Genomic DNA, 72089 nt, shown 5'->3' with positions numbered 1-72089 from the left:
TTATGTTGGGTGGCTGGTAATTATGGGTTTAAGAATTCAAAAGTCACTTTTAAAATAAAATTCATTGTTGTTATGTCTGTATTTTATGCTCTGTTCGTATTTTTTTAACATGTTCCAGCACTACTCAGCTGGTTTATACTGCTTACTCTGTCTACTGCAATGTATTACTCTGATAACAACTTTTAAAAGTTAATCTATCATTTTTTTTTTTTTGTAGCTTTGTCAGTGTTGTGATTTATGTTCTTTGGACAGTTGCATAAGATAAGAGTTGCATCTTTTAAACATGGTTGCGTTACTTCTAAGTAAGTATGGGTTCTTCTTGTTGTGAAGAGTTCTATTTTTTGTTTTGTAACTTTGAGTGCATGTTAAGAGTCTCACTAATGACATGTTGACAGGGGAGGGAATTTTCTTTTTGGAGCTTGCATGCACAAGTAGTGGACTTCTATTTTGTGATAAGCTCTCTGCTTTTGTCTCTCCCTTTTTTTGTTTTTTTCTACTGCAATCCTAACTTTCTACTACAATCCTAACCATTGGTGTATTTACGTTTCATTCGTTTTGATTTTGGTATTTGTGTTAGATTTTGTTTCCATTAGGGTATCGCGGTTGGAGTTAGTTCTATTTTGCGTATTTGTAGATTTGGGTTAATTGATTTAAGGGTTTTTTTTTTTTTTTGAAAATCCTTTTACAGCCCTTACCTATAAAAGAAAAAAAAAAAAAAATCCATTTATGGCCCTTATATTTTATTGGAATCCTTGAACCACATAGAAAAAAAAAAAAAAAAAAAAATCTACTTACCCAATTCAATAAGCTTGTGCTACTCCTGTGTATAGTCTCTTCTTTGTGGTTGTTTCTTTATCTTTAAGTTTAGTATGTTTAGTGTTTGTTTCGTGACTGCTTGCTGATTTAATTTCTGGGTTTGAATTTTTGAACAATTTCTCTTACGTGCCATTGTTTGATGTAAGTTGTAACTAATCAGCCAAAAAAATTTTCCCTTTCCCTTGTGTGTGTGTGTGTGTGTTTGTTTCTAAAAAATCTGCCAAAATTCAAATATAGGTCTACAGTGTGCCCATAATAAGGGCATTATAATGGCAAACAGGGAAAATATGGGTAATTGTTTTACAAATTAGATGGGTGATTGTCTATGATAGACATCTTGAAAACCACTGGGTTTGTATTGAAAATGAACTTGATGAATTGTAATAGGAGTTTATCCCAAAAATGTTTGTTAAAATGGGGGCCAGTAATGAACTGAATTGAGTGAGTTGATGTAATTAACTAATTATATATAAACTCATAATTTCTGTTTACATTGTTGGCTAAGGGTTTGTTTAGGATCTGCTTATTTTGCTGAAACTGAAAACTTTTTGCTAAAAGTGCTGTAGATAAAGGTAAAAGTTAGCTGAAATAGTACAATGAGACCCATGAATAGTATCAAAAAGTACAGTAAAACTTATGAATAGAAGCAAAAATAAGCTAAATTGTAAAATAAGTCGGCTTTTTAAGCGAGAGCCAAATGCACACTAAGTGATTTCTTTAAGAAAGTAACTTCCAAGCTTGGACTTAACAATATATTTAGGTGCTCTGAAAAGAGTGAAACGGAACATGGCGTATTTTCTCTTTGGTTTTTCAAGTTCTCTAAAACTTTCTCAATTCTAAAATAAACCTGATTTGTTAATATCAATGACCAAGCATTGGATCAGTGACATCGAAAAGTCGTTGTATGCTCAAGTGTATGATTACAAAGTTGTAGTTTCTGCAACTTGTTAAGGTATTCATTACACGTTTACAGCAAAAGCTGACTATTCATCAACCTTAAGCTAGCAGAGAAAATACCTGCAATCAGGGTTACAAATAGCAAGGTAGTGGACTGCTTTAATTGTTACAATGTCAGTCAGACTTTACAACCATTTGATATATTGATTTTATAAAATTTAGTGCATTAGAGGTCTAATGGAGCGTGAGTGTGTTTAAGTGAGGGAGAATAGGTTTACTTGATGTTAGAGAAAAATAAAAATAATAATAATAGTAGTGGCACTTGCTAGACTCTTGGCCTCCATGGGTGTTATGATCTATTTATGTTGATTGATATTTCTACTGGTATTTTTCCAATAGGTACACTCTAACTTAGAACCTCTTAATGAGTATTTGATTTATGAGAACCTGGGCTTTTAACTGTTACTAATTTATATATAAATATATATACATACATGAGCAAATTATAACTTACCAGTTTGTGGTTTGACTAAAATTTAAGTTGTCTACTTGTGGTTTAAAATTTGACACTTTATCCACTTGTGGTATGCTCTATTAGGGTTCTGTAATTCACCTCTTCCCTTCTCTATTATAAACATGAAACACATAAAAAACTAAGAAAACTAGATCAAAATGAGGCATTTGTAAAAATTTAAAACTTTGGCTCAAGAACTTCAATAGAACACAAAAGTCACTGAAACATGAACTTTACCATAAAATCTGCCACTTGGGCAACAGCAAAAAGGTAAAAGAAGTCACTAGTCTCTCTCCAATTCCCTCAAAGTCTCTCTCTCTCTCTCTCCCCCATCTTCCATCATCCAGAGTCCAACATCGATTATCAAGATATAATCACCAACTTGAGCCGCCATCGCACCACCAAACCCTTGGCTGAATTTTTTCCTCTATCTCACTTTCCGATCTGGCCTACCACGATTCAAACCCAGGGCTTTGATGTATTCACATATTCTTTTCTAATGGCTGACTTGGAGGTTGAATCATGGATTAAGGTATGGGTCTTGAACAAAATCCAAATTCAATTCGTTGAAAATTTCACTTTTTTTTCTTTCCAAAATGTAGATATGGATGTGTTGAATGTTTGATAGTGGGTTATTGATTGGTGATGGGTTTTCTAAATTAAGAATTTGGTTAGTGGAAGGTGTTGGATTAAGGTTGATCATGGTTTATTTTGTTGAGTGACGTGGTTGTCAGTTGTAGAGGTCAAGGTTGCCTCATGGTGACAGCAAGGTGGTTGTCTATAAGGCAGAGGGTTTGTTTGGGGTTAATGCTCACAGTACTGAGATTTTTTTGATGGATTTGTCGTTTTCCTTTGGAAAATGGAGTTTTTCAAAAACTGGGACTGTTTTGTTGTTTTGCTGCAAGCTTAAGGAATAGAGGTTGAGAGCTGTGGTAATTCTGGATTTAGTGTTTTTGGTTCAAGTAATGTTTGTGACTTTGTGGTGCTCATTGTAATGGTCACTTACGTCTATTGTTATTAAGAGATTAGGTTTGTATGAGGCCTTGCCCACTGCTGATTATCATACTCAAATTAAAACTTAGACAAGCATGACGACTTGATTTTTTGTCTTTTTTTTAATTTTTCATGATCTAGCTATTGGGTGGTTGTGTACACAAATGGTCTTTTTTTTTTAACCTCAAAATTGTATACATCTCATAATTATTCATCTGAGTTCTTTTGAAGTTCTTGAGCAAAATATTTAGAAATTTTTACAAATGCCACTTTTTGATCTCCTTTTCTTTGATTTTGTTATGTTTTTAATGTTTATAATTGAGAAGTGAGGAGGAGGGCTACGAAACCCGAACAGAGCATACCTTAGGTCGGTAAAGTGCCAAATTTTGAACCATAGGTAGGCAACTTAAATTTTAATCAAACCACAGGTGAGTAAGTTGTAATTTGTCATATATATATGTGTGTGTGGTGTGTGTCTCTATATATATATATATATTGCTGGTTTTATTGTGCTTGCTGTTTAGAGAGTAGCTGCTCAAATGAAGAGAATAATGCACCTCTTTTGAATCATTTTACTGCTGTTATTGAGAAGATCAAACCCCTTTACAAGGTATGGATATGTACATTGTATTTATTTTTCCCTCTTTTGGTTTTGTTTTCGCAAGAATGTGTAGCAGAACCATTGATTTTGTGATATATGAGATGTGTTATTGATTTTAAGATGAACGCAGTTTGTCGTCGATTGATAGGAGGCAGACCCCATTAAGAAAATTGAATCTTGGATTTTGTCTCAGATAGTTGAGTCAATATGTTGGGAGGTTTGACTCCGTATATGCAGTCACTAGGTGAGAATATGTCAACCAATGAAACAGTCTGAAGGTTGGTGGGACCAGCTTTGGGTGACCAGTAGCGAGGAAACTTTTCTATCAACATATTGAAATATCTTTTCAAGATGCTGTTTGATGACTGACCCGTTCGAGAAGGAAGACTTGAATGCAGCTAGTAAATGATTTGAAATGAGCGCTGCTATTTGAAGGTTTGGCAAGTTTTCAAATCTTCACATTGACAGAACAATCTGGTAAATGTACTGAACTCATATATTTTTCAAGGTAATGCCACTTATGCGATTCAAACAAAAGTTATAGAATGAAAATTAATATTGCCTGTGTAATATTTAGCCAAATTTTAATGCTTTATTATCTTGGCAATAGGGGAACTTACTTGCCAATGTAATTTTAAATTTAGATTAAATTGCTCTATCTCCAAACATGAATTCAAAGCTTTTAAATTGATAAATTTTACTGGGCATATCTCTTGGTTGAATTCAATGATTTGTCTGACATAATTAAAGAATTTGATCATCTGAAATTTTATTAAAAATTGTTGGAAATTTCAGTTGGTTTTGTTAGAGTTCATTTTACTTACGTGGTCCTTCAAGTATCCTACAAATAACTTGCATCCAAAATTTGATGTTTGTGGATGATGTACAACTTTTGTTTTTAACTAATTTACTAGGATGTATTGGAATTTCTAATGTTGCTAATTTTCATTTTTGGTTGATCTCGTAATATAGTGTCACATAAGCTTTTCACATCTCACATTTTTACACATCATTATTTTAGTATTTAAATCATGTTCTCTATTCAAACATTCCTTTGGAATACTCAATAGTTTCTCTAAATGGTAGAATATATAGTTCTGTAGACAAATACAATCATAATAAATGCCTAATACTTGAATATATAATTTCATATACATATAAAATTATAATAAATGTTCATTAGTTATCGTAATTATCAAATTTCTTATTTAGAAAGAAAAAAGGTCATACTTTCCCATACATTGCTTGGGTTGTTGGCTGGTTTTTATGAGTCTTTCAATAAGTTGTTCAATCTTACATGATATACTCCCTGCTCAATTCATGGGTTTAGTCTTTTGATATCAATTTTTTTATCAGTTTCTTTCAATATGTTGTTCCTTCAGAAATGATCCTTTACAATTCTTTGTTTGATTTATTTCATAGATTTTGGTTGAAGGCGTCTGCTGGATCTCTTCTATTGGAGCACAATCACTTTATGTTGGCTGGTCGTTAATCATGGGTTTAAGAATTCAAAATTCAGTTTTAAACAAAAATTAGTGCCTTCTATGTCTATATTTCAGGCTGTATTTGTATGGTTTTAACATGTTCCAGCACTAGTCCGCTTTTTTATCCTGCTTGTGTTCTCCATTGCCATCTATTGCACTTGTAACAACTTTTACGAGTTAATCTAACTTTTATTTGGGATCTTTGTCGGTGTTGTGATTTATCTTCTTTGGACAGCTGCATAAGATAAGAGTTGCATGTTTCAAACGTGGTTTCTTTAATTCCAGGGAAGTTTGGATTCCTCTTGTTGTGAAGAGTACTTCTATTTGTTGTTTTGTAACTTTGAGTGGATGTGAAGAGTCTCACTAATGGCATGTTGACAGGAGCTCAAATTTTCTTTTGGGAGCTTGTTTGCGGAAGTAGAGGACTTTTATTTGGTGATAAGCTCTCTCCCTTTGTCTCTTTACTCTAAACTCTCTCTCTCTCTCTCCTCCCTGTTTTTGTTATTTTCTACTACAATCCTAACTTTATAAGGAAAATTTCTCCTTATTTTATTTCTTTCCTTTTCTTGCGCTGTTTTTGGTCTTCAAAGGCTTCATTTCCTTGAGAATTATGAATTCCAGTTTTTCATAGTGAGTGTTTGGAACTTCCATTCCAATTCTTTTCCTTTTGTGCTATTGTTTTGTTAGATTGATATGGATTATGATCTAAACATGTGATTGAGGAAAAAATGGTGAAACGGAAAGGTGTTTTAGAAAGCTAAGTTGCTTAGAGAAAAGAATGAACTAGCTCTTCAAGTGACACCCTTAGAATAGTACCTCATAGGTAGAGATTTCTTGGATTCAAATTCAACTAGCTACAATGAGGGTTGCCTTGCTTATTTATAGTTACATAAGCAAGCTATTAAGTTAGTTACAAGAACCCACCATATGGTTGCCATGTAATTTGCCAAAGCCTAACAAACTTCTATAGCTAACTAATAGGCTATTGCACTTATCACTAACAACCTATCAACTAACTTTTTGTTACTAGTGATAAAGACTATTAAGTGTAAAAGGAATCTACTTATTATAAAACATAAGATAGTAACAGTTAAATTTGAAAATGTACTACGTCAGGACTGTCCCTCTTTGGAACACACTTGTCCTGAAGTATGGCTTGTAAGCTGATCTGGTGCATGATAGGGCAGCAAGTGATATACATTGAAACAGTTAGAAATGTGTAGGCGATCAGGTAGCATGACTTGGTAGGCACTGTCATTGATCTTACGTAGTGTAGGACAAGGACTAATCTTCTTTTGTTGCAACTTAGTATAAGGTCCAACAGGTTCCTCTCGTTGGTAAGGATCACTCATACTAGGTCACCTTCCTTGTAAATCACTTGCCTTTTCTTCTTGTTAGCTTGTGCCTTGTACTTAGCATTGCTGGCCTCTATTTATTTCTTAATGTCTGCATGTAGTTGTTGTATGAAGTCAGCTAATTTAGTGGCTTTCGGATGCTCCTTCTTGGGTAATGGTAAGCTTGACAAGTCGAGAACATTGGCTGGTTGCATTTCATAATTAATCTCAAAGGGAGAGTGTTGAGTTGTTTTATTGGTAGATGAGTTGTAAGCAAACTCTGCTATAGGTAAAGCATTCTCCCATTCCTTAGGTTTTTCCCTTACAAAACACCTTAGGAGGTTGCCCAAGTTCCTATTGACTACCTCACTCTATTGAAGCTAAATGGATGCACGTTAAACATATTGGATGCTATTGACGTATAGTAGTTCTACTTGTTTGTAACTCCTGCAATTTTCAGTTCAAGTTAAATATCTCAGCCTTGATTTGTCTAGGGGAATTGATATCTTATTTTTGGTGTGCTTAGCATATAACTGTTTTTTTTAGGCTATGGTATCCATGTGTATTATAAATTCTTGATTCACTTGGTGAGGTTTTGAAATTTCAATTGCAATTTTTTGTCCTTGTTGTAGAAAGTTGGTGGGCTAATAATGTCAATGTCCAATCAGGTCTATATTAGTATGAAGATTTTACTTTTATGGACTTGTATATTGAGCACCCAATAACATATGCTTTTATATAAGTTGGCGATGCTCGTTTTTTGGGTTTGTGATGCTCAAACTTAGGCAGCGTTGATTGCATCAATAAGAAATCTCTTTTCATATTGTCTTGATTCCATTACTTACTTGTCTTCTAATCGGCTGTTTCCTCATATGTGATACTATACCATTCCTTCGGTTTATTTTACAGGTTATCGTCCTTGGCGGCTATTATATGGCATCTGTTGTGGTGAAGAAGGCTTTTTTTACAATGGTTTGGTTCTCTCCTATAACAACACAATCTCCTATTTCTAGATGGGTGGTAATTATGAGTTTAAAATTTTAAAAGTTGCTTTGTAGACACTAATTGGTGCTTGGATTTTGTGTATTTCTGGCTCCATATGTTTGGTTTTTAATAATTCTAGCACTACCTGGATTGTCTTTCTGGGTTGGTTTTTCTATTGCCATTTACTTACTTTCACAACTTTTCAGAATAGAATATCGTCAGTTTTGTCATTTCGCTGCCATATAAGAGATGAATTTTATGCTTTAAGCATTTTGTTCTGAATGCTAGGGAAGTGTTTGATTTACCTTTTGTAGAAGATTTCTTCTGTTCAATTTTGCAACTCTGGGTGCTTTTATAGCAGCTGCTGAAATTTCCTTTTGGGTCCTTGGCTGGGCAAGTGTCGGAGTTTGATTTGGAGATAAGCTCTCTCTCTCTCTCTCTTCTGCTTTTGTTATTCTTGCTTTCAATCCAACCTTTATAAGGACAGTTTTTGCTTGTATTAATTCTTTTTAATACTAGCACTCTGTTTTCTTTTCTTATGTTTCGTTTCCAAGAGGATTAAATAGAATTGTTACTTTCCAAAAATGCTTGCTAAAAATCAACTTTCATTCCTGTTCTTTTTCCTTTGTTCTGTTGTCTTGTTTTAGTCATTCTGTTTTGGCAAGCTCATGTCTAATTTGAATGTGGTAATGCTTCCCATTTGTGTGGTCCAGTTAGATTAACAATGATTTTGATTTTAAGATGGAAGTCAAGAGAAGAATAAAACTGGTTTTTGCTTTATTCTGTAAAGATTGGCATGAGTTTGAATATGCTTGGTTTTTTGCAAGTCATCCTTATATGGAAGTGATTGGACAGAGGCATTCTTGTCCAAGCATGACTTCTTTATTTGCTTATGATGTTTGGTTTTTGATTTTGTGAGGACAATGTTTGATAATTTTGAACTGGATGTGTGTATATGAGGGGGAATTTGAATTTGGACATTCTTGTACTCAAGAAACAGAGTTTGTGGTGAACTCTTGAATTCACTCATCTCTTGTTTCTCTTTTACTTCACGTTTTCTTGTGAGTTTCGTTCAATATACTGTGCCTTTGAACACGATACCTTACAATTCCTTGTTTGATTTATTTTATAGATTTTGGTTGAAGGTGCTTTTTCGATTGATTTGATTCTCTTGTTAATTTCACTTTTTGCTAATGAGTCTTTCAAATTCAACACAGTGTTCAATCTAACATGATTCTATTCATTGTTGAGTTTATTTTTATATGTTTTTGTGTAGACTGTTAGTTAAAGCCTTTGTTGGAGCACAGTTGGATTCTCTATATCAGTTTCTTTCTATTCTGCAGTTGCACAAGTATGCAAACTTGCCTATCCCATTTTGTTGGATAGCTAATTATTTGTTTAAAATTTTAAATTCACATTCTGATTGAAAGTTGATGCTTTTGTTGCGTATTTTAGGCTGCATGTGTGTGATTTTAATTACTATTGCACTGTTAGCATTTAGCTGGCTACTTTTAGAGGGTTTGTTGCAGCGAACTTGGCTTGGCTTCTCAGGATTTGCTTTTTAATATTTTAATTTACTGTTCCCTTAACCATGATATTATCCCTTGTTCAATTCATTTTATGTATTTTTGCTACTATTTGTTGGTGCCAAATGATAAAAGGTCACAAAAAAGATGATCTTCTTGAAGAAATTCTATTTACCTTGAGACTGAGGAGATCAAGTTAAAAAATTTCTATATTCAACGTAATTCTACCTGATGAGTTTGCATATGCACAATTGTTTCTTCATGTATTGCAGTGGGATTTCATAATAAGCACTTATGTTGATTTGATTGATATTTTGGTTTTGAGTTTTTGATTTGGAAGTTGATCAGTTTGAATTCAAGAAAGTATAGGCGCTTTTATGTAATGTGCTTCTAGTGGGTTTTGGTTTAAATCTTTTATAAGGAAGTTGAATGCAATGTGGACTTGGTCACTAACTGTCTTAAGTTCATTCAACATGCAATAACAAGAAACTTTGTAGAAGTTCTAGAATGGAGTAAAGTATAACGTTTCATAGTTTATATATTTTTGGGGATTTATTACCCTAGGACGTTGACATGAGTGTCAGTTTGGTTCTTGGGCTTTCTATTTGACAAATAAAATATTCTATTACCATTTTATTTTAAAATCTATTGGGTTTAATAATATATTGTGTTCATGGAAATAAAAACATTTCCAAATAATTGATGATGGGGAAGAAACTATCCCCCACATCTCATCAACACCTTTACCTCTGGGAGGCAAATAGGCAATGGATGCCAAACGGTGGGGAAAAAGAGGCCTGAAATGGTTGTTTTTTTTGGGGTGGCTGTGGAGGGGAGAAAAACCAGGGGGGGATGTGGGGGGCTGTAAGTTCTCTGATTATGACAAAAAGATGGATTCATAATAACAAGAGGAAACACACCCTGTATAATAAATTTGGGAACTTGCTACACAATTAGTTTATCGATGAATCTATGTATTTCAGAATTGTAATATTCTAGTCTTATCTGTTTTTTTATTTGCTTAGTTTACGTCTGTGTATGTTTAATCTTATTTTGTGAAAACTTTCAGGCTCCACTTCTAGCAAAGTACCCTGCCAGCCTATCAGGGACAGCATATTCGTACTCTTTCAGAGCTCTCTTGATGCTGATAACTGCATTCTTTATGACCAATGAGCCAACAGACTGGAGTTTGACAGAGTCTGTGTTTTTGGGAGTCATTTATGGTTTATGTTTCTTACTAGTGTCTTGCATCTGACATTTCTCCATGCCAATTGATTACCAGTCTAAGCTATAATTCCACCTGACTTCAAATAAATTTTTGGAGGTTTTTTGATCCTCCCAGTCCATATGTGATGGTGATAATTCTTTTTTTTTTTTTTTTTTAGAAAGAGGTCAGCCTCACTTCATGGAGAATATAGTCAAGTTGTGTCGGTGCCCCTTCACCAATCATGTAAGGTGGACTACTGATTTCTCTAATCTTGTGCTATTTGGCTCTTCATTTCCTAATTTTTATTTCTTTAATTCTGATTTCTTTAATTCTTCCTTAACTACTTGTATGCTTTAAACATTGTTGTTCTAAATGCTAGGAATGTATTGGATTAATTAGTGAAGAGTTATTCTGTGCATTGTTTCTCCACTTTTGCAACTTTGGGTGCATGTTATTTTGACAGGTGCTGGATTTTGTTTTGAGTGCTTGGCTGTGTAAGCAGCGGAGTATGATTTGGCGATAAACTCTATTTGTCTCTTCCTTTTTCCTCCCTGTTTTTGTTATTTTCTCTTTTTCCAATTTCTTATAGTGAGGGTTTGACACTTTCGTTCCAATTCTTTTCCCTTGTCCCTCTATTTATTTTATTATTATTTTTAATTTCAAACTTTTAGTCAATTCTATTTTATCAAGGTTGTATCTAATTTGAATGTCGTAATCCTCTTATTGGTTTGGGGTAGTTAGATTAACAGGGATTGTGACAAACTTTTAGTCAATTCTTTTTTGCCTTTTTCTGTTTTAATTGACGTTTGGCCTGAGTTTTTGGGTTTTCTGGGCATTAAATTGCTTTAACTATCTTTTTTCAATTTGCATGATTATTCGTAATCTTGGAAAATGCTTGGTTATTCGCAATTTATTTTTTGCAAGTTAGTGAATTCTCCAAGAACGAGATCTTTATAAACTTGTTAGGACAATGTTTGATAATATTGATCTTGATATGTCTTCCAGAAGGAAATTTTAATTTGGACTTTCTTGTACTTGATAAACAGAGTTTGTGGAGAACTGCTGAATCTGAAACAATAATAAAACTCGTCTTATTTTTTTTTGATTTAATTTTTCTTTGAAGTTTCTTTCAATATGATGTTCCCCCAAACATGATCCTATACAATTCTTTGTTTGATTTATTTTATAGATTTTGGTTGAAGGCGTCTTCTGGATCAATTTGGTTGTTTCTATTAGAGTGCAATCACATTTTGTTGGCTTGCTGGTAATTATGGGTTTAAGAATTTAAGAGTCACTTTTAAACAAAAATTGGCGCTTGCTATGTCTATATTTCAGGCTCCATTTGTTTGGCAGAAATTGGTGCTTGCTATGTGTATATTTCAATGTTGTGATTTATCATCGTTGGACAGTTTGTAAGTTAAGAGTTGCATGCTTTAAACATGGTTGCTCAAATGCCACTAACGTATAGGATTTCTCGTGTAGAGAAGAGTTCTTTTATTTGTTATTTTGTTTGAGTGCATGTAATGAATCTCTATTCTGACTTCTCTTGTGGAGAAGAGTTCTTTTATTCATTGTTTTGTAACTTTCAAGTGCATGCTATGATTCTCTATCCTGACCTGTCTACAGGAAGCAGAACCTTTTTTGGTGCTTTCAGCTTAAGCGGTAGAGTTTGATTTCGGGGTATGCTTTCTTTTCTTTCCTCATGTTCTTGTTGTTCTATCTTACTATCAAAATAATTATAATTATAAATTTTGACATATTTTAATTCTTTCAAATTCTTGGACCGGGAGTGCCTTTCTTAGGCTTCAGTTTGGAAATTCCATTGCAGTTAATGTCCCGTTTCGCTGCTGTTCTGCTAAGTTTTTGGTCATTCAAGATTAGTCTGGACTGCCTGTAATTGGTGTGGGTTAGACAGATTATTAAAGGTTGCGTCCTGAACATGGTTTATTCTGCTTACTCTCTCTTCTGCCATATGTTGCATTTGTAACAACTTTTAAAAGCTATTCTATTATTATTTTTTGGAGCTTTATCAGTTTTGTGATTTATGTTCTCTGGACGGTTACATAAGATAAGAGTTGCATGTTTTAAACATGGTTGCTTTACTTCCAGGTAAGTATGGGTTCCTCTTGTAGTGAAGAGTTCTATTTTTTTGTTTTGTAACTTTGAGTGCGTGTTAAGAGTCTCACTAATGACATGTTGACAGGTGTGGGAATTTTCTTTTTGGAGCTTGGATGCGCAAGTAGTGAATTTTTAATTTGCGATAAGTTTGCTCCCTTTGTCTCTCTATCACTTCTTTCCCTCTCCCTTTTTTTTGTCATTTTCTAATACAATTCTAACCATTGGTATTTTTTCTTTTCATTCGTTTTGATTTAGGTGTTTGTGTTAGATTTTGTTTTCGTTATGGTATTGCGGTTGGAGTTGGTTCTATTTTGCATATTTGTAGATTTGGTTTTGCTTGGGTAGTTGGGTTAATTGATTTTGGGTTATTTTCTTGAAAATCCATTTGCACCTTATTTTTCATTGGAATTGCTGAACCACGTAGGAAAAAAAAAAAATTTGTTTTAAAAATCTACTTATTCATTTCAATAAGCTTGTGCAACTCCCATGTATAGTCAGCTCTTTGTTGTTGTTTCTTTATTTTAAGTTTAGTAGGTTTACCGTTTGATCCGTGCCTGCTCGCTGATTTAATTGCTTTGTTAGAATTTTTAAACAATTTCTCTTGCATGGCATTATCTTATGTAAGTTGTAACTAATCACTCAAAATTGAAATTTAGGTCTACAATGTCCCCATGATAAGGGCATTATATGCAGGAAAAATTTTGGTAATTTTTTTATAAATTGGATGGGTCATTTTCTACAATAGACATATTGAAAACTGCTGGGTTCATTTTGAAATTTACCCTAGATGAATTGTGATAGGTGTTTATACCAAAAATGTTTGTTAAAATGGGGGGCCAGTAATGAACTGAAAATTGAGTGAGTTGATGTAATTAACTAATTATATATAAATTCACAATTTCTGTTTACATTGGTCGCTAAGTGCTTTCTTTGAGAAAGTTATGGTTCCTTTGAACTTCCATGCTTGGACTTTAATAACCCTATAATCTTTCAAGCTTGGGCTTGACAATATATTTAGGCTTTTTTTTAAAGGAATGAAATGGAACAAGTTGTATCTTTTCTTTGGTTTTTCATGTTCTCTAAAGGTTTCTCAATCCTAAAATAAACCTGATTTATTATTATTAGTGACCAAGCATTGGATCAGTGACATCGATAAGTCTTTGTATGCTTAAGTGTATACAGAGTTGTAGTTTCTGCAACTTATTAAGGTAGCCATTACATGTTTACGGAAAAATATGATTATTTATCAACCTTAAGTATTAGAGAAAATACCTGAAATCAGGGGTAAATTTAGCAAGGTAATGGGCTGCTTTGACTGTTACAAGGTCAGCCAGGCTTTACTACCATTTGATATTTTAATTTTACAAAGCTTAGTGCATTAGACATCTAATGGAGCCTGTGTGTGTTTAAGTGTGGGAGAATAGGTTTAGTTGATGTTAGAGAAAAATAATAATAATAACAATAATAATAGTGGCATTTACGAGCCTCTATGGGTGTTATGAGCTATCTTTCTTGATTGATATTTCTGCTGTTATTTTTCTAGTAGGTAGAACCTAAATGAGTATTAGATTTATGAAAGCCCGAGGTTTTGATGGTTTCTAATTTCTATGCTATGATTTATGTAAAGAGTCTATATATTGGTGGTTTGGTTTTGCTGAACTATTTTGGTTCAATCTGTCATGGTTATTGGTAGATGTGCTTGCTGTTTAGGGACATGCTGCTGAAATTGTAGAGAATGATGCACCTCTTTTTAATCATTTTCTGCTGTTATTGAGAAGATCAAACCCCTTTACAAGATATGTATGTGTACATTGTATTTATTTTCCCCCTTTTGGTTCTGTTTTGGCAAGAATGTGTAGCAGAATCGTTAATTTTATGATATAAGGGTGAGTTATTGATTCTAAGATGAATGTAGTTTGTTTTGATAGATAGGAGACTGGTATCTTTAAAACCCTATTAAAGAAATTGATTCCTCGATTTTCTATCAAATAGTTGAGTCATTATGTTGGTTGGTTTAGCTCCATATATACAGTCACTAGGTGTGAATATGTCAAACAATAAAACAGTTGGAAGGATGGTGGGACCAGCTTTGGGTGACCAGTAGCAAGGAAACTTTTCTATCAACATATTGAAGATAGCTTTTCAAGATGCTCTTCAATGACTGTCCTGTTCAAGAAGGAAGATAGCTTTTCAACATATGGTTTCCTCTCTCTCTGTTGAGTCATTATGTTGTTAGATTGACATGGATTATGATCTAAACATGGGGCGAAAATGGCCAAATATCACTATTTGGCAAAAAATATAGGCATCTACCACTGTTTGGCAAAATATTTAGGGATCTACCATTGTTTGTAAACTTTATAAAGATATACCACTATTTTGGAGCTCAAGTTCCTCAAACTCGAGTTTGCTGTGTAACTCGAGTTCCATTAAAAATTGCCACCATGGCTGGCTGAGTTGGATTAGGAACTGGAGCTCAAGGAGCTCGAGTTCCTTGTTGATAAAATTCGAGCTCTTCAAGCTCGAGTACTATAAAAATAAATTAGAACACAGAGATGCATCAAAACATAGAAATGCAACTTTGGAACAAAATAACACATTGGAACTCAAAAACAATGACAAACAAAGTGGAAACCCCATATCCACCTAACCCTAGAATTATGACCAAAACGTTAAAAACAAGAAAAGTAACATGAAAAATGAAGACCCAGTACTACTTATTCAAAAAAAATCAAAGACCCAGTACTATGAGAACTAGAGTATCAAGAAAAAAAATTAAGCAGGGAAAGGAAAGCTGACGTTTTTGAGCAAGAAACTGGAGTTAGACATTTCTAGTGGGATCAAACATAGATGGCTAATTGGGAAATTAAAAATCGAATAAAAAATACATGAACCCAAATGGAGCAACTACAGATGCCGAGGGGTATTTGCGAAAGGAGGAGGAAAGACGTGAACCCAAAAATTAAATCCTATGGTTGTTTCTCAGATGTAGATGGTGACGGATAGGGAGAGTGGGTTTTCAAGTGAGAGATGGGATTTGTGGTTGAGTTAGCTTCGCTTGAGTTTGGCATGGTGGCCATGGTGGTGATGTAGCCGATTTGGGGTTTTGGGAGATTGATAAAGAAGAGAGTGAGTGAGATTGAGAACAAGATGAGTTGATCACTTAAGTAGAACTCGGATCTTGTTTTTCAAGGAAATTGAGTTTTCTAAACTCGAGTTCCATATGAAATTTTTTAATAAAAAAATCTAGCTCAACAGGTGCCACAATGGCTTATTTTAATGGAACTCGAATTACATAGCAAACTCAAGTTTGAGGAACTCAAGTTCCAAAATAGTGGTATATCCCTGTATAGTTCACAAACAGTGGTAGATCCCTGTATTGGTGGTTTTATTGTGCTCGTTGTTTAGAGACAAGCTGTTGAAATGAAGAGAATAATGCACCTCTTTTGAATAAGTTTATTGTTGTTATTGAGAAGATCAAACCCCTTTACAAGGTATGTATAGTTTTCGCATGAATGTGTAGCAGAACCATTGATTTTGTGATATATAAGATGAGTTATTGATTCTAAGATGAATGCTGTTTGTTGTCGATTGATAGGAGGCAGATATGTTTAACCCCATTAAGAAAATTGAATGCTAGATTTTGTCTCAGATAGTTTAGTCATTATGTTGGTAGGTTTGACTCCTTATATGCAGTTACCAGGTGAGAATATGTCAACCAATGAAACAGTTGGAAGGTTGGTGGGACCAGCTTTGGGTGACCAGTAGCCAGGAAACTTTTCTATCAACATATTGAAATAGCTTTTCAAGATGCTGTTCGATGACTGACCCGTTCAAGAAGGAGGACTTGAATGCAGCTAGTAAATGATGTGAAATGAGCTCCACTGTTTGATGGTTTGGCAAGTTTTTTAATCTTTACATTGATAGAAAAATCTGGTAAATGTACTGAACTCAAATATTTTTCAAGGTAATGCCACCTATGCAATTCAAACAAAAGTCATAGAATGAAAATTAATATTGCCTGTGTAATATTTAGCCCAATTTTAATGCTTTATTATTTGGGAAATAGTGGAACTTACTTGCCAATGTAGATTAAATTGCTCTATCTCCAAACATGAATTCAAAGCTATTAAATTGATAAATTTTACTGGGCATATCTCTTGGTTGAATTCAATGATTTTTCTGACATAATTAAAGAATTTTATCATCTGAAATTTTATTAAAAATTGTTTGAAATTTCAGTTGGTTTTGTTAGAGTTCATTTTACTTAGTGGTCCTTCAAGTATCCTACAAATAACTTGCATCCAAAATTTGATGTTTGTGGATGATGTACAACTTTTGTTCTTAACTAATTCACTAGAATGTATTTGAATTTCTAATGTTGCTAATTTTCATTTTTGGTTGATCTTGTAATATAGTGTCACATAAGCTTTTCACATCTCACATTTTTGCCCGTCATTATTTTAGTATTTAAATCGTGTTCTATATTCAAACGTTCCATTAGAGTACTCAATAGTTTCTCTAAATGGTAGAATATATAGTTCTATAGACAAATACAATCATAATAAATGCCTAATACTAGAATATATAATTTCATACACATATACAATTATAATAAATGTTCATTAGTTATCATAATTATCAAATTTCTTATTTAGAAAGAAAAAATGTCAAACTTTCCAATACATTGCTCGGGTTGCTGGCTGGTTTTGCTTAAGAGTCTTTCAATAAGCTGTTCAATCCTACGTGATACTCCTTGTTCAATTCAAGGGCTTAGTCTCTTGATTTTAATTTTTTAATCAATTTCTTTCTATATGCTGTTCCTTCAGAAATGATCCTTTACATTTATTTGTTTGATTTATTTCATAGATTTTGGTTGAAGGCGTTTGCTGGATCTCTTCTATTGGAGGACAATCACTTTATGTTGGCTGGTCGTTAATCATGGGTTTAAGAATTCAAAATTCAGTTTTAAACAAAAATTAATGCTTACTATGTCTATATTTCAGGCTGTATTTGTATGGTTTTAACATGTTCCAGCACTAGTCCGCTTTTATATCCTGCTTGCATTCTCTATTACCATCTATTGCACTTATAACAACTTTTACAAGTTAATCTAACCTTTTTTTTGGGAGCTTTGTCAGTGTTGTGATTTATCTTCTTTGGAAAACTACATAGGATAAGAGTTGCATGTTTCAAATGTGGTTGCTTTAATTCCAGGGAAGTTTGGATTCCTCTTGTAGTAAAGAGTACTTCTATTTGTTGTTTTGCAACTTTGAGTGGATGTGAAGAGTCTCACTAATGGCATGTTGACAGGAGCTGGAATTTTCTTTTGGGAGCTTGGCTGCAGAAGTAGAGGACTTTTATGCGGCGATAAGCTCTCTCCCTTTGTCTCTCTACTCTACTCTACTCTCTCTCTCTCTCTCTCTCTCTCTCTCTCTCTCGCTGTCTGTTTTTGTTATTTTCTACGACAATCCTAACTTATTAAGGACAATTTCTCCTTATTATATTTCTTTCCTTTTCTTGCACTTTGTTTGGTCTTCAAAGGCTTCATTTCCTTAAGAATTATGAATTCCAGTTTTTCATAGTGAGTGTTTGGAACTTCCATTCCAATTCTTTTCCTTTTGTCCTGTTGTTTTGTTAGATTGGCATGGATTATGATCTAAACATGTGATGGAGGAAGGAATGGTGAAAAGAAAAGATGTTTTAGAAAGCTAAGTTGCTTGGTGAAAAGAAAGAATGAACTAGCTCTTCAAGAGACATTCTTAGAATAATAACTCAAAGGTAGAGATTTCTTGGATTCAAATTCAGCTTGCTACAATGAGGACTGCCTTGCTTATTTATTGTTATATAAGCAAGCTATTGAGTTAGTTACAAGAACCCACCATGTGATTGGCCAAAGCCTAACAAACTTCTCTAGCTAACTAATAGATTATTGCACTTATCACTAACAACCTATCAGCTAACTAACTTTCTGTTACTAGTGATAAAGGCTATTAAGTGTAAAAGGAATCTACTTATTATAAAACATAAGATAGTAACAGCTCAATTTAAAAATGAATTGCATCTGGACTGTCCCTCTTTGGAACACACTTGTCCTCAAGTATGGCTTGTAAGGTGATCTTGTGCATGATAGGGCAGCAAGTGATGTACGTTGAAACCGTTAGAAATGCGTAGATGATTAGGTAGCATGACTTGGTAGGCGTTGTCATTGATCTTATGTAGTATAGGATAACGACCAATCTTCTTTTGTTGCAACTTAGTATAAGGTCCAGCAGGTTCCTCTCCTTAGTCAGGATCACCCATAATAGGTCACCTTCCTTGTAAATTACTTGCCTATTCTTCATGTTAGCTTGTTCCTTGTACGTAGCATTGCTGGCCTCTATTTATTTCTTAATATCTACGTGTAGCTGTTGCATGAAGTCAGCTAATTCAGTGGCTTTTTGATGCTCCTGCTTGGGCGATGGTAAGCTTGACAAGTTGTGAACATTGGCTGGTTTCATCCCATAAACAATCTCAAAGGGTAAGTGTTGAGTTGTTCTGTTGGTAGATGAGTTGTAGGCAAACTCTACTTAGGTAAAACATTCTCCCATCCCTTAGGTTTTTCCTTTACAAAACACCTTAGGTGGTCGCCCAAGCTTCTATTGACCGCCTTAGTCTATTGAAGCTAAATATAGTAGTTCTACTTGTTTGTAACTCCTGGAATTTTCAGTTCAAGTTAAATATCTCAACCGTGATTTGTCTAGGGGAACTTATCTCTTTTTTTTGGTGTGCTTAGCCTAGAATTAGAGGAATTATAAGGTCCTCATGGTGGACAAGTGATGTGGTTCACTATTCTACCAAAAGTTCCCACGTGTTCAAAATTGCCGAGTTAGAAATTTTTTTTAAACAAATACTGATTACTGACTCAGCAATTTTAAACAAGTGGGAGTCTTTTAGTGGAATTGTGGGCAGGTGATGTGATCCACCATGAGAACTGTATAATTTCTTCTAGAGCTGTATAATACTTGATTCACTTGGTGAGGTTTTGAAATTTCATTTGCAATTTTTTGTCCTGGTCATAGAAAGTTGGTGGGTTGATAATGCCAATGTCCAATTAGGTCTATATCAGTATGAACATTTTACTTTTATGGACTTGTATATTGACCACCCAATAATGTAAGCTTTTATATAAGTTGGCGATGTTCGTTTTTTGGGTTTGTGATGCTCAAACTTGGGCAGCGTTGATTGCATAAATAAGAAAACTCTTTTCATATTGTCTTGATTCCACTTTATCACTTACTAGTCTTTTAATCATCTGTTTCCTCATATGCGATACTATACTATTTCTTCAATTTATTTTACAGGTTATTGTCCTTGGCGGCTCTTATATGGCATCTGTTATGGCGAAGAAGGCTTTTTTACAATGGTTTGGTTCTCTCCTATAATAGCACAATCTCCTATTTCTAGATGGGTGGTAATTATGAGTATAAAATTTTAAAATTCACTTTGTAATCACTAATTGGTGCTTGGATTGTGTGTATTTCTAGCTCCATATGTTTGGTTTTTAATAATTCCAGCACTACCTGGATTGTTTTTCTAGGTTGGTTTGTCTACTGCCATTTACTCACATTCTAAACTTTTCAGAATATAAAATCGTCAATTTTGTCATTTGGCTACATATAAGTGATGAATTTTATGCTTTAAGCATTTTGTTCTAAATGCTAGGGAAGTGTTTGATTTACCTTTTATAGAAGATTTCTTCTATTCAATTTTGCAACTCTGGGTACTTGTTAAAATAATTGTTGGAATTTTCTTTTGAGTGCTTGGCAGGGCAAGTGTCGGGGTTTGATTTGGCGATAGGCTCTCTCTCTCTCTCTTCTACTTTTGCTATTCTTTCCTTCAATCCAACCTTTATAAGGATAGTTCTTGCTTGTATTAATTTTTTTTTTAATACTTGCACTGTGTTTTCTTTTCTTAGGTCTCATTTCCAAGAGGATGAAATTGAATTGTTACTTTCCAAAAATGCTTTCTGAAAATCAACTTTCATTCCTTTTCTTTTTCTTTTGTTTTGTTGTTTTGTTTTAGTCATTCTGTTTTGGCAAGCTCGTGTCTAATTTGAACGTGGTAATGCTTCCCATTGGTGTGGTGCAGTTAGATTAACAGGGATTGTGATTTTAAGTTAGTTGCCAAGAGAAGAATAAAACAGGTTTTTGCTTTATTCTGTAATGATTGCATGAGTTGGAACATGCTTGGTTTTTTGCAAGTCATCCTTATATGGAAGTGATTGGATAGATGCATTCTTGTCCAAGCATGACTTCTTTATCAGCTTGTGATGTTTGTTTTTTGATTTTGTGAGGACAATGTTTGATAATTTTGAACTGGATGTGTCTTCACGAGGGGGAATTTTATTTTGGACTTTCTTGTACTCGAGAAACAGAGTTTGTGGTGAACTCTTGAATTCACTCATCTCTTGTACTTTTTTACTTCACGTTTTCTTGCAAGTTTCTTTCAATATACTGTGCCTTCAAATGTGGTACCATACAATTCCTTGTTTGATTTATTTGATAGATTCTGTGCCTTTCAATTTCACTTTTAGCTAATGAGTCTTTCAAATTCAACACGGTGTTCAATTTGACATGATTCTATTCATTGTTGGGTTTATTTTTATATGTTTTTCTTTAGGCTGTTAGTTAAGGCCTTTGTTGCAGCACAGTTGGATTCCCTAAATCGGTCTCTCTATTCTGTAGTTGTACAAGTATGCAAACTTGCCTATCCCATTTTGTTGGATAGCTAATTATGAGTTTAAAATTTTAAATTCACTTTCTAAATGAAAGTTGATGCTTTTATTGTGTATTTTAGGCTGCATGTGTGTGATTTTAATTACTATTGCACTCTTAGCATTTAGCTGGCTACTTTTTAAGGGTTTGTTGCAGCAAACTTGGCTCGGCTACTATTGCACTCTTATCTCTTGTTCGATTCATTTTATGTATTTTTTCTACTATTTGTTGGTGCCAGATGATTAAAGGTCATAAAAAAGATGATCTTCTTGAAGAAATCGTATTTATATTGAGCCTGACGAGATCAAGTAAAAAATTTACTATATTGAACGTAATTCTAGCTAATGAGTCTGCAGACAGCCAAATGTTTTTTCATATATTGCAGTGGGATTTCATAATAAGCACTTATGCTGATTTGATTTAGATTGTGGTTTTGAGTTTCTGATTTGGAAGTTGATCAGTTTGAATTCAAGATAGTATGGGGACTTCTATGTAATGTGCTTCTAGTGGGTTTTGGTTTAAACCTTTTATAAAGAAGTTGAATGCAATGTGAACTTTATAGAAGTTCATTCAACTTGCAATAACAAGAAACTTTGTAGAAGTTCTGGGATGAATTAAAGTATAACGTTTGATAGTTTATATCTTTTTGGGGATTTATTACACTAAGACGTTGACATGAGTGTCAGTTTGGTTAGTGGGCTTTCCATTTGAACAATTATGCCCTTACTCATTAGGTGTTTGACAAGTAAAATATTCTATTACCCTTTTATTATAAAAGCTAATGGGTTTGATAACGTATTGTATACATCGAAATAAAAACATTTTAAAATAATTGATGATGTGGAAGAAACTATCACCTACATCTCATGAACACCTTCATCTGTGGGAGGCAAATAGGCAATGGATGCCAGATGGTGGGGAAAAAGAGGCCTGAAATGGCTTTTTTTTTGGGGTGGCCATGGAGGGGAGAAAAACCAGGGGAGGGGGGTTGGGGTTGGGGTGGGTTGGGGGGGGGGGGCTGTATGTTCTCTGATGAAACACACCCTGTATAATAAATTTGGGAACTTGCTATACAATTAGATACTTGATGAATCTATGTATTTCAATACTGTAATATTCTAGTCTTATTTGTTTTTTTTTTTTTTTTTTCTTAGTTTACGTCTATGTATGTTTAATCTAATGCTGTGAAATCTTTCAGGCTCCTCTTCTAGCAAAGTACCCTGCCAGCCTATCAGGGACTGCATATTCGTACTCTTTCAGTGCTCTCTTGATGGTGATAACTGCATTCTTTATGACCAATGAGCCAACAGTCTGGAGTTTGACAGAGTGAGTTTTTGGAAGTCATTTGTGCTGTAAGTTTCTTACTAGTGTCTTGTATTTGACGTTTCTCCATCCGAATTGAGTGCCAGTCTAAGCTATAATTCCATCTGACTTCGAAGAAAATTTTGGTGGTTTTTGCATCCTCCAAGTCCATGTGTGAGAGTGATAATTTTGTGTTTTTTTTTTTTTTTTTAAATAGGTCAACCTCACTTTGTGGAGAATATCATCAGGTTGTGTCGGTCCGCCTCCACCAATTATGTAAGGTGGACTGCTGATTTCTCTAATCTTGTGCTATTTGGCTCTTCATTTCCTTATTTTTATTTCTTTAATTATGATTTCTTTAATTCTTCCTTAACTACTTGTATGCTTTAAACATTGTTGTTCTAAATGCTAGGAATCTATTGGATTAATTTGTGAAGAGTTATTTTGTTCATTGTTTCTCAACTTTTGCAACTTTGGGTGCATGTTATTTTGACAGGTGCTGGATTTTGTTTTGGGTGCTTGGCTGCGTAAGCAGCGGAGTTTGATTTGGCAATAAGCTCTGTCTGTCTCTTCCTTTTTCCTCCCTGTTTTTGTTATTCTCTTTTTCCAGTTTCTCATAGTGAGGGTTTGACACTTTAATTCCAATTCTTTTCCTTTATCCCTTTATTTATTTTATTATTATTTTTAATTTCAAACTTTTAGTCAATTCTTTTTTATCAAGGTTATGTCTAATTTGAATGTGGTAATCCTTTTATTGGTGTGGGGCAGTTAGATTAACAGGGATTATGACAAACTTTTAGTCAAAGTCTTTTTTGCCTTTTCCTGTTTTAATTGGCATTTGGCTTGAGTTTTTGGGTTTTTTTGGCATTAAATTGCTTTAATTTGTTTTCTTGGATTTGCATGATTATTCGTAAACTTGGAACATGCTTGGTTATTCGCAATTCATTTTTTGCGATTGAATTGTCCCAGAATGAGGTCTTTATAAACTTGTTAGGACAATGTTTGATAATATTGATCGTGATATGTCTTCAGGAAGGAGATTTTAATTTGTACTTTCTTGTACTTGATAAACAGAGTTTGTGGAGAACTCTTGAATCTGAAACAATAAGAAAACTCCTGTTTTATTCTCTTGAATTAATTTTTCTTTGAAGTTTCTTTCAATATGATGTTCCTCCAAACATGATCCTATACAATTCCTTGTTTGATTTATTTTATAGATTTTGGTTGAAGGTGTCTTCTGGATCAATTTGGTTGTTTCTATTAGAGTGCAATCACTTTTTGTTGGCTGGCTGGTAATTATGGGTTTAAGAATTTAAGAGTCACTTTTAAACAAAAATTGGCGCTTGTTAGGTCTATATTTAGGGCTCCATTTGTTTGGCAGAAATTGGTGCTTGCTATGTGTATATTTCAGTGTGGTGATTTATTATCTTTGGACAGTTTGATATATTAAGAGTTGCATGCTTTAACCTGGTAGCTCGAATGCAAGTAATGTATAGGATTTCTCGTGTAGAGAAGAATTCTTTTATTTATTGATTTGTTTTGAGTGCATGTTATGAATCTCTATTTTGACTTCTCTTGTGGAGGAGTTCTTTTATTCATTGTTTTGTAACTTTCAAGTGCATGCTATGGATCTCTATCTTGACTTGTCTACAGGAAGCAGAACCTTTTTCGGTGGTTTTAGCTTAAGCAGCAGAGTTTGATTTTGGGTAAGCTTTCTTTTCTTTCCTCATGTTTTTGTTGTTCTATCTTACTATCAAAATAATTATAATTATAAATTTTGACATATTTTAAATCTTTCTAATTCTTGGACTTGGAGTGCCTTTCTTAGGCTTCGGTTTACATTAGGGTTATAAGTTGGTAGTATTTTGGAAATTCCATTGCAGTTAATTTCCCATTTCGCTGCTGTTCTGTTAAGTTTTTAGTCATTCAAGATGAGTCTGTATTGCCTGTAATTGGTGTGGAGTAGACAGATTATTAAAGGTCGTGTCCTAAACATGGTTTATACTGCTTACTCTCTCTTCTGCCATCTGTTGCACTTATAACAACTTTTAAAAGCTAATCTATTATTATTTTTTGGAGCTTTATCAGTTTTGTGGTTTATGTTCTATGGACAGTTTCATAAGGTAAGAGTTGCATGTTTTAAACATGGTTGCTTTAATTCCAAGTACAAGTAAGTATGGGTTCCTCTTGTAGTGAAGAGTTCTATTTTTTGTTCTGTAACTTTGAGTGCATGTTAAGAGTCACTAATGACCTGTTGACAGGTGCGGGAATTTTCTTTTTGGATCTTGGATGTGCAAGTAGTGAACTTTTAATTTTCGATAAGTTCTCTCCCTCTGTCTCTCTATCACTTCTCTCTCTCCCATTTTTTTTTTTTCATTTTCTACTGCAATCCTAACCATTGGTGTATTTTCTTTTCATTTGTTTTGATTTAGGTATTTGTGCTAGTTTTTGTTTTCATTAAGGTATTGCGGTTGGAGTTGGTTCTATTTTTCATATTTGTGGATTTTGTTTGGGGAGTTGGGTTAATTGATTTTGTGTTATTTTCTTGAAAATCCATTTACCGCCCTTATATTTCATTGGAATCGTTGAACCACATTGGAAAAAAAAAATGTTTAAAAAATCTACTTATTCATTTCAATAAACTTGGGCAACTCCCGTGTATAGTCAGCTATTTGTGGTTGTTTCTTTATTTTAAGTTTAGTAGATTTACTGTTTGTTTCGTGCCTGCTCGCTGATTTAATTGCTTTGTTGGAATTTTTAAACAGTTTCTCGTACATGGTATTATCTAATGTAAGTTGTAAATGTTAGACTTATGGTTAAGTGATTAAATTCACAATTTCTTAATAACTTAAGCTTTTAGGACAATCGGTAATTTAACATGGAATCAGAGCAGGAGATTTTGATTTCGATCTCTATCTTCACTCTACCTCTCATTTAAATGTTAAGTTCTCAATTGTTGGATTCCCACTTATTAAGGGGAAGTTTAAGCCCACAAGTGAGGGGTAGTGTTAGACTTATGGTTAAGTGATTAAATTCACAATTTCCTAATAACTTAAGCTTTTGGAATAATTGATAATTTAACAGTAACTAATCTCCCAAAATTAAATTTAGGTCTATAGTGTCCCCATGATATAAGCATTATATACAGGAAAAATATTGGTAATTTTTTTATAAATTAGATGGGTGATTGTCTACAATAGACATCTTGAAAACCAGTGTGTTCGTTTTGAAATTTTACCTAGATGAATTGTGATTGGAGTTTTTCCCCAAAATGTTTATTAAAATGGGGGGCCAGTAATGAACCGAAAATTGGGTGAGTTGATGTAATTAACTAATTATGTATAAACTGACAATTTCTATTTGCATTGTTCGGTAAGTGATTTCTTTGAGAAAGTTATGATTCCTTTGAACTTCCTTGCTTGGACTTCAATAAACCTATAATCTTTCAAGCTTAGACTTGACAATATATTTAGGCTTTTTTTTTAAAAGAACGAAATGGAACAAGGTGTATTTTTTCTTTTCTTTTTTTCATGTTTTCTAAAGTTTTCTCAATCCTAAAATAAACCTGATTTATTATTATCTGTGCCAAGCATTGGATTAGTGACATCAATAAGTCTTTGTATGCTTAAGTGTATGATTACGGAGTTGTAGTTTCTGCCACTTATTAAGGTAGCCATTACATGTTTGCAGAAAAATCTGACTATTTTTCAGCCTTAAGTATTAGAGAAAATTCCTGTAATCAGGGGTAAACTTAGCAAGGTAGTGGGCTGCTTTGACTGTTACCAGGTCTACCAGACTTTACTACCATTTGATATATTAATTTTATAAAGATTAGTGCATTAGAGGTCTAATGGAGCCTGTGTGTGTTTAAGTGTGGGAGAATTGGTTTAGTTGATGTTAGAGAAAAATAATAATAATAAAAATAATAATAATAATAGTGGCACTTACAAGCCTCTATGGGTGTTATGATCTATATATGTTGATTGATATTTCTGCTGGTATTTTTCTAGTAGGTAGACTATAACTTAGAACCTAATTGAGTATTAGATTTATGAGAGCCCAAGGCTTTGATGATTTCTAATTTCCGTGCTATGATTTGTGTAAAATGTATATATATTGGTGGTTTGATTCTGCTGAACTATTTTGGTTCAATCTGTCATGGTTATTAGTAGATGTGCTTGCTGTTTAGAGACATGCTCCTGAAATGGAAGGGAATGATGCACCGCTTTTGAATCATTTTACTGCTGTTATTGAGAAGATCAAACCCCTTTACTAGATATGTATATGTGCATTGTATTTATTTCCCCCCTCTTGGTTCTGTTTTGGCAAGAATGTGTTGCAGAATCACTAATTTGTGATATATGAGGTGAGTTATTGATTCTAAGATGAATGCAGTTTGTTGTAGATATATAGAAGACTGGTATCTTTAAAACTCTATTAAAGAAAGTTGATTCCTGGATTTTCTATTAGATAGTTGAGTCAATATGTTGGTTGGTTTAGCTCCATATATACAGTCACTAGGTGAGAATATGTCAACCAATAAAACAGTTGGAAGGATGGTGGGACCAGCTTTGGGTGACCAGTAGCAAGGAAACTTTTTTATCAACATATTGAAGATAGCTTTTCAAGATGCTCTTCAATGACTTACCCGTTCAAAAAGGAAGATAGCTTTTCGACATATGGCTCTCTCTGTTTGTCTCTCTATCTCCACACTCTCTCTCTCCTTCCTGTTTTTGTTATATTCTTCTACAATCCTAACTTAAACATTTTAAAGACAATTTCTCCTTATTTTATTTCTTTCCTGTACTTGCGTTGTCTTTGCTATTCGAAGGCTTCATTTCCTTGAGAATTATGAATTACAATTTTTCGTCGTGAGAGTTTGAAACTTTCATTCCAATTCTTTTGCCTTTGTCTTGTTGTTTTGTTAGATTGACATGGATTATGATCTAAACATGGGGCCAAAATGGCCAAATACCACTATTTGGCAAAAAATATAGGGATCTACCACTGTTTGTGAACTATATAGGGTTGTACCACTATTTTGGAACTCGAGTTTGCTATGTAACTCGAGTTCCATTAAAAATTGCCACCATGGCAGGCTGAGTTGGATTAGGAACTCGAGCTCAAGGAGCTCAAGTACCGTTAAAATAAATTAGAACACAGAGATGCATCAAAACACAGAAATGCATCTTGGGAACAAAATAACACATTGGAACTCAAAAACAAGGCCAAAATGGCCAAATACCAATTTTTGGCAAAAAATATAGGGATCTACCACTGTTTGTGAACTATATAGAGATACTATTTTGGAACATGAGTTCCTCAAACTCGAGTTTGCTATGTAGCTCGAGTTCCATTAAAATCTACTATTGTGGCACACACTGAGCTAGATTTTTTAATTGAAAAATTTCATGTGGAACTCGAGTTTGGAAAACTCGATTTACTTGAAAAATAAAATTTGAGTTCTATAACAGTGAGTTCTGCTTAAGTGATAAACTCATCTTGTTCTCAGTCTCACTCTCCCTCTTCTTTATCAATCTCCCAAGACCCCAAATCTACTACTTCACCACCATGGCCACCATGCCAAACTCAGGCAAAGTTGACTCAACCACAAATCCCACTCTCACCGAAAAGAGTCCAGGCAGCACCAAGTCTCCCATTTCTGACCGGAAAACCTACTCTCCCTATCTGTCACCATCTGCATTTGAGAAATACCCATAGGATTCAATTTTTGGGTTCAGGTCTTTCCTCCTCCTTTCGCTAGCGCCCATCTGCAGTTGCTCCTTTTGGGTTCATGTCTTTTTTATTCGATTTTTAATTTCCCAATTACCCATCTGCGTTTGATCCCACTAGAAATGTCTAACTCCAATTTCTTGCTCAACAACGTCATATTTCCTTTTCTTCCTTTATTTTTTTTCTTGTTACTCTGGTTCTCATAGTACTAGGTCTTTGGTTTTTTTGGATAAGTAGTACTGGGTCTTTGTTTTTCATATTACTTTTCTTGTTTTCAACGTTTTGGCCATAATTCTGTTGTTAGGTGGATATCATGTTCCCACTTCGTTTGACATTGTTTTTGGGTGAAAATGGCCAAATACCACTATTTACCGAAATATGTATCAATCTACCACTGTTTTGAAACTCGTGTTTGTGAAACTCGAGTTTTCCGTGTAACTTGAGTTCCATAAACTTAAGTTTTTTTAAAAAAATTACTTGCAAAATTGCTGGAAAATTTTTTATGGAACTCGAGTACCATAAAAAATTTTCAAAATTTTTCCATAGAACTCAAGCACCATGGAAAACTCGAGTGTCCAAAAAATGGTAGATCCCTACGTATTTTTGAAATAGTGGTAGATTAATATATATTTTAGTAAACAATGCTATTGTGACATTTTGGCCATACTATTCCTTCAATTTATTTTACAGGTTTTTGTCCTTGGTGGCTCTTATATGGAATCTATTGCTGCAACGAAGGCTTTTTTACAATAAATTGGTTTTCTCCTATAGTAGCACAATCTCCTATTTCTAGATGGGTGATAATTATGTGTTTAAAATTTTAAAATTTGCTTTGTAAACACTAATTGGTGCTTGGATTGTGTGTATTTCTGGCTCCATATGTTTGGTTTTAAATAATTCCAGCACTACCTGGATTGATTTTCTAGGTTGCTTTTTATTCTGCCATTTACTTACTTTCACAACCTTTCAGAATATAAAATCATCAATTGTCATTGGGCTACCATATAAGAGATGAATTTTTTGCTTTAAGCATTTTGTTCTAAATGCTAGGAAGTGTTTGATTTACCTTTTATAGAAGATTTTTTCTGTTCAATTTTGCAACTCTGGGTGCATGTTAAAACAGCTGCTGGAATTTTCTTTTGGATGCTTGGCAGGGCAAGTGTTGGAGTTTGATTTGGCGAGAAGCTCTCTCTCTCTCTCTCTCTCTCTCTCTCTCTCTCTCTCTCTCTCTCATAGAATTGTTACTTTCCAAAAATGCATTCTGAAAATCAACTTTCTTTCCTGTTCTTTTTCCTTTGTTCTGTTGTCTTGTTTTAGTCATTCTGTTTTGGCAAGCTCATGTCTAATTTGAATGTGGTAATGCTTCCCATTGTTGTGGTGCAATTAGATTAACAGGGATTGTGATTTTAAGGTGGTTGCCAAGTGAAGAATAAAACAGGTTTTTGCTTTATTCTGTAATGATTGGCATGAGTTGGAATATGCTTGGTTTTTTGCAAGTCATCCTTATATGGAAGTGATTGGACAGATGCCATTCTTGTCCAAGCATGACTTCTTTATTAGTTTGTTTGTCTGTTTTTTGATTTCTTGCGGACAATGTTTGATAATTTTGAACTGGATGTGTCTACATGATGGGGAATTCTAATTTGAACTTTCTTGTACTCAAGAAACAGAGTTTGTGGTGAACTCTTGAATTCACTCATCTATTGTTCTTTTTTACTTCACTTTTTCTTGTATGTTTCTTTCAATATACTGTGCCTTTGAATGTGATACTATACAATTCCTTGTTTGATTTATTTTATAGATTCTTGTTGAAGGTGCTTTCTGGATTGATTTGATTCTCTTGTTGATTTCAATTTTTGCTAATGAGTCTTTCAGATTCAACACAGTGTTCAATCTAACATGATTCTGTTCATTGTTGAGTTTATTTTTATATGTTTTTCTGTAGGCTGTTAGTTAAAGCCTTTCTTGCAGCACAGTTGGATTTCCTAAATCGCTTTATTTCGATTCTATAGTTGCACAAGTATTCAAACTTGCCTATTCCATTTTGTCAGATAGTTAATTATGAGTTTAAAATTTTAAATTCACTTTCTAAATGAAAGTTAATGCTTTCATTGTGTATTTTAGGTTGCATGTGTGTGATTTTAATTACTATTGCACTCCTAGCATTTAGCTAGCTACTTTTTAAGGGTTTGTTGCAGCAAACTTGGCTTGGCTTCTTAGGATTTGCTTCTAAATATTTTAATTTACTGTTCCCTTAAACATGATATTATCCCTTGTTCAATTCATTTTATGTATTTTTGGTGCTCGGCCATTTTTTAAGGTTTGTATGTCGTGGCAAAGTTGGCTTTTCCAGATCAATATGGTTCTCTTTTTTTGGAGCACAAATATGTTAACTTTCCTTTCCTTGACTGTTCTCTGTCTGTTCATTATGTGTTAAGGGTTTAAATATTCACTTTGTAAATGAAAACAGGTGCTTGCATTGTTTGTACTTCAAGCTGCATTTGTCAAGCTTTACTAAACTTGTGCAGTGCTCAACACTGTTTGTTATTGGACAATTATATAAGTCGAATGGTTGCATGCTTTAAAACATGAGCTTCCTTATGTGGTTTTATGACACTGTTACCCCAATGTTTAAAAAATTTAATGCTGGTATATTTGCATAGGCTACAATGTTTCATGGGGACTGAAGGAAATAATATCTCTTTATCTCTTGATTTTAATATCCTTCTCCTAAAATTTAATGGTTTAATTATTAGATTAAGATATTTATGAGTAACAAAAACCATTTGTTGAAGTGACATTGGGTTGAGATCAAGATTTTTTTGGTGTTCTCAACAATCTAATATTTGAAATTTTCTCGTTACTATGACTTAAAAATTTATATTGAATAAAGATATTTATCATAACTTTTAGCTGTTGTGATTTAAATTTTATTTTTATTTTTATTGGTAATATAAGAATTATTGTTGATGTAAATGGAAAAAGAAACATACAATGTGTTCATGAGAATGAACACTGCAAAACACAAAACAGAACACCACAAAAAACAATCAAAAGACTAAACTAAGAGAAGAAAAAAACTAAACAATAGAAGAACATTCGGTAAAACCCCAGCACCGAGACCAATCAAAAAGACTTCTCAGAATCTTCAAGGGACCGACAATTATGCTCCATCCATAGAGTCCACATCAAACATCCTAGAATTAAATTTCAAATATCTAAATCATGTTTCCCAAGCCAATGATTCCAACAAAATAATAATTCTGCCACAGTGCTAGGCAAGACCCACTAAATAACGAATGTCTAAAGCATAAAAACCTATAAAGAATCCGCCACATGACAGTGAATAAGGAGATGATCCATAGATTCCCCAATGCACTGGCACATACAAGAGCAATTTGCCAAAGGGTGGCCTCTAAGCATGAGATTATCCAATGTAAGAATGTAATCTTGAGCTGCTGTCTATAGAAAAAAAGCCACCCTTCTGGGAACCTTTGCTTTCCAAATGCCCTTCCAAGGGAAGATAGAGTTGGGAGTCGTCCTTAACTCATTGTAAAAGGAACGGGTATCAAATTTACTATTTCCATTAAGACTTCAACACAAAGAATCACTGCCTACTCCACGTGGAAGATGAGCTTGAATAAAAATCAAGAGGAGAAAAAGAAGCAGCAAGCTCCCAGTCTTTGAAATCCCTATAAAATCTCAGGTTCCAAAATATAACATCATCCCCCTCTTGATGACTCACAATATCAAAAATACAAGCTTCCTTATCCGCTGAAATCACATATAACTCAGGGTAGAGGATTTTAAGGGGATCAACCCTAACCCTTCTATCATGCCAGAAACAAATCCGGGTACCATCGCACATATAACTCAGGGTAGAGGATTTTAAGGGGATCAACCCCAACCTTTCTATCATGCCAAAAACAAATCCGGGTACCATCGCCCACAACAAAGAAAAAATTTAGAAAAGCTTTGTCACCCTACATTAATATTTTGCCACAAGCCACACCCATGAGTTTTCCTACAAATTTTAGTACTCCAACCACCTTGACCCTCCCCATATTTAGTGGATATAACCCTCTGCCAAAGATGAGTAATTTCATGCACGTATCTCCACAACCACATCCCTAATAAAGCTTGATTAAAGGACACTACATTTCTTATCCTCAGACTCCCATTTCAATAGGTGAGCAAACCTTATACCATGCCACCAAAGGGTATTTGAAGCTCCCTTCAAACAATCCCCATAAAAAGTTTCTTTGGATTCTTTCCAGCCTAGTAGCCATAGCTATAGGAATAGTAAATAACGATAAAAAATAAGTGGGAAGGCTAGATAGTGTGCTCTTCAATAAAGAGAGCTTACCACCCTTGGATAAATAAAGGCATTTCCATCTTGATAATTTCTTTTCCATCTTCTCTAAAATAGGATTCCAAATAGAAGTTGTCTTGAACGATGTACCAAGTGGCATCCGTAGGTATTGCTTAGGCAAGCTGCCCACCCTACAACTAAGGATATTAGCCAAAGCATCCAGATTATTTACCTCCCCAATAGGGACAATCTCACTTTTCCCTGTATTAACCTTGAAACTTGTAAAAGCTTGAAAACACGATAAGGCCAACCTTATAGACAGCAACGGATCCCTAGAAGTATCACAAAATAAAATAGTTTCGTCCACAAACAACAAATAAGAAATGCGCACACCAACAGAGTTCACTGGTCCCACATGAAAACCATGAATTAAACCACATTCCTCAGTTTTTCTCAGAATCTTGCTTACAACCTCCATAGTGAAAAGGAAAAGAAGAGGGGATAAAGGATCAACTTGTCTCAAACCTTGAGAGCTTCCAAAGAAACCTTCAAGGGAACCATTCACTAGAATTGAAAACCGGACTGAAGTCACACAAGCCTTTATCCACCCACTCCATTTCACCCCAAAACCCATCCTATCCAAAAGGTAGAACAAAGCATCCTAATTAACATGATGGTTGGCTTTTTCAATGTCAAGCTTGCAAACTACACCCAGTACACGACTCTTCGACCTGCTATCTAGGCATTCATTGGCAATGAGCATTGAATCCAAAAATTTGCCTCCCACCTTAAAGGGATTTTGAGACTTAGAGATGGGATTGTCCAATACCGCCTTCAATCTATTAGCCAAAACCTTAGATAAAAGTTTATGCATACTACTCACCAAACTAATGGGCCTAAAATCTTTAATATTAAGAGCATTACTCTTCTTAGGAATTAAAGAAAGAAAAGAGACATTCATAAACCTTTTAAACACAGAATAACGATGAAAATGTTCAAAAAAAGCCATGACATCCTTTTCCACAACACTCCAACATTTATAGAAAAAAGCCATAGTGAAACCATCCGAGCTAGGTGCTTTGTCCCCCTCTATTTCCTTCAAAACCTGGATGACTTCCTCCTTAGAGAACACCCTCTCGTCTTCCTCTATACAAGAAAAATCCAACCCATCCATAGATGGGCCCCGCATCTCAATCTCCTGGTACAAAACCTGGTAGAAATGAACCACTTGAGAATGCACCTCCATCTCATTCTCATAGACAACCCCATCCACTTCAATATTGTTAATTTGATTAGCTCTTCTATGGGAATTTGCTAATCTGTGAAAGAAGCGAGTATTGTTGTCCCCCTTCTTCACAAACAAGACACGAGATTTTTGTCTCCAAAAAATCTCCTCCAAGGAAGCTAAATATTCAATATCCCCTCTAATCTGTATACAGGGAGACTATTCCTCATTCGAAAGATCCCACGCCTCTGAAATAGCATCCAGCCCCAACAATTCAGACGACAAACTCTTTTTTCTAAAAGTCAAGTCACCAAACTCCTCCCTATTCCACTTCTTAAGATTACCTTTAAGAGCCTTTTGTTTTTGGGCTAAAATGAACCTTGGATACCCAACAGAACAGTACCCATTCCACCATTGCTGAACTCTCTCAACAAAACTCTTTGCTTTCAACCACATATTCTCAAGTTTAAAAGCACAACGTCCCCAATGAAAACCACCATGTTTTAGATTTTCTTTACGTTTGATCTTAATTCTCCTTCAACTACTTGATTGACCCTTTGGGATTGTTGATTTTCTCTTCAATATATGTGTGTATATTTTCTTTCTTCATAATCATTTTTGAATCTCTATTTTTGTAATTGGAGGTTGGATTTTGAGTTTTATTAGCTGCATTATTAGAGGTTACCTAATTATATGGGCAATGCATTTGCAGTGCATTTACTAAAGTTGATTTGATTCTGTTGCTCCTCAATGAAAAATGCTCGAGTAGTCTTGATATTTTTTCTTTTTTTCTTATTTTAAGAAAAAAAAAATCTTGTAATTTGAATTTGTCCTTGTTCAGGCAGGACAGCTGGGGAGTTCTTGTAACTAATGGGCTGTAATGCTGGGAAGGTGGTGAGAATTAACTTGGGAAAATATAGAAAAGAGGAATTGAAGCTTGGGGTGGCTACGTAGAGGTGGGGAATAGCCAGATTTGGTTGGAAATCATATTATGAGAGAGAATGAGATGGGGAGATTGAGAATTTCAGCGGGGGAAACGGAAATAACTAGTGAGACTATCAGAAACAAAGGGAGAAAAAGCTTCTGAAAAATCAAGAAGATAGAGAAAAATACCATTAGGCTATTTTTTATCAATGCAATTACTCTTATTTATCAAACAAAAATATAGAAAAGCCTAGAAAGGAAGAGATAGAGGGGGAAACCAAGTAAAACTCAAACAAAGTCAACTTCAATTCATGTCATCACCTCCAATAGAATACAAATTATATCCTTTTATAGCCAAGATTACTTGCCGAGGAAGTATCCACATGGTCCAATGAAAAACAACTAAGAAAACTCATAATTTACTGGGATGGTTGAAAGTATTGCAGCTGACAGCTAGAGGCAGACACCCTTCTGCTCTGTTAAGTTGCGAACTACTTTTATTCTGAGTAGCTGACTGCTAATTTATGGAAATCTAGAAAACTTTTAGTACTTAGCTAATAGTTAAGCTAACAAGAATTTCAAGCACTAGCTGCTGGCTTGTTCTGTGTGTCCTTGTACGGGGTTGGCTTGATACATAACATGCTTTGTCCAGCAATATAACAGCTGCTGTTTCACTTGGTTTCTAGTCTAGTGACTTGCTACTAGTAAATCATCTTTTCCGTATAGAGCACATAGATGTGCTGCATTCTGCAACTATATTTACACTTTGGCTTTGCAGGTGGTAGCCTTAGCTAGGTGAGCTTGTTTGGTTATTAGTTCTTGAACTTGTTTCACTTTTTCTCCTTAATGATCTATAGAGGGTGATTTATTTATTTCAAGTGGGTCTCAACAAAAGATGTGAACCTGTTAATTTGAGGATTACAATAACAAACATAAACCATTTACTCTCAAGAAATGGTTGGAGGGAGCTGATTGGGTTGGAGGTTGGGTGAAGAGAGATAGATCGTAGATCTGGGTGTGCTTACCCAAACAAAAATGTCTAAAGATCTCTTTCTCAGACCAAAATCTCCCTCTCTCTTTCATCTTTCTAAAGCTCTAAAGTCTCCCTCTCAGATCATGGATTTGGAAAAATCTCTAAAGCTCTCTCTTGGATCAATGGTTGTGAGGTGGTGGTTGGTTCGGTGGTCAGTGGGGGTGGATCATTGGATGGGTTTGACGTTGGTGTGGGTTGCAATAGCTTGATGGACTGATCGGTGACAGTGGTGGTGATTGGTGGTCTGATCTATTCATGTGGGTTTTAGATTGTAGGAATAGTTGGTTGGTTGGTCAGATCGGTGATCATTGGTTAGGTTTGTTGTTAGTTTGGGCTTTGGATTGCAAGGTATTTTCTGGGTTTCAATGAGACGATTGACCAAAAACGCTGAGCACAACAATGTCAGGCTGGGTTTCGGGTTGCTGCTGTGTTTATTTTAAATTCTAGGTTTGTTTTTTTCATGTGGATTTTATTATTTTTCTGGGTTTATGGGTTTGATTTGTTGGAGGATTTGGTGGAGGAAAGGGATTTTGAATGAATTTTTGCATGTTTATTTGCTGAGAAAATGTAATAAAAGAAAAGAAAATATTGATTATTTTAATTTTCTGGGGCAACCTTCATGTTCTTCGAGAAAGAACATGAAGGTTGCCCAGAAAATAATCACTTTGTTCTTCCAAAAATAATGAAAAGAAAAAAAAAATTTTAATTACTCTTTTTAATTGGTTCATGTTTGTTATTGTGTTTTTTGTGTTTGGTTCTAGATTTGTGCATTATGTTTTTGTGTTTAAATCTATAATTGTGTTCTTGTTCAAAATGAATTAGATCTGAATTGATGTATTTTATTGTTTTTTATTTTGTTTTTTCTTTTTTAATTTCTTTAAAATTGATTAATAATTTTTTTTAATATTTAGAAGCTGACATGGCATTTTTTTAAATGCTAATTAATTTTTTTTTTAATTAGTCACGTCAGTATTTAATGTGCTAGCAATGCACTCAGTTTGCCATTTAAGCAATTTTCGTTAGTGGGCTAACGGAAATGATCAAAATGGAACGCGTTATTTGATTTAGGGACTAAAAGTGATAAAATTAAAATATAAGGGCTAAAATGAAAAAAAAAAAAATCAAAATGTAGGGATTAAAACTACATTTACGCCTAAATATAATATAGACACAGTTCTATAAGGAAAACAAAATACATAATTTAATTAAAAAAACCAAGAACTATTTTTGAAATCAAAATTCTCAAATTGAATAAGAAACTTTTTTTTTTTTTTTTTTAATTTTCTCATTCACACTCTCACTACTTTATCATTTTCTTTTTTCAAGAATGTTATGATAGTTCGGCTAATCTTAGTTGGAATAGCACACCACTTGCTTGATACCAACTATATCCGCAGCTTTTATCATTAACAACTTTTAAAGTGGCTATGAATTCCTATTTGGCAAATATAGTATAATGAAGCACTATAACTTTGCATGTTGTGTACATATCTATTTGTTACATTTTTAGTATGGTATATAGTAAAAATTGAAATTAGCATGTTGTTGCAAGTCTTCTATGTGTAGCAGAATTCGTATTAATGACAATTAACTGCCTTGTCAATTTTAATGGTGTTTACATGATTTTTGGGAAAATATATTTGTGTATGATCAATTAAGGTTTGTTTAAGATAATCTATCTTATAATTAAATTGTGATTTTGATTTTTTTTTCTTGTATTTCATCAATATCAACCATTTTAAATAATAATAGGTTAGATAGAGATCCACTAAGCACCTCAGTTAAATTTGAATGCGTATTTCAACGAAAAACTTAAAAATACTAATTATCTACTCACTCATAATACTTACTGGTTTTTTTTTTTTTTTTTTTTGTCATTGTTATGTTTATATTTACTTTTATATTTATAATTTTGACAATTATTTTTTTTTTTTTTTTTTTGTCATTGTTATGTTTATATTTACTTTTATATTTATAATTTTGACAATTATATGGATTTCATACCCTTATCTATACATACACACACAAGGACACATATAGATATATACATAATTGTAGTGATTTTTTTGTTTATTATGGTAAGATACTAAGCTAAAGCAAACAAATTTTATTGTAATTACTAAAAGTTGCTTTAATAAAACCTAATTCTTCCAACTTCTTGAAAGCAATATACAAACATATTCATAGAAACATACAAAAAGTAAACCAAAAACTAACAAAAGTATACTACAAGAATCTAGTGGCGAAGCCACCCCAAAAAAAGTTATGAGTTCAACCACAAAAAAGTTTGAGGATCTTAATGACTTATATCCAAATGTCAATTGTTGAATATATTGTATATATATAATTATACATGTTTGTTTTTATTTTTACGTTTCTGTTTACATTAGGAGCGTGCACACGCATATGTATATTTACTTATTACAATGTATACATTTACCAAAAATTTGCATCTTTGTTAGTATGTATATTTACTTATTACAATTTACTGGTTTGACATGTACCAAAAATTTGCATCTTCATTAGTATGTTTGTCCTGAAAAATATTTTAGGTTTAGCTTTTTCATTTGCATCAATCCTTATTCTAGAAGTGGATTATTTAAATTACTTTAAAAGTATATGCTATGGATTGCTTACGAATAGTTTTCTTTTATTCCTAACAAATATAAAGCAGACATAGTTTTCTTTTACTCCTAATAAATATAATGTAGGCATAGTTCTATAAGAAAAAAGACATAATTTAATAAAGAAAGCAAGAAAATTCTCAAATAGTTTAAGAAACTTTTTATTTTTTAATTTCCTCATCCACACTCTATCTCGCTTGTTTATCATTTTCTTTTTTCAAGAATGTTATTGGGAGTTCGGTGAATTTTAGTTGGAATAGCACACCATTGCCTTGATGACAACTACATCGGTTATTGTAGAGTAGCATTGAGCTTCTATATGACAGATATGGTATGAAGAAACACTATAACTTTGAATGTTGTAGCTTTTTGTGTGAGGTACTAATTCTTACATTTTTCTTCCCCTTCTTTCATTTTTATTGTTGTTTTATTGCTTTGATTATCTTTTGTGTAGTTTAGGTTTATTGCTTTGATAGTTAGAAAGCATGCTAGGTTAGTTAGACGTAGTTTTGATTATGTGTTGCCTTTTGTGTTTTTGGGCAGGGATGCGTATACATGCTCGTGCATGCGTACACAACTCCATGACTTTGTGTGATGGAGGAAAAATTGTGAAAATGAAAGATGTTTTAGAAAGCTATGTTTCTTAGAGAAAAGAATGAATGGACTAGCTCTTCAAGAGACACACTTTTGGAATAATACCTCATAGGCAGATTTCTTGGATTCAAATTCAACGAGTTCTAATGAGGGCAGCCTTGCTTATTTATAGATACATAGGCAAGCTGCTAATTGGCTAGAAAATTAGTTACAAGCTGCTAATTGGCCAAAACCTAACAAACATCTCTAACTAAATAATAGGCTATTGCACTTATCACTAACAATTTATCAACTAACTAACTAACTTTCTGTTACAAAGGAAAGGATCTATTTATCATACAACATAAGCACTAGTAAACGACTAGCTTTAAAAATGAACTGCATTAAGACTGACCCTCTTTGGAACACACTTGTACTCAAGTGTGGCTAGTTGTAAGATGATCTGGTGCATGACTGGGCAGCGAGTGATGCACATTGGAACTGTTGGAGATATGCATACGATCCGATAGTTCCATTGATCTGCATTCTCATTAGTTGCTGTATTAAGCTGCTGCATCATGCTAGAGATTAATGTCTATTGTAGCTTTATGTCAACGCTGCAAGTGTAAGCAGCTATGCAGATGCTCTTGCATCCACCTTTATTCATTTTGACCATTGGTTTGGGACTAGCTTTCCCCTTCTTTGGCTGCAATGTGTAACAATCTCCTTTCTTGTATAAGCTAGATGTGTTGCTCCTTCCACCCAAAATGTTTTGATATGGGCATAATCTTTCACACCCAAGTAAGAGATGGCAAACATTCATGGTTGTCACATCACAAAGAACATAATCTTGAAAGTCATTAATTAAGATCACAAAGTACTTTCTAGAATCTCTAACTTCACCTCCTTTCTTGAAGCAGGATAGCTTTTGTGGTTGAGACTGGTCTTGATTCTTCAATTCAAAATTGTTAAAAACTTTTTGTGACACCTTTTTCTCGTAACTAGTTCTTCTAAGCCACTCGTTATTCTCCATTTCTTTCTTTGGAACTTGCAAGAAGTTTGTTACTAATGAGCATCTACTTGTAGCACTTAAATATGAGCATCACTTGCTGCCCTGTCATGCACCAGATCATCTTAAATGTAATGAGCATCTACTTCTTTTACCACGTATTGATCATATACAGGTTCTTGAATGCATTCCTCTTCTCTATTGTCTTCAATTACCAATACACTATCACACATTTCTTCTTCTTCTTCTTCATATATTGGAAATTCTTCATCTTCCTTGTCTTCACAACCTTCAATCATCAAAGCTTTATCCTTGCCTTGAGCATTAACTCCCCATTTCTTGCAATTTGTGGTCTTGTGCTCAGCTTCTTCACACTTGTAGCACTTAAATGTAATGTTTTTTGCTGCTTTAGGGAATGGTTTACTATACCAGAAGTTGAAGGCAAGCTTGCACTGTCAATCTTGAAAGGCTGTGCATTGTTAGTAGTTGGCCTTCCTTGAGTGCTAACTTGGGTACTTTTGCTACCACCATAACCTTGGAACTACACAAAAACTTTTCTTGCAAGTTGCTTCTCAAACATCAAGGCTCTATTATAAGTTTCAAAGATAGTCTACAATTGGTGCAAAGACAAGACATCTTGAATTGGTGGTTTAAGACCACTTAAGAACCTTGCAACCATCTGCTCTTCATTCTTATTCAAGTCTACTCGAGCTACCAGTTAATAAAATGCCTCTGTATACTCTTCCACACTGCCATGTTACTTCAAATTATCCTGTTGTTTGTACAAGGGCTACATATAATTGAAAGGCAGAAACTTGTTTCTCATTTTTTGTTTCATCTTGCACCAATCTTGGATCTTTCTTTTACCCCTCCTAACTCTTTGAACTTGGAGTTGTTCCCACCAAGCTAAAGCTCTCCCTCTTAGCTTGATAGAGATCGATTTCACCTTCTTGGAATCTGGTACCTCATGGAAATCAAAGATTCTTTCCACTTGGTTAAGCCAATCCATGAATTCTTCATGATTCAAGCTACCATAAAACTTAGGTAACTCAATCTTGTCATTTGATTCCCATTTTGGTTCTCCCCTTAGAGGACCAAGCACTTGCCTTAGAACACCTCTTCTATGTTGACCAATTGGGTTACTAAAGCTGCAGCGACTGTCAGTTTTTGACATCTTCAGTAGGTTCATCATCATTTCAAGGATGAGAACACCAGTTTCTTCTCACTTCCTCAATCGAAGTAGCAAGCTGCCCCCTCAGCAGCTCCACAGTTTCCTCCAATGTCACACAGGGTTCTCCTTCTTGCTGTGGTTGCAACTGCTGCCTGGGATGAACCTGCACCTCAGGTTCATGTGCTGCAGAAGCTTTATTGTTCATTTTATTGTAAACTATTGGTGTCATCTTCACAAATTCTTAGGCTCACTAGTAGAGGATAAGAAAATGAAATCATGATAGGATCTTGAAGGGTTCTTGATGACAGGAAATGAAGAAACAAATTGCAAACGCACTTGAATCCTAAGGATCTCAAGCTCTGATACCAAATTATGATGGAGGAAAAATGGTGAAAAGGAAAGATGTTTTAGAACGCTAAGCTGCTTAGAGAAAAGAAAGAATGAACTAGCTCTTCAAAAGACAATTCTTGAATAATACTTCATAGGCAGATTTTTTAAATTCAAATTCAACTAGTTACAATGAGGGCAACCTTGCTTATTTATAGATACATAGGCAAGCTGCTAATTGGCTATAAAGTTAGTTACAAGAAACTATCATGGGGCTACCATGTGATTAGCTAAAGCCTAGCAAACATCTCTAACTAACTAATAGGCTATTGCACTTATCACTAACTTCCTGTTACAAGTGAAAGGATCTACTTATTATATAATATAAGCACTAGTAAACGCTAGCTTTAAAAATGAACTACATCACTGCATACGCATGTTCATGCATGGTTAACCGAAAAACTCAAATTTGTTTGCTCTTGGTTTTTATCCTAATTTATTAATTTGATTAGCTAAGACTACAACTTATGGTAAGGTTGTGTACACTTGATTAATTAGATAACCAAACATTAATTATTCAATGAGTAATTTGTGTAATTATCTTTTTAATTCGGGTAAATTTGGGTTTGATTAATTTTGAAATGGAAGTAATTGTGGCCTCTTAATGTTAACTGGAAACTAATTTAGGGCCTATTAATGTTAATTATGCTCAATCTATTTTCCAACAAATGATAACATCTCTCAGATTATTTTTAATTTGTAAGTGTGGTTAATTTTTATAGAAACTAGACATCTTGAGCTTAAATTTGAGCATAAGAATAAGGCAATTCCAATTCAAATTGAAAAAAGATATGATTTTTCGAAGTTAGCTCTAGGAATTATTACAAGAGCTACATGAAGTAATTGTGGCTTATTATTGTTAATTGGAAACTAATTTAGGTCCTATTAATGTTAATTATGCTGAAATTATTTTCCAACAAATGACAATATCTCTTAGACTATTTTTAATTTGTAAGTGAGGTTTATTTTTGTAGAAACTAGACATTTGGGGCTTAAATTTGAGCATAAGAATAAGGCAATTCCAATTAGAATTGAAAAAGATATGATTTTTCGAAGTTAGCTCTAGGAATTGTTACAAGAGTTACGGGAAAAACCAAAGTTCTAGTAATTTTGCTTGCTCCTCACTCCCACCAACCTCTGAATTTATTCTATCAACCTTCTCTAAACTTTGAAATGGGGTCTAGGTTCATAATTCTCTTTAATCATTTGTCAATCCTCACTAAAGGCCATTCCATTCATATTTTCTCTATCACTACTCTATAAACTCTCATCTCCTCCATTCCAAAAGAGATAAAAACATCATATTTTCTCCCCTCTTAACTTCTAGTGAAGTAGAGTTGATCTTATCATATTTTGATCTTCTTGAAACTCAATATATTGAGAAAGACTCAGGGCCCATTTGGTTTGGTCATGACTTAATTTTCATAACTCAATACTCATAACTCATAATTCAAACTCAAAACCCATAACTCATAACTCAGTTTCCACTTTCTTTCAAAAACTCCAAAATTCTTGTTTGGCAACATAACCTAGTCACATAAATAAAAATTTAAGCCTACTTTTTGCCAAAATGGTGGAGCCCACCCACGAACACCACACTGTTTGCTTATGGTTGGTATCCTCGTGGGGATTTCTCTTACCTTCCATAAGACATTTTCTCCCAATACAGCACACCCAGTCCAGAAACAAACCCAAACCCCATAAAGCGAAAAGCACTGCACAGACCTCCCTGTCTGACGCTGACTCAGATCGGAAACAGGTTCGGTCTTTTTTACTCTTCTTTCTATTTCTATTTCTTTATGCTTTTCATCAATACCCATTAACATCTCTTTTCCCAAAAACCCATTTCACACATCAATACCAAGCTATACCAAACCTAGCTCCACCACCAGAAATCCAGAAATCCACAACCTTCACCACCAACAACCTTCACCACCAACAACCCTCAACACAACCACAACCACAACCTCCACCAAAAAATTCGAATGAATAAAAAATCCAAACCCACCAACAACCTTCAACCAAAACCACAACCTCCACCAAAAAATCCAAGCAAACAAGCTTCAAGCCATAACCACAAACACAAAAAACCCAAACCCACCAACATAAAATCTTTAGATTGGTGATTCAAATTGCCAAATCCAAACCCACAAACACAGAAAACCCGAATCCAAACCGAAGAATTCTTAGATTGAAAACCAAAATCACGAAAATGAGGTGTGGGTTTTTGATTTTGAGTATAAATTTATGCATGTATGAAAATGGTGGATTAGGTCTGAAGAAGAAAGAAAGAAAGAAGAAGAAGAAGAAAAAAAGCGTTGGAGTGGGTCTGAAGAAGAAGGAAAGAAAGAAGAAGAAGAAGAAGAAAAAAAAAACGTTGGAGTGGGTCTAAAGAAGAAAGAAAAATAAAGAAGAAGATGAGGGAAAAAAAAAAAAAAACGTTGGAGTGGGTCTTAAGAAGAAAGAAAAATAAAGAAGATGAGGAAAAAAAAAAAGCCTTGGAGTGGGTTTGAAGAAGAAAGAAAGAAAGAAAGAAAAGGAAAGAAGAAGAAAGAAAGAAGAAGGAGAAAATGTCGTTGGTGATGAGTGCATTGAGTGGGTCGGACTTGACAAAACACAATTTATGGGCCCCCACAGAATCCTTATATTTATGTTGGGGCCACTAAGTTATGTATCTCAGTTTTTGAAAATACTGGTTTCTTGTTTTCTATTTTCATCACTCTAACTCAAAATTTTTGGGTTTTGAGTGATGAAAACACAATGTGAAAATCAAGCCAAACAAAAAACTTTGTGTGGGTCCCACGTATTTTGAGAACTCAATTATGAGTTTTGAGTGATATGATCCAAAACTGCTCTAAACCAAATAGGCTCTCATTCTCTCTCTCCTAGTTTTTCTTCTCTACTCCACCCTTAAAGCCTCCACCAAAAAGCTTCTCCTCCAACGTGTAGATCTTGCATGTAAGTACCAAAATATGAAAAACATGTTGGTGGCAACCAAATCCCAAAAACCCTTGAGCTTCAGGCTTGGGCCCTCGATCTATTTGTTTTGTTTAGGGGATGCTTTCAGCCCATGATGGGAGGTCCCAAGAGCAGCTGTTGGCTACGCTGGGTCAGGCCTTTAGGGTGGTTGTGGTTCACCAAGTCTAATTTTAAGCTTTGGACAAGGATGTGATCCTCTGACCAAGCTACCCCCTAGTTCCGTATTGTATGCCTCTCGTGTTTTCACTCTCCAACCCCCAACTCTCCTACCTCTTTCCCCTCTTATACCCTCCTGTTAGTGGGTCTTTTAGATGGAATGTCTCTGCTGGTGCTGTTCGCCCAAACCCACAAGGATCTTTCAAATATGGTCAAATTACTGTTACAGATGTATATGTGATCCTCAATAGATCGCCAGAGCTTATAGATGGGAAGTGGCGGACTACCCTCAATGGTATTTCGTACTTACCACCTTCAACACCCCTGACGCTTGCCCAGCTGTTCAACTTTCGAGGGGTGTACAAGCTAGATTTCACAAATAAATTGATGAACAGACCTCCCAAAATTGATACATCTCTAATTAATGGTACTTACAGAGGTTTTATGGAAATTATCTTTCAAAACAATGATACAACTGTCCAGAGCTACCACCTGGATGGCTAATGGCTATGCATTCTTTGTTGTGGGGTGAGCCACCAGCTTTGATATTGTCATCATATTATTTCTAATTTATCAAATTCAAAAATTAATTTGGATAATTTCCCATTTGCACTGTAGTATGGATTTTGGAGTGTGGACAGAGAATAGAAGAGTAACTTATAACAAATGGGATGGTGTTGCTCGCTGCACTACGCGGGTACTCCTGTCTATAATCTTCACCCAAAATGCTTTTGTATGAATCATTAGGTTAAGCAATTTTTGCATTGGAAAGCTAGTAGGAATGGAATATGCAATAACAAGAAAGGCATATCAAGATCAGTTTTATGAAAAAGAAAACTAAAGGTAATCTTAAAAGCCAAGGGGTATTAGAATCTCTAAGGGATTGCGGATTTTTTGATGTGCTCAGCTTCTCACTGTATTGGGAACCTTTACTAGCCATGTTGTCAAAATGAAATGCATTGCATGGAGATTTAATATCTGGGACTGGGAAGAGCTTTCCTTAAAATCTATAAAATGAACACCTTACCTTCTGCTGTGAAGTAGGTGCTAGTTACATTTACAATTCAACAGTGATGTTTAAGCATATTCCATGTAAACAGTAGTAAGATATCAATAAGGTTGCATACTAGAATCTAATGGCTTAAAGAAATCCATTCAGAAGCCCATAAACATCCTGTTTTGGGAAAACATACATTATAGATGATGGAAAGAACAGCATATATGATGGTAATATTCTAATGAAACAATTTTTAAATCAAAATAATTGATTTGACATATGAAGACAGATGTCACGCAGTGAGCAGTGAAAAATTATTAGTTTATTTCCATTAGAACATTTTTTAGTTATCAAAATGCTGGTTTTGTGTTTATGAAATTAACGGAAGCCAAAATATTTTGTTCCAGCACTAAACAAACCAAAAATGGCCACAGGGCAGTATTTATAACTCTGCATTGATATCTGAAGTGATTTTCTTATGGACTATATTGAAGCCACAAAATTATGGCCTTGTTTGCGGATTTAATAAACTTAATAATAGTGTTGTTGTTTGCAGAGTTCATGATTAAACACAAGTATAAATAATTATGCGTTTTGAAATTGTAGAATTCCTGAATCTTATATTGAATAAGCTCCTTCAAGCCTTAATGAAATGTCTTGGTGTTATAATTCAAAATATTTTCTCAGAAAAATCCCGAAAAACTAAAACAAAGGTCTTGAATCCATTTTATATTTTCATAATTTATTTTAACAATAAAAACAACGATTACAGAAATAACAAACAATCCAAATGAAAACTATTGTAAATTAGAATTAAACGAATAAAATAATCCCCAAGATACATTTCAAACAACTAGATATACCACTTTATATAATAAAAAAATTCAAAATCAAAACACGATCTAATAAAATAGAAATTTTGTGAAAGGCATAACAATTGTTGGTTTATATGGAGGACACAGTCACATAGACACGATTTAGTAATATATTACTGAATGATTCTTTAGGTGCTTGATGAGTTGATTGAGTTTGTCGACCGGTATGGTTTGACCTGGTTAACCGGGAACCGCCATTCTCCTTTCTTCTTCTATCACTGGTTCCCAAAACCAAAAGAAATCAAAAGTCTAAGATTGTTTCTTTTCCAATAAAGCTGTCTACCAATATGGCAGACACTACCCCTTCCCTGTGAAAAAGTTGGACATCTGGCCACGTTTCCACCATTCATTTGCTTTTAAACTTTTTTAAACTTTTTTTCATTTAATTGCATTATTTATAGGACATTTAAATATTTAATTGCATTATTTATTGGTAATACAAACCCACATATTCATATATTAAATTCATGTGCTGTTCTTCTCAACAACCATCTATGTACTGTTATTGTAAATTAGGATTTATATTATAGATTAAATAAATGTGTTTAATATTATATAAATTTATAAAAAAAGTGTACAATATTATACATATTTGCATAAAAATATATAACGTTGTAGACATTCATTTTGTTTATAATATAAATCTATTTTATTTTGATAGTATAATATAAACTAATAATTATTATTTTTAACAATTAATAATAATATTTCGTTGATTTTTGAAACACCATAATGAAAGTTATGATATAAAAAATACATTTGAATGATGATCTTTATATTTATTTGAATTATTTTAGTCAGTTTTTCTATTTATACTAATTTATTATATTTATCTATATTTAAAATAACTATTAAATTAATTATGACTTCATTACAATTCGACCTTAGTCTGATCTCGAAAACTTTAAACCTCTTCTTTCTTTAGTTCTTTGAACAGTCTGAGTTTCAAAACTATACTTAAATTATCAACCTTTCAATAGACCCCATTCAATGTTACACATTACAAATTGTACTTTCATTGCTTTTGCTTCCCTTTATAGAATGTAATGCTTTGTTACTTTCTTTGAATGTTATTGAGATTTTGAAAATGACTATCTAACTCACTCTCTCTCTCTCTCTCTCTCTCTCTCTCTCAGAGGCAACAATTTTCGGTCATGTTAAAGTAGCTTTTAAAGACGCATGATCTAAACTTGCATTAAATACTCCCTCCGTCCCAAATTTTTTGTCCTGTTTGAAAAGTCAAACTTTTTAAGGAAACATCATTTATTGTCTTGTCTACCTTTTAAAAATGTATAAGTTTCCAAAATTATCCTTAAAAAAATTTATTAAAAAATTGAATTAATAAATTAATAGGGGTATAATAGGAACATTAGTAAATTAATGACTTTTATTTTTAGAAACAGGACAATATTTTGGGACATTTCAAAATGGAATAGAGGACAAAAAAAATGGGACGGAGGAAGTATTTTACTGTAGACCATGATCTTTTATATCTCATTGTAGAATTGATATTCTCAAAGGGAATTTAGTGAATCTTAAATAATAATAAATAAATAAATAAGTGAAGATGCACATACTTGTGTGAATTGTCATTTTCATCGTTAAAAATTTTAATTTTTGTCATTTTAATCCTTAAACTTTTAACTTTTCCGACAAGTTAGTCATTTCATCAATTGATATTTATAAAATTGACATTATTCATGTATGGAATACATTTATTTTAACAACTAGTAATGATGAAACATCTAATCTGGGGGGGAAAAAATTATTTGATATCTAGAAAATATAAAAGATTCAATCTAGTTCTCAAAACTTGAAAAGTTGCAATCAAGTTACAAAATGATTTAAAAAGTCACAAATTGGAATTGTAAGGGCCTGATTGGTAGGAGAATTTTTGTTTTCGTTTTCAAAGCAATATAAAAACAAATTTCAAAAAATTGAACTTGAAACTAGTTTTCAGATAATAATTTTTATATTTCACGTGTTTGGCTCACACTTTTAAGAATAATTTTCAAAATATTAAAAACAAAAATAATTTTTTGGGAGACCATTACTATTTTTGAAATTTGAAAAAAATATTTATAAAAAGTAACGTATAGAATCTATAGATTATTTATTTTATTTTATTTTATTTTATTTTATTTTTTGTGGATAATGATAAGGGAATAGAGCTCATCATGTTTTTTTTATTTTATTTTTAATGATAAATTTCAAATTTGAAGTGTGAGAATTCTTTTTGTGATAAAGATAAACTCCTAAATTTAAGAGATAAAAGAGTTTGGACAAATATATGACGTTCAATGTTTTCAATTTATTTACAACTATGTCATTAAAAACATTTTTTATATAATAAAAGAGTTTGGACAAATATATGACGTTCAATGTTTTCAATTTATTTACAACTAAGTCATTAAAAACATTTTTTATATTCAAAATATTAAAAACAAAAATAATTTTTTGGGAGACCATTACTATTTTTGAAATTTGAAAAAAATATTTATAAAAAGTAACGTATAGAATCTATAGATTATTTATTTTATTTTATTTTATTTTATTTTATTTTTTGTGGATAATGATAAGGGAATAGAGCTCATCATGTTTTTTTTATTTTATTTTTAATGATAAATTTCAAATTTGAAGTGTGAAAATTCTTTTTGTGATAAAGATAAACTCCTAAATTTAAGAGATAAAAGAGTTTGGACAAATATATGACGTTCAATGTTTTCAATTTATTTACAACTATGTCATTAAAAACATTTTTTATATCTTGAAAACACGCCCTAAACTCTTTTTAAAATCCTATTTTAAATAAAGAAAATAGGATACAGTTTTTTTAAAACTGTATTTAGAAAATATTAGCCAAACAATAAATTCATGTGTGAGACTTACCATTTTATAGATTGCAAAACAAAAAATTATATTTAAATACTCTTAATCAAACAACTCCTAACATACTCTCCAAGCGTTTGGTTTCACATGAACTAAGAATTTGGAAAATACTTCAACTTTTATACCTTGGAAAATACCTTTGATATACATGTCTTTATCCCCAACCCCAAGCCAGCCAACCAACCGGCACAAATCTTATGCTTCTTGTCCTTTTGGCCCCACCAGAATCTCTCATAAGTCCTTGCAATTCATCATGCATTGAATTCGAAAGCCTGAAGCAATTTCATAGTAAAAGTTGGGATTGATAATTGAATGTGCTACTACCTTAATTAAAACTTCACTTCCCCTCCTAACAAAGATTATCTCCAAATTAATTTCGAATAAAATTCTTCAAACCACTTTAAATTGGTGACATGTATGAATTCATCCAACTTGACCCGACTAAACCCTACACTACCCATAATTTGGATTTTATTTATTTTTTTGATAAAACCCAACTAACTTAATGTAACCATACGTGGTGTGGGGTTTAGAGTTGGAACTTGGAAGCAGTGAAGGACACATCACCAATTCTAAGTAATTTGAAGAGTTTCTGGCAAAATTAGTTTGGTGAAAACTTTATCTCTTTTCACAAAACTTTATCTCTTTCATTATTTCATCACATTGGCTTTAATATTCCATAAAGTAACTCTTATAGATCTACCCACAAAAATGAAGGCACACCAAGGATAATATAATAAACATTACAACTTCATTAATTTTTTTTTTATGCACATACATGATTGAATTTTGTATTTTTTTTATTGAAAATATAAAAGTATGAGTTTTAAAAAATAAAAATAAAAACTCTAACCTAATTTAAATATATGTGTATGTAAAATTTCTTCTTAAAAATTTAAACCCTAACTCTTGTCTTATTCTTTTACTAAATAAGAATTTATATTTATAAAGCGACTACCGCGCTAAATATAAGCAACTGAATTGAATTAGATAGCGTTTGGCCCGTAACCCCATAAATTCTAATTTTATTTAAAAAAAGAAAACAAAAGCAATCGGTACCGACGAAAGCAATTGGTCAAAAAGGCTTGCTAGTTGCTACCACCAAATTCTCCACACTTTGCCGTTACGCATTACACTTTAATGGCCCACACCGTGATTTCTGATATGGAAAGTAGTGCAAAATAACTGTGCCTTTAGCTCAAAATTATTTTCGAAACGTCAACAAATGGGACCCAAAAACAGAACATCATCAGGCACCTCTGATGCTCGAGCTGTTTCCACTCTCACACCCACGTGAGTGTCTGTGTGACTATGTGCTTTCTCACTGCCATGTTTGCTTGCTATCCGTTACAGTCACTACCAAATTAAACTTCACAAACCCAACTCTCTCTCTCTCTCTCTCTCTCTCTCTCTCTGTGTAAAGTAGAGAAAAGATACCCAGAAAGAGACACTCAGCGTTGAAGTTAAATCCAATGCCAACTTCTTCATCCTCGTTCCTTTTTATCCTTCTCTTCTGCTTCTCAACTGCTGCTTTGGCAAGCGACCCTTTTGTGTTCTATGATTGGACTGTCTCTTACCTCACTGCCTCCCCACTTGGTGTTAAACAAAAGGTTCTTACTTTTCACCTCAATTCTCTGCAATTCTCCAACTTTTGTCACCCTTATCCTTTGGAAGAAAATGGGCACTGCTTATTTTTAGTGATATTTCAAGTTTTTAACTTTTTGGGTATAGCTCATGTGATTTGTTTATTGGATATTAGTTGCTTACTGTGTAGTAAATATATGATTTTAGCTATTTTTAACTTAAACAAGTCCCCCCATGTGTGAATCTCGTAAGTTGATGGAAACTACTTAATTAATATACCAGGTTGATTTACTAATAGTGTGACATATTTTAATATAAAGAGAAGTTTCCTGTTCTAGGAAGAAGTGAATTTCATAATTCTATTGTTTTTAGCAGCTATTCAGTTTTAGAATTTCTCACATTATTAATTCAGTGATGCTAGAAGTTGCCAAAAGGCTTGTAACTTAGTGGCATTGACTGGTCTCCTTGATGAGGAGAACAAGGTTTCAAATTTCCTCCCCCACTTGTTGTAACAATTGAATTATCAAAAAAGTTACGCCGAAAGTTAGAAAATATATTTACATGACCCAGTTTACTTTTAATGTATATAAATATATATATATATATATAAATATTAATAAACTTAACTATGCCCAAGTCTTTAAATCTGTAGTGTTTACACACAATCTTGATTGACAAATAGCTTTTTATGGACAATTTCTTTGTTTGGATTAAATTGTAAGGCAAGGCAACATGTCCACTCTCAGCACTTTGATGCACCTTTGTGTGTGTGTGTGTACACATTATATGCCCCTATCATACAAGCGCAGTCCTGTGACTTTCATTTCACATGGCTAAACTGAGCTGACATAGTTTTCTCGACTTGTCTCTAGTTGGGTTGGCCTCTTATCTTCTTAGGTGTAATTTTTGTGGTTAATTTTGTTTGTTCATGTCTTGCCATTTCTTAGGATTCTCATTTCATCCATGGTAAACATGTCAATGCAAAACTAAATCTTGAAGCACGTCTAGTCTTATATTGTGTTCATCTAATCCCAAAATTTTGCTCATAATTTATTTCATAAACAAGCTGTTGTCCTTGTTATTAAAGTTCATCTTAACAAATCCTTTTTTGTCAAACAGCTTTTTGTGGTGATATCTCACAAACAATAAGTCCTTTTCACTACCAGAGTACAATAAGTCCTTATAGCATATCTAATACGAAACATGACTGCTTCTCCAATATTGCAATTGTTAATTATTGATACATGTGCCCAAATTGTCTCAACAAACTTTCCTTTGTCTTGTTCTGTAACTTATATTTTCTCTAGAATTCATGGACTTCCTTTTTGTTTTTCAGTCTTGTATTTCTATTGTTTCTTGTCAATGATCTAACTGTATCAACATTAGTTTTTGAACCGTGTCATTGTTTGACTACCAAAGATATTGTGCCTTCAAGCATTATTATTCTTAATTCCTTTTTGTAGAATTTTCCCTTGCAATTTGATTGGCATGTTTTAATCACTCAGCACATTAGGCGGTACTTCATTTGTGCCTGTATAATCCAATGAGTTAATAAATCCTTTGATACCAAAAGGCTGCTGTTGGCTGCTGTTATGTTGTCTGTGTTACTTCAGAAATTACTTTTCTTTAACATGTATGTGTTTTTGTTCATACTACTGATTATCATATTTATCCATCTTGCTAAAAATATAACGTCATAATCAGATTGGAAGCATATAAGTTAAGTTATATCATCGGCCACCTCATATTTTTCAATATTGCCAGTTTGCCTGTGATTAAGACAAAATGATGTTATAGTGGAGAGGTGGCCATGGGGTGCCTGCAGCCATGTAAGATTTGTTTCTACCGTTCCACCTTAAAATTTTCGATGGCTTTTCATTGCAACAGCAATAATTACCACTGTTCCATGCCACACTCTTACTTTGAACTGTTGTGACCTCACTTTAGTTAGGGGGAAAAGCTAGAAAGCACGGGTGCGGCTCCAGGGCTGCTGCACCCGCACCGGACTGGCGGCTAACGCGCCAACTCGTCGTTTTTTTTTTTTTTTTTTCAAAGCCACTGTCTCTCCTTTAGCTTTATCCTTGTCTCTGAAAGTTTCTGGAAAAGAGATTAGCTCAAGCGTTTCTTGAAGAGAATTCTGTAGCACAAGTAGAGGCACTCTTTGGAGTTGACTATAACAGGAGAGCTACTATCAGGAAGAAGAGAGAGTCTAGACTGTTTAGAGAACTAAAAAGCTAAAATGAAGAAGGGAACTTCAAAGAAAATTTTGAATACATGGCTGAGATGGGATTTGGGAATTGGGGTGTGGGAATATTGGGATTTGGTAGAGATAGGACAAAAAGGAAGATAAGGGAATACGTAAGAAAGAGAAGATAGAGAAATAAAAGAATTGGTAGGTGAGGCCGGTTTTAGAGTGGAATGATTAAAGAGAGAATAATATATATATATATATATATATATTTTTTTTTTTTGTAGAAATAATATATATATATATATATACTCTGTTAAGTCTTGTTATGAACAATGATTTGTTATAAACCTTTTTATGTAATGACTAAATACTTTGTATTATTTGATATATACTTACAATTATACGAAAAAGTATGCTTAGTAATATATAGAAAATATAAATAAAAATATTTTTAATCATTTTTTAATCGCTACACCCCGCCGCACCTGCACCCTACTTTTTTAAAAATTGCCGAGTCCCGCACCCGCACCCGAATCCGGAAACGCACCCGTGCTTCATAGGGGAAAAGATGTCTCATTAGTGCCCAATGTGCATTCAGGCTTAATTGTGTTGTGTGGCATGTGATGCAGGTGTGCATTTAACAATGCATTCAAACTTACCTTGTAAGAGTAACATGGAGGATGAGGTTGTGGGTTCAAGACCCACTAGGGGTGTATGTAACTTCAAATCAGAAAAATAATGCGTTCAAACTTTCTCTTGTATTATTCATTATTTGTAATTTCATTGTTGATTGTTGCTCTTCATTGCTGGCTCCTGAAGCAAATAACAATTTTACTTTAACAATCTATCATCCACATGTTTTGTGAGTTACCGTACAATTAGTCCTATATTATTGTTTACTATTTCTATTTATCACAGCCGCCCAGACTCTTAAATTGAAGCAAGTAATATTTTTCTTTAGAAATCCGTGAATGACATGTTTCGTGAGTTAGGTACAATATAGATGAGACGAACTTCATACTGACAGAATGAGTTTTGAACTAGTTTCATCTTGAAACAGTTATGTGCTGTGTGGGTCACTTAGTAGGCTTAGATGCAAAATATTGACTGCAGTAATGGAGTCCCTATCTCTCAGTAATCAAATGATGAAGCATTTAGCTGTTGACTTTTTTAATTCTTCTGAATCCTTGAACCTTCTTGTATTAAAGATTTTACATTATTGCTTTTCCCATGTCAAGCTCATATTACTCATTCCATTCTACAGTTTGTGCTATTAGATGTGGAAAGTCCCATAGTAGTTCATTGAATAATAAAATCAGACAATTATACTTGTGATGATAGATCACTTCCATTTCCACAATGTAAATATCTCCAAAATGTTCTTCTCCATCTGGAGATTGAGGGACACCTTTGTTTGGTTATAGTCTTCCTGCCATATGATTTGCACTATATTTATATGTCACTCATAGAGATTTATTCTTTGCCTACCCATCAATGTTTGATTCCTATTAATTTGTGTTAATGTGACTTCTGCTTCTTCATATCTGTTAATATGACAGTTAATCTTTGGCCATATATCCTTCCTATTTGTCAATAGAAATAAGAATAGAGATTTAAGGACGAGGAGCTGGTTTCCATATTTTTGCACTCACTTCATCCATTCCGTATATATAGGAGAAGCATATACAAATATCATGAGGAATATTCTGATAGCAACAGCTGGTAGAGACAACTCATCAATGGGATCTTCTAGAATAGGGACACCTTATATGGGATCTTCTAAGAGACTCTAACACTGTTTTGCACGATGCATGAGTCATGAATGGTTGAGCTATATACAAGATGAGGTTTACCTGCCAAGCACTTAGGCATGGTCAACCTTTTGTTTTTTAACTCCTTGTTTATTTCCCATATTGATCCTAGATTTTGGAGTGGAGTGTCTTTGTTTGTCTTTTCTTCTTTGATATTGTACATTTATTTATTTCAGTATTTAACTATCTATACGTTGGTGATTTATATACCACAAAGTGCTCAAATGTCTTAGCTGTTTCCCTCCCCCAAACCTCACGGGTGGGTGGACCCACAATATCTCATGCAAATTCATTTGTGCTAATAATTTCAGGTAATTGGGATCAATGGGCAATTTCCAGGACCAATTCTCAATGTTACTACAAATTGGAATGTTGTTGTCAATGTCAAAAATGGCCTTGATGAGCCATTTCTTCTCACATGGTATATATATTTTTTACAGCAAGAATAAGAAAAATAGCAGGTAGTGATTTTATTAGTGTTAATGTTGTCTATTTTAATGCAGGAATGGTATACAACATAGGAAGAACTCTTGGCAAGATGGTGTTTTAGGTACAAATTGTCCCATTCCTGCTGGTTGGAATTGGACATATCAGTTTCAGGTCAAAGATCAGATAGGGAGTTTCTTTTACTTCCCGTCCCTTAGCTTCCAAAGAGCTGCGGGTGGATATGGGGAATCATCATAAACAACAGAGAAGTGATTCCAGTACCCTTCGGGATGCCAGATGGAGATATTACAATCTTCATTAGTGACTGGTATTCTAAGAGTCATAAGGTCAGTGTAAATTTTGTTTTGCTTATTGACTCTGGTGACTGGTTAATACTAGTTACTTTTTTAGGTTTCCTAGCTATTGACCAATGCTTATTGGGAAACAGGAACTAAGGCAGGATGTTGAAAAAGGAATCAACCTTGGAGTTCCTGATGGTATCCTCATTAATGGATTGGGTCCCTATCGCTTTGATGGGGCAGTTGCTCCAGATGGTATTACTTACCTGAAAATAAATGTTGAACCAGGTGAATTTCTGCAATGTATATGTTATACTTAGTTTGTTGTCCCTTCTCTTTAAACACCATTAACTTGCTCAAATGAACTAATTTTTATAAAAAATGTTCTGTTGTTTTCCATTGAAAATGTGTTTTGAAAGTTGTAACTAAAAAGTAATTCTTTATAAAACACAAACAATTTGTTAAGCTGCATTGAAGACCCTAATTTCAGTGGTCCGCAATTTCTGCATCCCCCACCACCTTCCTAATCTTAGCCACCATATCTCCTACTTGTCTGACCTTCATAAAACCCAAACCACCTTACCTAAATCACCTCCCAAGTTAAATATTTGATACTTGGAATTTGTGCATTGGTATTAGCGTATAAAATACAATTTCTGTAAATCTTGAATTATTAAACCCATGAAAATTATGAATCTTCTCGTTCTAGTTAATTTTAAGCTAGTATTAATGTTTTTTTTTTTTTTTGTTGGTTAATAAGGAGCTAATACCAATAACTTTAGCTAAGGTTAATTGAGTTCAGGGGTTTCATAGGCCCTTCCAGCCATCTTGAGAAGTTTTTCAATAACTGCAACTAAAAAAGCCAGTGCCAAATGAAGATGGTTGTCTATTGCTCTACTGAATATGTCTTGAAATCTTCAGGAAAAGCACAACATAAGAGCCTTGAAACACACACTGAAAACCCACAAGAGCACTGCCTATGCCACCCATTTGTCCAACATTGAACCCCACCTAAACCCACCACCACCATAGCAAAACCAACAAAAGTACACGGAAACCCACAAGACCAACAGCAGCAACCGTCTTTGCAAGAACACCACCTAGACGACCCAAACCGACCACCACATCAAAACCCACACTGAAAACTGCCTAGTAAAAAAACTCACAACTAGACTCACAAAACCAGTAACAGCATCCATCTGCCGGCAAATACCATCAAGTCCACCCCTTTGCCCAACACAGCTCCAAGGCCAAACTCACCACTATACCAAGGGTTAGGGATTTTGATTTCAAAATTTGGGTGAGGTTCAGGTGAGGAGAGTATAGTGAGGTGATGCTGACAGTGGAGTGAAGCTTAAAGGCTCGATGAAGAGGGGATGAGATTTGGAGTAAAGTGTATTAGAGAGGGGAGGAATTGGGGATTGGGGCTTGGGGAACTAGGAAGGAGTGAGGGATGGAGAGAAATGAAAATGAAACTCATTTAGAAAAGAAAAAAAAAAAAAGACACCTCTTTTGTAGATGGTTACTATGCACTTATTAATGGTTTTTCTGTGTTTTGACTTTCTCCAAAACCAGAAAATGGAGAACATCTTTTTTTATATTTTTTAAGACTGGCCATTGTCAGGTATTTTTTCTTGAAAATCAATTCTTTAGGAACAGGTTGCCATTTTTTAATGGAAAATAGTCTAGTGTATAAAACTAAAAGAACTTTTTTTTTCTCCTCAAAAAAAAAAAAAAAAAAAAAAAAAAGAACTGTTTTTAAAACAGTTACCAAACATGGCCTAGATTTTTAATTATTTGGGTCTAAGTAGCAATGCCTATAGGTTCTTTTCTTCTACTTTTTTTAGCAGTTATTTGTGGCACAGAAAACAGAATTGCTTGTTTCAAGGGTCAAGAGTGAGAGTTATTAGGGCTATTTGAGAGACTTGTATGAGGTTTGTAATGGGACTTATTATCATTTATATATAGTCAGAATTTTTACAGCAAGTTTTGATTTCTTTCAAACCCTTGAAGTTATGATGCTTTCTCTCTCTCCCTCTCTCTCTAGAAGTGTGGTTTCCGAAGGATGAATTGGGAAATATATGATAATGAATTACACCTGTACTATTGGTGTGCTGCTGTAATTCATGTTATCACATAGTAATCCTTGTAAAGAATCAAGAAGCGTCAAATTAGTTAATTAGTTGACAGATTGCAAGTGGAATCAAGTTAGTTCAGATTATTACAACAAAGGCCAAGAAGTGGAGCCAAATCAGTTACAAGTTGTTAGTTGGTTAATTTGGCCAATAAGCTTTGCAAGTAACATGTATAAATACTTATAATCCATAGCATTTCATCATCAAAGAATAAAGACACAACTTTCTTACTTTTCTATCTTAAATTCTCTCCTTTTTCTCTTTTTCTTGAAGGGTGACTACTTCGAATTAAGTTAAATTCCATTCGTTCTCATTCATTTCCCTTAAGCCAGGCAGATTCATTACAAATTGATTCTTATGAAGCTGTATGTGTGATACTAGTAGTTAGTTCCTGATTTTCCTCCTATGTTTATGATTTGCTAACAAATGTAACCAAATCTGTGACCTTCAATTCCCGTACTAATTCACCAATTTCTGAATCTTTTACAAACCCTAACCTTAATTACCTAAACTTAGAATCTTCCCTTGACATCCTAAATGAATTGGTATAAACACATAGGTTTTCAACATCCTACATAAATCAGTATCAGAGCCTAGATTTTCACCATACCTATGCATAATGGAAGTGTCTATGGGAAGAGTTGCTGAGAATCAGCAGGATGATTTGCTTGTGAGAATTTTCCCAAGTCAGATACCAAATGACTAGTTGGGAGACTCAATATATGCAAAAAACTGTCAACCGTGGTGTTGAGATTCAAAGGGATAGTACAACTAGGAATAATAACAAATGAAGATGCTACCAACAATACCAACAGTGAGCACCGAATGGATCAAAACCAACATTCACCAATTAGGCTCAATCTTTAGCCTATAAATGATAGATTATTCCTACCAGTTTTATTACAGGGCATGGCATGTGGTGTGGCAGTTCCAGATAAATTTTAGTGTCAAGATTTGATGGGAGATATTACTAAGAAGGCACAGGTAGAGGCACCTGGATTTGAGTGGAAGACTTACCATCTAGTTTCTATCAATTAGATTGCTGCCATGACGGATTGATTGGTATGAGATAACCAAAGATTATGAAAGTTTGCGAAGATGAAAGAGTATTCTAAAGTATGGTGGAGAGATACAGAAAAGCAACTTCAATGAGTGAGGCAGCCTCCAATTATTGATTGGGAGGAGATGAGGTTAAAGTTGAAAGAGATATTTGCCATCGGATTATCAAGATCGTCTTTATGATGACCTTATGACACTTTGGCAAGGGAGTTTGACAGTTGCGCAATATATTAAGAAGGGTGATATGAGCTCTCTGTTTAGTGTCTTGTATAGTGACAGAGAATGAAAGGCAAACATTTTTAATTGGCTTGTTATTCTTGTATTAGCTTAAGCATTAGTGTTTATATTATAATCGGCTTGTTAATCTTGTATTAGCTTAAGCCATTCTTGTAATTGTGTTATACTTCCTCCCTGTTGAAGAGACAATAATAGGGAGAATGGAAGCATAATAGCCACTAAAACAAAAAAAGCCTCTCACTTCCTTGGTGAAAATAATTTGAAGTAGCCATCAAGGAAAGAAAGGTTATTTATGTTTTGATGTGAAATTGCGACAACTAGATCAACAACAGCCAACAGAGGTACCGACAGAATTGCAGGAGTTGCTGTCCACTTTTTCCCAATTCCAATGAATTGCTACCTTTATGAGATGTGCAACATGCTATAGATCTGGTTCCAGGGTCTTCTCTACCAAATTTACCAGCCTAGTATATGAATCTTGTTAAATATGCTGAACTTAGGAGTCATGTAAATGAATTATTAAAGAAAGGTTTATAAGGGGAAAGCCTAAGTCCTTCAGTCCCTGCTAACTCTTAAAAAGGATGGTTGCAGGAGAATGTGCAAAGCTAGCCTAGCAATCAACCAATCACCATCAAATATCAATTCCCTATTCCATGACTTGAGAATATGTTAACCAGAGTTAATGCCTTCTGGAAGATTGATCCTTAGTGGATATCATCAAATCAGATTCAGAGTTAGGGATGAGTGGAAGATCACTTTAAAATACTGGATGAGCTTTGTGAATGGCTGGTCGTGCCAGTCGGTCTTACCAATGTACATAGCACATTTACTGTTCAATTTCTTGTCATTTACTTGAATGATGTTCTTATATATAGTCAGGCTAAGGAAGAACATATTATTCACTTTCAATAATTGATGAGTTTTGTGTGAAGAGAATTCCTGCATCAATTTGGAGAAAGTGTATTTTCTCTTGATTTGTTGTTTCCTCTCATGGCGATGAAGCAGATCCAGAAAATGTCAGTTTTCATTAGCAGGCCTTGCTCTATTGGAGATTGATTTGTGATTTTGCACTATTATGGCTCTGGTTACAGCTTGTATGAAGAAAGGACGGTTTGCATGGATGAGTTTGGCAACCAAAGCTTTTGAAGAAATCAGGAAAAGTTTATTCAAACTCCAGTTTTGTCACTCAAAACACTAAATATTTATATACTCCTTGTTTGTATTTTTATTATACAATTGATTCTGGACTTTCTAATAATCCCTTAACCATCTGATAAACCCCTTGATGAATAAAACAAAAATAGTATAAAAAAATAAAAATTATTATCTTCTTATTTTGGATCATCTGGGCCCCGTATTGTCCCTGCTATACAATGTAATTGCAGGATGTTATTTTAGGTGCATCACCCACCATTATATATTTGGCCTCATTCTAGGAGATGGGTTTCATTTCTAAATTCTTTCTAGAAGGCAGTGCTACCCCTCCTAGGGGATTTTTGTGCCTTCAAATATAATGAAAACAGAATGTGAAAAGGTCCCGTTTTTATGAAAGGTTCATGTATGCCCAAAAGAAGTTGGTGAGGTGCTCTATGCTGATATGGTTTATATCCCTTTCATTTCAGTGTATACATTTTTGGTTCGAATTCTGTTCAGACCTGCAGGGGCTTCTTTCATATTCGTTCTAAACAAACTCTTGTAGGTTTTCTTCCCAGGAATATTGTGACTGTGATATGTTGTACTTAATCAACCCACATATGGTGACTTGTACATGCATGACTATGAAAGACATGCAGTTTCTTTTTGTTTTAGTTAATGATAGCCAAATGTTGGTAATTTTATTTGCTGCAGGAAAAACATATCGTCTTCGGGTGCACAATGTTGGTATTTCAACCAGCTTGAATTTCAGGATACAAAATCATAACTTACTTCTTGTGGAGACTGAAGGATCTTACACAGTTCAGCAGAACTACACAAACATGGATGTTCATGTGGGCCAGTCATACTCATTCTTGGTCACAATGGATCAAAATGCTAGCAGTGATTACTACATTGTTGCGAGTCCTCGGTTTGTCAATTCATCTGCTTGGGGCAGTGCTACTGGAGTTGCCATCTTGCACTACTCCAATTCTCAAGGACCTGCTTCAGGTCCTCTTCCTGATCTTCCTAATGAAAACGACCCTTATTTCTCAATGAATCAAGCAAGATCCATAAGGTTGTAGCTAAGTATATCTCTTTTTTTTGGTTAATAAAAGAAATATCCTAAACGGACATATTATAGAGCTCCTTGTAGATTCTTAGTGTAAGATTAATGAGTAACATTTCCAATGTACAAATGTGAGTGGTTTAAAAGATGGGTTCGTCCCTCGCCTGAATATTGATTAGTTTTATGATATGGGATAAATTTATCTTTTCAACTTCTTAAAATAAGCAATTTCATTTGGAGAGAAGCAAACAAAACTACATCAGAAATCGATGAAGGACATTCTTTTGTCCTTTTGTATCTCGTTTGTTCTCCTTGTAGTCATATTTGCATCATTGTTGTTCTTTTAAAATACTCATGGATGCAGGGCTGACTATTTCACATTTTCGGTCATGGTGGTGCATTTTTCAGATGGAATGTCTCTGCTGGTGCTGCTCGCCCAAACCCACAGGGATCTTTCAAATATGGTCAAATTACTGTCACAGATGTATATGTGATCCTCAATAGACCGCCAGAGCTTATAGATGGGAAGTGGCGGACTACCCTCAATGGTATTTCGTACTTACCACCTTCAACACCCCTAATGCTTGCCCAGCAGTTCAACATTCCAGGGGTGTACAAGCTAGATTTCCCAAATAAATTGATGAACAGACCTCCCAAAATTGATACATCTCTAATTAATGGTACTTACAGAGGTTTTATGGAAATTATCTTTCAAAACAATGATACAACTGTCCAGAGCTACCACCTGGATGGCTTTGCATTCTTTGTTGTGGGGTGAGCTATCAGCTTTGATATTGTCATCATACTATTTCTAATTTATCAAATTCAAAAATTAATTTGGATAATTTCCCATTTGCACTGTAGTATGGATTTCGGAGTGTGGACAGAGAATAGCAGAGTAACTTATAACAAATGGGATGGTGTTGCTCGCTGCACTACGCAGGTACTCCTGTCTATAATCTTCACCCAAAATGCTTTTGTATGAATCATTTGGTTAAGCAATTTTTGCATTGGAAAGCTAGTAGGAATGGGATATGCAATAACAAGAAAGGCATATCAATATCGGTTTTATGAAAAAGAAAACTAAAGGTAATCTTAAAAGCCAAGGGGTATTAGAATCTCTAAGGGATTGTGGATTTTGTGATGCGTTCAGCCTCTCACTGTATTGGGAACCTTTACTAGCCATGTTGTCAAAATGAAATGCATTGCATGGGGATTTAATATCTGGGACTGGGAAGAGCTTTCCTTAAAATCTATAAAATGAACCCCTTACCTTCTACTGTGAAGTAGGTGCTAGTTGCATTTACATTTCAGTAGTGATGTTTAAGCATATTCCATGTAAACAGTAGTAAGATATCAATAAGGTTGCGTACTAGAATCTAATGGCCGGAAGAAATCCGTTTAGAAGTCCTTTGGAAAACATACATCATAGATAATGGAAAGAAACAGCATATATGATGCTAATATTCTAATGAAACAATTTTTAAATCAAAATAATTGATTTGACACATGAAGATAGATGTCAGGTAGTGAGCAGTGAAAAATTATTAGTTTATTTCCCATGTTCAAGTAAAGATCAGTGGCTGGATTAATTACCAAAAGATGTTCAACACCCCTTTATATCTATTCGGTGGCTTCTAGACTCTCTTCAACCTTTTCATTTATGACATGTCATGGATGTGTAGACATAATTAGAAATGGAAAACAAGTAGATACTATATGCTGCAACTTGAAAAAAAAAATTAAAATTTGGAGGCAACAATTCATATCAGAGTCATAATTGGTTGTAGCCAATTTAATATCTTGAAGAAATTCTGTTCCACATTTAAGAAGTAAACTAAGAACGTAAGAAGTCTATTTGTGTACCAGGGATGGCCAAAAGATAGGAGAAAAAAAAACACACCTAAAAGAAAGAAAGAAAAAAAAAAAGACATGGCTCGCAAAGATCAGCTTTGAGGCCCTCAAAATAGCCATCTTCATTCATCTTATTTAAATGATCTAGTTTGACCAGCAGAGCTTGCATTATCTCTCTCTCTCTCCATTGCACCATCCATCCTTTGATTGGGGGCTTTAGGTGCTTTGAGGCCTAATCGCTCAAGCTTTTTAATCACTTTCTTATAGGTTGTTATTAAAGTACTTGCACACAGATGTACATGCACACAGATTGAAAAATAAAATTATACTACTACATATTTAGGTTGAATTCTTTTTTGATAATTAGCTAAAAAAACAAAAAGATCCCAAAGGGAGGGAGAGAGCGAGAGAAAGAGAGGTTGTATTGATAACCACTTATTTCTCACTTACAGGTCTTTCCTGGAGCTTGGACAGCCATTTTAGTTTCTCTTGACAATGCTGGTAACTGGAACCTTCGTGCGGAGAATCTTGACTCTTGGTATCTGGGGCAAGAAGTTTATTTGAATGTTTTAAACACTGAGAATGACACCGATGAGGCTCCGTTACCTGGCAATGCAATATATTGTGGCTTACTTTCATCCTTACAAACGTAAGACATCAGAAACCCAACTAAACTTTGTCAATTTGGTAAATTTACTATATTTAGGAAGTGTAAATCAAAATAAATAAAAATTATCAGGTTTATCCTTGCTTTTGTAATAATTTATGCTGAAAAGTGGTTATTATTATTTTATTGTCTAGGGATTCAACATTTTCGTAACTATTGATGTGACTTATGATCATTGCATAATAGTAGTGTCAATGGTGGGCTCTTTTGAAAGTGACGTTGCAGCAATCACAATTTTCCATCTTAGCATGTTGTTAAAAAGATTGTGAAAAATGTTGTCCCAAGCATTGCTCTTATTGTATAACTCTTCTAGATATTGTTTTAGGCACATACTATTTACAAAAAGTTGTGTCAATGAATTTTTTATATCCCTTCTATTCCAAACACCTTACTAATAATTTCATTTGTTTCTCTCTTTGGCAGTGATCAGGCTCAGAGAGTCAACTTCTCTGGTGCATCTTCTTTATCTGATGGACATAGAAGAATTTTGGTTATGTTACTGATAGCATTCATAGGAACTTTCTTCAAGTAATCAAATTGAATTGAATAATAAGCAAGCATTATGTTTCAATTAGAGATATTTATTTGTAGTTTGAGGAAATAGTTAATTCAAATTATAGAGTGCAATCAAGTGCGAGTAGAGTATTGTTGGATCAAACTATGTAACTTTGTAATTATAATTTGTATCATTGTAATTTTAACATTGAATGTTTTGTTAAGTATTGTAGTATTATTGATGAATGAGCATAGCTTGTGTACAAAAAGAGCAAGGATATGGTAATTGTATTGATATTACCAATTTGCGTTAGCAATTCAGGTTTAAGGGTACGTTAAAATAAAGAGAGTTTTTTTTTTTTTTTTTTTTGGCAGAATAATACAGGAATTCCCTTTTTCCTTTATAATTTTATAACTTTTTTGAAATATGGTTGGGGCATTAGATAGTTTCAAAAGCTTTCAAATCATAAAGCTAATCAAACAGAACATTTGAGTTATGAATATACTCTATTTCACAATGTTGCAACTGGGCCGCATTTATAATAACATAAAATAAAATTGCGCAATAAGAGTGCTACTATAGTCACATCCAAGTAAGACTGTCACGTTGTTCGCCCTCCTACACATTGTTTATTCATCAAATATATATATATATATATATTAGAAAGGGGGTGTTTTCAGCTTTGCTTAAAGCTTATGGCTGTGTGATCATCATCATAATAACAATAACTAACATGTTTTGATGAGAGCCAAGAGCCTTATAGTTCAATTGGTTACCACTTCTTGGTGTTTCTAAACATAAAAAAACATAGCAAATAAAGGAACATAGGAAGCAAAAAAAATTCAAATTCAGATCCAAATTATTATTAATTTGAATTTCTCTGGTTCACAGTAGTAGATTACATTATTTCACCAATTGCACCATAGTAAAAGATCTATAGTATTATATTGCTTGACTCCAGCAATTCCTCATAGATAGAGTTATTTCCATCGATTAAATTATTATTTATTGTTTGATCCCAAAATCGATGTACTTAAATTACCGTGGATATTAATGAAAATTGTTGATAAGGTTCTCAATTATTTTGGAAATAGAAATTTGAGTTTATATCAAAACACAATCTACAAGGTTTCATTTTAATTTTCGTTAAAAAAAAATTGTAATTTTGTGATGAGTTTTAATTATCTTGATAATCTCAAAAGAGTAAAAATTTTGAATAATAAATTTGAAACTTATAAAGTATAGTTGTACATTAGGCATATATAACACATTATAATAGAAGTTAGAAGAATGTGAATCACTTAAAAGGATTAATATCAATCAAACACTCCTAAAATAATAAAATGATATATTTATAGAGATAAAAAGATTTTAAAAAAATTAAAAAAAAATACTTAGAAAATTTGTTGCTTTTTGGAGTGAACAAATTTCAGAAATCAAATTATATATTATAGAACATTACAAAATCTATACTATTAATAACATGATTCCCTATTTGATTTTCAACTTTTTTGTACTAAAATACCCTCACACAAATTCTTAAACTCTTTAAAATACCCTTATCTTTTAGTTAAATAATTTTAAATTAAAAAACACAAATTAGTTAAAAAAGTAATTTATTATTCCTAAGTTTTAGAATTTTTCCTTTATATTTTCCATTCGATCTAAAACTTAGTACACTATCTCTATTTTATTTTTAAACATTATTCCACGTTATTCTAAAAAAAAACATTATTCCACATTATTTTACCTCTTTCTTTAAAAAAAAAATAAACACGACTATTTATATATTATTTATGTATCATTTTTAACCATTATAATACTAAAAAAAACAAATAAATTAAAAAAAAAAATAGCGTTATTGCACGCACAAAATAGTCTAGTAATTATATATCCTAATGCATGCCAAGTATTAAATCAAAGTGAAATATTTTTCTTTCATTTATAATGTAGAGAAAGGCAACCCAGTTCTCCTTACCTTAACCCACCAGCCCAACCAATAGGACCAAACGGCCCAATAACTCATTTCTAAACCATTTGGACCCAAATTTCTAAAACCTCTCTCTCTCTCTCTCTCTCTCCCCTTGCTGCTCACTGCTCAGCCACCATCTCAGGACTCTCTCCTCTCACTTCTCAGTCACCAACTACACACACACTCTTTCTCTCTCTCTCTCTCTCTCTCTCTCAACCCATTTTTAAATTCACGTGACCATCCAGCTTTGGTGAGGTAAGTAGAAATTTCATTTCAGTTCATTCATTGGGCTTCATTTTTATCTTTTGTTGATCAATAAAACTCAGTATTAGTCATCAGAAAAATAATAATAATAATAATAATAATCAGTTTACACATCAGGGTCTAAAAATGGTTTATGGGTTGATACTATATTTTGGTTTTTGCTCTAAATATATATATATATATATATATTTTTTTTTTGTGTGGCAGAAAAACCTTGCTAAACCCTCAAAAGAGTCAGGAACAGACATATTTCCAAACATGTTTAGTAGGTTGGCATTTCTGAAGAGGATCAAAGCTCCGAATGGGGGGACATACAATCTTAGGAAAACAGCAACAACAACGACAACAACAACGTTGTCTGCTGTCTTGCCCGAGCAACCCATTGGATTCAGATTCTTTGCTTCCCAAATTGCAAAGAGGACATCATGCTTCAAACCTTGGCCAAAGGTCTTTAACTTTTGTTGTTGTTGTTGCTGTTGTTGTTGTTGTTGTTATTCTTTTTGGAAAAATTAGTTTTTGATTGGATCTATCAAATCCCATACCAAAAATAATAATAAAACATGTTTGCAAATATAATTTGAGCAGGGTGATTATGTGGGGTCCTTTAGAAAAATGTCAAGCACCGCAGGGATTGGCATGGCAAAGAATGAGGAGGGATTGAAGCTGGTGCTAGTAAATGGAGGTTCCCGTGCCCGCAAAATGGTGGGGATTTGGCTTTTTGGGTCTGCTGCATGGGTGTTCAGTATGGTGCTACTTGGTGGTGTTACCAGACTCACACGCTCTGGCCTTTCCATGACCGATTGGAAATTTACTGGTTCCCTCCCTCCCCTATCCGAGGAGGAATGGTTGTGCGAGTTTGACAAATATAAGCAATCCCCTGAGTATAAGCGGTAACTACAAGCACAACCAACATTATCTATATATATGTTTTTGTAAGCATTATACTGTTTTAGCTCCACTTAGAATTTATGTATTTATATGCTCAACCCAATTGTAGCACAGTTGGCTGAGACCATCTTACACGAAATGTTGGTTAATAGTTCAAAATCTCCCCTTCCCCCCCGCCCCTTGGCCCAAAAATTTTATATATAGAATTTGTAGTCAAAGTCTTCCAGACTCTTTTGAATGCTTGGTTATAGAGTTGCAGTACATTGTTAACTACTATTTTATGGGGAAAAGAAATAAGAAGATACTGTGATCTAAAGGATGATTATTTATTGTTGATTAAGGTTCAATAATCATATCACTCTGTAGTTCTATCTTTATCTTGGATAATTTCTGTGTATATAGTAATGTTACAATCTTTTGGACCTTTTTTTTTTTTTTTTTTTAAGAATTTGGTTGGTAAGTCTTTTGGATTTAGTGATATTTACTTGGTTTTGGACCTCATGCAGTATAAACAAAGGGATGAGTATTGAAGACTTCAAATTTATATATTGGATGGAATATGCACATCGTATGTGGGGAAGGGCACTAGGTGTGATGTTTGCTTTGCCTTTTTCATATTTCCTTCGTAAGGGATACATTACCTTAGGACTTGGACTGAGACTCTCTGCTCTTTTTGCCCTTGGTGCTGGGCAGGGTTTAATTGGCTGGTGGATGGTTAAAAGTGGTTTGGAGGTTAGAATATCATAATATTTCTGTCAGCTTGCTTACAAATTTCTTAAAATTGTAAAGTTCCTAAAGATATTCTTTCTCAATAGGAGCCAGCATCTGAATATGCTCAGCCAAGGGTAAGCCCTTACCGTCTTGCAGCTCATCTTACCTCAGCATTTGCAATTTACTGTGGCCTTTTCTGGACTGCTCTTTCTGTTGTTATGCCCGAGCCACCTGCTGAATCAGTAGCTTGGGTTCGTGGAGCAGCCAAAGTAAAGAGACTTGCCCTTCCTGTTGGCATACTTGTTGCCATTACTGCTGTCTCTGGAGCATTTGTTGCTGGAAATGATGCTGTACGTAAATGTGTTTTATTCTTGTCTTGCTTCTCTTCTTACATGATGAACTACTAGATGATTTGCTTTATTCGCAAATTATGATCAATCTCTTGTACAAAATTTGTCAGGGTCATGCTTATAATACTTTTCCAAAGATGGGTGATACATGGATACCAGAAGATGTCCTTGACATGAAGCCACTAATTCGAAATTTCTTTGAGAATACCTCTACTGTGCAGGTATTCATTCTCAGCTGAGACTATATTTTAACTTCTTTAACAGTTTGAATTTTGTTGTTTTCTGGATGGTTGCTTCAACTGCTATGTGCTAATGCCATGTTTTTTTTTTTTTTTTTGAGAAACTGTGCTAATGCCATGTTGCCTCTTCAAATTGGGAAAGATTGAAATAAAGAATAATTAAGAATTGAGAAGAAAATGGACCGTCCTTTGCTCCTCTTCTTTAGTTTTTTTTTTCCCTGAATATCATCCTTTGAGGAGACATTTTAGGTTTGAGGAAATTTCATGAGAGAGAATAAGTTCTTGGAGAAAATACATTGATCCAAAGTTATATCATTTTGTATCAGCCAGGTGGCCAAAATTTTCTTTACTGGCTACCAATTCTGTCTTGCTCAAAATACTGGCCAAAAACTTGGCTATCTGTGTTTGTTGACAAAGTAATCCAATATCTGTATTTTGAGCATAGGGTTCAATCACATTATAGCATTCCTTTACCAGCACATATGTGAATTCTGGCCAACATTATAGTACAATCAACTTGGCCATCTGTGTTCGTTGACAACATGATTCAATATCGGTATTTTGAGTGTAAGGCTCAATCACAGTATAGCAGTCGTTAACCTGCATATATGCGAATCATTTTTTATGTTTTGATGTTAAAATAGAATTTGAAATTAAAAATGATAATTCTTTTGTGAGTGAATTAGAACATTTTTTAGTTATCAAAATGCTGGTTTTGTGTTTATGAAAATACATGTATTATATATACGGTACTCTGAAATTAACGGAAGCCAAAATATTTTGTTCCAGCACTAACAAACCAAAATGGCCACAAGGCAGTATTTATAACTTTGCATTGATATCTGAAGTGATTTTCTTATGGACTGTATTGAAGCCACAAAATTATGGCCTTGTTTGCGAATTTAATAAAATTAATAATAGTGCTGTTCTTTTCTGAATCTTATATTGAATAAGCTCCTTTAAGCTTTCAAAGCTGCACACTTGAAATTATATTTTCATTCATTAATATCTAATAATTCAAAGGAAAATTTTTAATATGGTGTATTTTTATTGGCAGCTTGACCACCGAATTCTTGCAACTGCAACCCTCATTTCAATTGGTACTTTATGGTGGTCAACAAGGAAGTTGGATATACACCCTGCAGTTAAATCTTTGATTGGAAGCACCATTGGCATGGCTGCTCTCCAGGTAATTGTTTGCCTATTTTCCTTTCTTACTTTTTTGTCTCTTTTATCTAGTCATGGTTTACTTTTTTCTACCAAAAAAGGATAAAAGAGTCCTAGTTTTCTAAATCCATTATTTCACGAGTAGGACCATGTGGGGGATTAATGTTATATAGTAACAGGCTCTTTCAGAATCAGAGTATTAAACATGTTGCTAACTCTGTAATAATTACAGGTTACATTAGGGATCTCAACACTTCTGTCATATGTACCTGTTTCACTTGGCACTGCACATCAGGCTGGGGCCTTAACTCTTTTGACACTCATGATCCTACTCAATCACACTGTGCGGAGGCCATCAATGTCCCTTCTCAAATCTCTGCCTCAAGTCGCAAAGACAACTTAGATATTTTTTGGGTACATTTTTTTTCCAATAAGGATTGATGATTATATCAATTGGAAGTAACAATTCTTTTTTCTTTTTTTCTTTTTTTCCTCTTGTTGTATATCAATTTGAGTTTCTAGTTCAGGAGTTCATTTTGTCTTTAGTGGTAATGCATCTAGCCATTGCTAATTTGCAGCCCTATCAAGCAAAAACAATACAATTTGTAATCCAAAGTTCAACAGTCATACATATTCCATTTTTCTGTAGCATCATGTTTAGGTAACTTCATGAGGATCTTCAGGTTTAGAACTCATCTATAATAAAGGTAACTTTAAAACAATGCTTGCAGTTAATATCACTAGTGGAATTGAAAAGAGGGAGGTTTTGTTTACTTAAAATGGGAAGGGATGTGACTCCCCATCAACTGAGAAAGGGAGGGTTGTTTATAGATTCTATATATTGCATCGGCTTGGCAAGGGGTAAGTTTACCATTATTCGAACCTGACACGATTTGGCATAGGTATCTTCATTGTTGGGAACCAACATGGAAGGGCTTTCCCTGGCATAGGCGCATCTTCATTAATGAGCGCAAGCATGGAATGACTTTCCTCTTACAATATGGCCTCTACACCATACCAAGCACTGGCATTATGGGTGGGCTTTATCCTCTGACAGAAGGGTCTCCACCATTACCATACCAAGCCTGGGAGGCTGTCATTGTCGAGGTGGTATCTTAGGAGACGGCTTCATGAGACCAACCCCCCAGTCCCAGTGGTATTGTGAGACCATCTCACAAGATAATTTCAGTTGCTACAAACCCCATACCCAATAGGGTCTAGAACAATATAGCATTAAAATCAACAATCAGCCAAAAATCCTAGATTTTTTTTTTTTTAATTATTAATTGTTCTTGGAAACTAATATCCTTTCACTAAAAGAACAATAAATCAATTACTAAAAGACAAACTTTACGGCACTAAAGTTCTAGACAAAATTCCGAGGGTAGAAATGTAGAATTTACTCATCCCCATCTAAGATAAAATGAAGGAAACAAGGTCTTAGCTGCACAAGGAATTCAAAAGGCCCGAGACAATTGGCAAAAATTTGTCTGTCTTAAACAATTTATGAAAATACTGTATTTTGAAATTAAATTACAAAAAATATGCCACTATTTAAATACATGAGTTAAACTCACACTTTCAAAAGCTTATCATGAGTTCAACTCATGTTTCCAACGTATATAATGTGTGTGAAAGGCAAATATATTAGAGCACTAGCATTAAAAGTTTTTAAAAAATGCTATTTTGACAATTTAAAAAGTTATTTTATCTATTTTAACACACTACTTTATAATACACTCTACATCACATCTTCTATTTTTTTTTTTACCATTTTATTTTAATTCTTTTTTTTATTATTTCTTTTTGGTTTCCAAGACTTTCTAACAGTAATTAAAGACTACGAGAGAGAGAGAGAGAGAGAGAGAGAGAGAGAGAGAGAGAGAGAGAGAGCGAAGAACCATAGAGTAGGAATTTTACGACAATGTTGTAGATTACAAGCATCATATGATATTGGCAAACAGGCAGATCAAAGTATCAATAATTTAACTCTCTTTTCCATGTTTTTCTTTTTTTGACAGAAACATCTTAATTACTTCGACCATGCGTTTTTGATTTGCTTTTGACCGTGGTGGTGGCCAAGGCTGACAGATTTGAGTTTACTCCTCATAAATGTT

General features: G+C 33.9%; 3 protein-coding genes and 1 long non-coding RNA gene across 5 annotated transcripts in view; 3 read left to right on the top strand and 1 right to left on the bottom strand.

Annotated features, from left to right (window-relative positions):
- Positions 1–2384, top strand: part of LOC136071181 (uncharacterized) — a 6866-nt gene extending 4482 nt beyond the window's left edge. The window contains exons 2-4 of one of the 2 annotated variants that reach the window (XR_010632490.1): positions 1–16; positions 218–302; positions 396–2384. The exon at positions 1–16 is cut by the window's left edge and continues 50 nt beyond it. This is a non-coding gene — a long non-coding RNA (uncharacterized LOC136071181). Of the gene's footprint in view, positions 303–395 lie in introns of both variants that reach the window. The other variant, XR_010632489.1, reaches the window with a different exon arrangement.
- A 29488-nt stretch (positions 2385–31872) lies between these two features.
- On the bottom strand, positions 31873–33211 carry LOC136071177 (uncharacterized). Its single transcript, XM_065782159.1, has 2 exons — positions 32632–33211; positions 31873–32039 (listed from the first exon to the last, which is right to left on the bottom strand). The coding sequence occupies exons 1-2, from the start codon at positions 33209–33211 to the stop codon at positions 31873–31875; spliced, it is 747 nt and encodes a 248-aa protein (XP_065638231.1).
- Positions 33212–50660: 17449 nt separating this feature from the next.
- LOC112015391 (monocopper oxidase-like protein SKU5) lies at positions 50661–64742 on the top strand. Its single transcript, XM_024047797.2, is given in 10 exon segments — positions 50661–51029; positions 55317–55426; positions 55509–55672; positions 55675–55778; positions 55880–56018; positions 61010–61373; positions 61773–62138; positions 62229–62307; positions 63671–63867; positions 64309–64742. Coding segments are annotated over 10 exon segments (1770 nt in total). The 5' UTR covers positions 50661–50891; the 3' UTR covers positions 64418–64742.
- Positions 64743–66439: 1697 nt separating this feature from the next.
- LOC112015394 (heme A synthase COX15) lies at positions 66440–70620 on the top strand. The gene is made up of 8 exons (XM_024047800.2): positions 66440–66608; positions 66825–67064; positions 67203–67507; positions 68012–68237; positions 68321–68566; positions 68677–68787; positions 69863–69994; positions 70205–70620. Exons 2-8 carry the CDS (start codon positions 66876–66878, stop codon positions 70373–70375), a joined length of 1380 nt encoding a protein of 459 aa, XP_023903568.1. The 5' UTR covers positions 66440–66608; positions 66825–66875; the 3' UTR covers positions 70376–70620.
- The last annotated feature ends 1469 nt before the right edge of the window (positions 70621–72089 follow it).

Source organism: Quercus suber, unplaced genomic scaffold (assembly GCF_002906115.3).
Source record: "Quercus suber isolate HL8 unplaced genomic scaffold, Cork oak 2.0 scaffold_292, whole genome shotgun sequence".
In the NCBI taxonomy this organism is placed as follows: Eukaryota; Viridiplantae; Streptophyta; class Magnoliopsida; order Fagales; family Fagaceae; genus Quercus; species Quercus suber.
Note: the sequence above shows the minus strand (reverse complement) of the source record. Positions and strands in the feature narration are given on the sequence as shown.

Bases quoted from the DNA above. Each gene is read 5' to 3' on its own strand.
- LOC136071177 (XM_065782159.1), bottom strand. From the start codon at position 33,211: ATGGGTTTTGGGGTGAAATGGAGTGGGTGGATAAAGGCTTGTGTGACT. The intron at 32,040-32,631 runs GTAAGCTCTCTT...ATGTGATTTCAG, and splicing joins CCTTTATTTATCCAAGGGTG to CGGATAAGGAAGCTTGTATT.
- LOC112015394 (XM_024047800.2), top strand. From the start codon at position 66,876: ATGTTTAGTAGGTTGGCATTTCTGAAGAGGATCAAAGCTCCGAATGGG. The intron at 68,238-68,320 runs GTTAGAATATCA...CTTTCTCAATAG, and splicing joins TGGTTAAAAGTGGTTTGGAG to GAGCCAGCATCTGAATATGC. The intron at 68,788-69,862 runs GTATTCATTCTC...TTTTATTGGCAG, and splicing joins AGAATACCTCTACTGTGCAG to CTTGACCACCGAATTCTTGC.